This window comes from Mustela nigripes, chromosome 7 (assembly GCF_022355385.1).
Source record: "Mustela nigripes isolate SB6536 chromosome 7, MUSNIG.SB6536, whole genome shotgun sequence".
In the NCBI taxonomy this organism is placed as follows: domain Eukaryota; kingdom Metazoa; phylum Chordata; class Mammalia; order Carnivora; family Mustelidae; genus Mustela; species Mustela nigripes.
The window spans coordinates 119,763,806-119,820,863 of NC_081563.1; the positions used below are offsets into that span (position 1 = coordinate 119,763,806).

The 57,058-nt window shown below is 51.3% G+C and overlaps 1 protein-coding gene across 1 annotated transcript; it reads right to left on the reverse strand.

The window, feature by feature from the left end:
- Positions 1 to 812: 812 nt before the first annotated feature.
- Positions 813 to 33,904, reverse strand: TGM2 (transglutaminase 2). The gene is made up of 13 exons (XM_059406987.1): positions 33,796 to 33,904; positions 30,381 to 30,560; positions 25,580 to 25,822; positions 21,960 to 22,078; positions 19,174 to 19,302; positions 17,925 to 18,102; positions 14,036 to 14,171; positions 13,261 to 13,364; positions 11,044 to 11,286; positions 9,210 to 9,482; positions 4,621 to 4,781; positions 3,411 to 3,547; positions 813 to 2,632 (listed from the first exon to the last, which is right to left on the reverse strand). Exons 1-13 carry the CDS (start codon positions 33,803 to 33,805, stop codon positions 2,482 to 2,484), a joined length of 2,064 nt encoding a protein of 687 aa, XP_059262970.1. The 5' UTR covers positions 33,806 to 33,904; the 3' UTR covers positions 813 to 2,481.
- Positions 33,905 to 57,058: the final 23,154 nt, after the last annotated feature.

The following is a 57,058-nucleotide window of genomic DNA, read 5'->3' on the forward strand; positions in this document are numbered from 1 at the left end:
ATAAAACAAAGGCCACGTTTCACACATGTAATATGGAAAAAATGTAAAAGATCTCATTTCTTATCTTGATTACATATTGACATAATGTTTCACACATACCTGGTTAAATAAAATACGCCATCAGAACATAATATACCTGTTTATTTTTACTCTTTTTAACACTGCCACTAGAAAAACTTAAGTTCCTATGGCTTTGCATGTGTGGCTCGCATGCTAGCTCTCTTAGACAGCCCTGGGCTTAGGGGAGCTGACCCGAAACATCAGTGTATCATTTCAGCATTTGTTGCAAACTATTTAAGAGACAAAATTCAGATAGGATGTTCTTGGGGACTTCAGACAGGATGAGAAGGGGGACAGATATAGCAACATGGAAATAAAATTCACAGTGATCAGTGTTTGAGTTGGTCCGTGTTCCAGCGGTCTGGGGGGAGCTGAGAAGAAATCTAGAAAGGCTTCACAGAAGAAGTGACTTTGGTGTTAAGCATAGGATGAGTAGGAGTTTGCCAGATGGATAAGGAAGAGGAAGAGCACTCCAGGCTCAGGGCAATACCTAAGCAAAAGCTAAGAGGTTGACAGGTGCACAGGGCACTTGAGGGATTCAGGAATTTGACTGTGATCTAAACATGACTCGTTGGAGGAAGGGGCTAGAGATGGAGCTGGACTGGGTAAAAGCTTGGATGCCAGTTAAGTCTGGACCTAGGGAGGGGGAAACTGAGGCTGTGGACTCTCGGGCAGGAGGAGGTGGCTGGTTCCAATGTGAGCACGTTCACCCACACACCCTCCTCCAAAGCGGTAAAAGGACTAGACCAGACTTTGTTTGAATGTGCAAAGCAAACGCTTTTATTTCGGTGCTCACTCTGTGGCTCGAAAATGCATCTACTGTCTGCTTGGAATCCAAAAATATTTGCAGAATCATAGAGAACTACTGCAACCTTTGTAAGAACATACACAAGTCGGCTTATTTGGGGATCCTTCCCAGTGCAAATCAGAAAGTTCTATGTGTGTCTGCATGGCTTTCTCCAAGTCCCCCTCTGAGATTTTGGGGGCCCTGGAGGCTGTGACCCCGCCCCAGATATAGCATTCTCCCTCATCCCTCTTCCAGCCCAGTCATGTGGACAGAGAGGGCGATAGAGTCAGAGATGACAGCCCTTAGGCTCTCGGAGCTTAGTCAGGGCTGGGGCTGGGGCTGTGTTCTTGGGCCCTAGTCCTGCAGAGAGGGGGCAGCTGAGGTGCTAACCATGTTAGTGACCAACACAGGCGGCTAAGGCTCTCGTGAAGTCTAGGCATCGCAGCGGGCAAGTTCATGGGTAGGACAGGGGCCTGTGGAGCTCTCTTTCCCAGAACTGTGGTCTGAAAGAAGGTGACTGGGCATGGACAGGGGACACAGTTGGGACTGGGGGTGGGAAGGTGGTCATGGTCAGAGTCTCGCACTCAGAAGCTGGACCCGTGGCCTCAGGCTGTGGGAGCCAGGGATGAGGACTTGCTGTCATTTGCAAGGCTGGGTCCTATAAGCATTGGAAGAGCAGAGCTGAGAGGGCCTTACTCGTGGCTGGGTCAACACCCCATCGCCCAATGAAGAACCTGAGGCCCAGAGAGGGGAAGGCAGTGACCGACTGGACTTGGGGCTCAAACCCAGGGCTCTGACCCCTCTAATCTCCTCCCCACCTCATCCCAACTGCCTCCTTTCTGCTCAGGTCCCGAATGGCCTCTTTAATATTCTCAGGTCGGGGCTGGGGCCATGAACGAGGAGCTGGACTCGGAGTCAGAAGTCCTGGGTTATGTTTCTAGAGCTTTCCTACTACCCAGCCTTGCAAATATCCTGCTGGTTTAGAGAGAGCCTCCCCTCCCTCCTCCAAGCCCCAGAGTCTTCATCCCGAAAGGAGTTCCTACCCTGCCATTTCCCACGGTGACTTAACTGGGCTGTAGTCGTGTGAGCACCAGCAAAGGCAGGGAAAGGGCCCCGCACATGGCCGGTGCCTCACAGTGGTGGCAGTGGGATGCCTGGGCCAGGGCTGCTGGAATATGAGAGGATCTTGGATCTGGCCCTTCCCGGGACTCCACCTGCCCTGGCTCTCGTTCTCCCAAGGGCTCCTGGGGCCTGTGTATTGTCTGGGATCTGGTCAAGGGGCATACCGTCTCTCTTTTGCTGGCTTCAAGGGGCTCTGGAGTAAATTAAACAATATGGTGGGCGGTCAGTGGTTTCCAAAAGCATCTAGGTTGTAAAGGGAGGCCTGGGTCCCTCCTCTCCCACCCCAGACCCAATCAGCCAAGGGCAGTGCTCCCAATGGGGAAGCACAGAACATTCTTCACAGTTAAAGGGAGATGGGAATCCAAGTTCAGGGGCACAAGATAGGCTAGGAGCCCCCACAGGCTCTGAGGTCTGGGGCCAACAGGGGGCAAATTGGCGCATTAACTTGGAACAAAAATTGGGATCAGGTTAGGGGCTCTGAGCTGGCTGAGGCGTGGCTGGGCACGTGGCCTTTAGGCGGGACCAATGATGACATTCCTGAAGCCTTTCACAGACTTCAGCTTGTCGCTCTCAAAGTTCACCACCAGCTTATGGCGGCCCACGTGGCGCGGCATCAGATCCACCCTCACCTTGACCTCCTTCCCCTCTGCCACGGCGTCTGGGCTGCGGAGAGAAAGAGCAAGAGGGTAAGGGGAGGGGCCCAGCTCCGTCCCTGCGGTGGGCTCAGGCCAGGATGACCAGGGACCCTGGTACAGAGCTGCTGTGCATGCACAACTTCATGTGACAAGAACAAAATGGGTCGCACTCACTGATATCCAAGGGCCTGGGGCAATGCGCCCTCCCTCGTGCAGAGAGAGAGAGTGTGTGTGTGTGTGTGTGTGTGCGCACGTGTGAGTGGACACTGTGCTTGGGATAAGAGTGGGTACGCTCAGGGGACTACATGTGGAAAATGCACTGAGCCCCACTCACATACACCATTTCTGTTATTCACCGGATGTAAGTTACAATAAAAAAAGTTTTAAAAAGTATCTATGCTTGTACTTGTGTGTGTAGATGTGTCTCTCTGAGGATACAGCCACAGGTGCCCCCTCGCACACGCTCCAGATGCGGGTACTTGTGTTTACATGAGGATTCCCGTGTCCAGAGGCGGGTGCTTAGGGACTGAAATGTGTCCACTGTTCAGGTTTGGGAAGACAGGTGCACGCCTTGCTAGCTGCATCACAGACGATGCAGGGGTGGGAACCATGCCTAAGGGGGCGGGCGAAGGGTCGGTCACAGCCTTAAATTAAGGCAGGCGTGTGGGTGCGTGGGTGGGAGGCGATGGAAGGGAGCTGCCAGCCAGGGTTTGGTGCCTGCGGGCGGCCCCTCCCTCCACCCGCCCGGCTCTGTGCTCCCAGCTCGCCCCCCCACCCCGCCCCCTGCTGGAGGGACCGGCACTTACACGTCCACGATCTTCTGCTCATCCATCAGGCCGGCCCCCTCCATGGTAAAGGTGCAGCCTAACAGCGGCGTGGTGAGAGGGTTCCGCAGGGACGCCTCCGCCACCAGCTTGCGGTTCTGCTTGGGCTCTCCCAGGATCTGGAAGACAAGACGACAAGAGGGACAGATGTCGGGGCGGCCCTGAGGGAGAGGAGCCAAGAGCCCCTTGAGGGCAGGCAGGAGCCCCGCGAAGGCGGGTTGTGTGTTTGTTTGTGTGTGTGTGTGCGCGCGCGCGGTGGGAGGCAGCTCTGTATCTGCTGCAATTTGGCCTGGCTGGGCATGATTGCTCCCCACCTCTGCACCTGTTTCCTCATCTAGGAAACACGGTCGTTCACAGACCTGCAATGAGGTTCCACGTGACTGGGAGGATGCAGAAAGTGCCTCCCCTGTTTTAGGGTCAGGATGGAAAGATCACAGGCTTTCCGGCCAGGCTGATCTCTACTGCTTCCTCACTGTGTGACCTTGGGAAAGTAATGACCGCCTCTGAGCCTTAGTTTCTTCTTAGGAGAGAAATGCCTTGCTGCGGGGCTCTCATGGGGATTAACTGAGCTAATACGGGGGTGCCTACTCCCGCAACCCTCTGCTCTTTGCCATTTATTTCTAACTGCTGCATTTGGGATTCTGGGGCTGTGGCTCGCTAGGATGCCAATGATGATGGTGATAAGAACAGTCAGCTACTGTGAGCCCTTATAAGGCACTTTCTTGGATGTACATTTCATTCTTACAACACGTCTAGGTGCTAGGTATGTTAACTCCACCTTGCAGACAATAAACTGATGCCCAGAGGGGCAGAGTGACCTGCCCAGGGCTACCCACACACAAACTCAGGGAGTCAGACTGCAGAGTCTGTGCGCTTAACTCCTTCTCTTCCTCCTGCCTCACCAGGGCCCCAGGGCCTGGATGGAATCCAGGCAATCAAGGGTCCATGATTCTGAGATCCCTAAACTCCACCTCCCCACCACTCTGGAATTCTAGGATTCATTCCTAGAGGTCGGAGTCCCCAATCCTTCCAGCTTTACGATGCTTTCCTTCGATGAAGTTAGGATTTGAGGAAGCCTGGGACATCAAAGATCTGGAGGGGCTGGGCTGCTGGTAGGTACGTGGGTGGGGTGGGGGCGGGCTGTTCTGGGACCCCGTCCCTGCCACCATCGCTCGCCCAGCCCATCCCTTACCCGGATCTTGATTTCTGGATTCTCCAGGTAGATGTCCCTCTCCGCCAGCAGGTAGCTATTGGCAGCCGGCTCTATGAGGAGACCCCGCACCTTGATAAGGTTCGACTCGGTCAGACACTCACAGTACTTGTCATAGAGGATTCTGAGGGGAATGCTTTTCTCTGCAAGAGGCGAGAGGGAAGAATACTGTGATCGCTGAGTCATGGCCCCCACTTGTCCCACGGCATTGCCCCGAAGCAACGAGGGGGAAAGACTGTGCTTAAGGTCACATAGTGAATGAACGGGCAGATCCCAGGCCTCGCCCCGCCCCCATTCCCCCCTGGCTTGGGGGTTCCCAGGGAGGATCCTGGTCAGGGAAGTGCTGGAGCTCCAACAGGCCTGGATTCTGATCCTGCCTCTCTGCCCTTTGCCAGCTGGTGATGCTGAGCAAGTCACTCCATCTCTCAGGGCCTCAGTTTCCCCACATGAAGCTGGTGGGATTGTGCCCATTTTACAGATGAAGAAATACTTCTACCAGTAAGTGCTCAGATTGGGAGACCTGGTGTGGCTCGGCCACTGACTGACCGGCTGTGTGAGCCTGGGAAGGTCAACTCCCCTCTCTGTTTCTCTTTTGTACCCTGGGAATCTTGCACCTGCTGGGAGGAGCTAAGACCAGGGGTCACTTCAGAGCCAAAGCCACATAGTGATGAAGAGATAAGAAGGGCCAACCCCTCCCAACGCAGAGAAGCAAAGTGTGGTTTCTAGCCCCATTTTTCTGACAACACTGTGGCACAAGGGCACCAGGGGTCAGCTTGCAGGAGGCAGGAAAGAACAGTGCAAAGAGCACAGGCCTGAGAATTAGCAGGCTGGGCTGCAGAGACCCTTGGACAAACCCCATCTGGAAGGTTCCTCGGAGCTCCCCTGTCAAATGGGAGTGCTGGACAGCCAGTCTTGGGGCTCGGCGGGGCTCAGCCATCCCCGGACCATGATGGGAGAAGCCTCTTTTCCCACCATCTGTCCCCTCTATCTCCCATCAGACTCCAGCCACTCACCGGACTTTTCACAAATCTGAGGATCACCTCATTATTTGTTCATTGTTTTGCTCTCAGCCCACTCACTTTATACTTCTTAACCTTTTCTGCCTGGGCACACTTTTCGATATTTGCACCAAACCAGTCTCATTTACTATAAATAGAAGGTAACTGGCAAAAAGAAATACAAAGCCAAGTCAGGCTCGCTCAGTTCCAGCTTGATATTCTTGTCTGCCGAGGGCTCCGGGCTGAGATCCGCAAGGGGTAAGGGTGCTGGGCCTGTAATTGCCCCCAAGATGCTCCCTGCAGGGCCCGTCTGAAGGACAGTGAGGGCCTGGGGGACAGCCAGCTTCTCTCTGCTGGTTAAGGTCTAAGCCCCAGCCTGCCCCATGTCCCAGCGGCTCATCCCCAGGGTGGCTGCGCCCCAACGTCTGAGCAGATGACATTGGGGAAGAAAACCCAACCTTCTGCCAATAAAGACAGCAAGGAGTGAAAATCCCCAGGTCAGGGCCTGGTGGAACCAAGTGGAAACTGGCCAGCTACACGGGAAAGGACAACACTGCCCTCCAGGAGCTTAGAGGAGGTGGCCCCAACTGTTGACTTTTCCAGAAGGCTGAAGCGAGGGTGGGGCAGGACCTCTGAGAACCGCGGTCCAAGGGCCAGGGACCACAGCCTTGGTTGAGAGAATAGAACGTGTGTGTGGTCAGTCTCAGTCATTCCTTAGGTGACTAGTCCTGTTCTAGAAGGTGCCATGGGTGTGACCACAGAGGACATAGTGGCTGCAGTCCCAGTGACCCACCTGGAGGGGTGAGGGGAGGAGAGAGAGGACGGGTGGGGCAGGAAGGGGAAGGGAGAGAAGCAAGGAGGCAAGGGTGGGGATGGCTCCCTGTCCTTGGCCTGGTTTCCTGTCCATTAGCACATTCTGGAAATTCCCCAGATCTTATCACCAGAGAATAACAAGCAAGCCAGCCAAAGTCTGGGGTCTCAGGGCAGGGCGGCGGGGGGGGGGGCGGGGATCATCTGTCTGAGGCTGAGCTTGGCATTGGAGGCGCCGGCTGGCATCCTAGACCAGCCCCACCTTGCAGCCCGAAGGCAGCACACAGGACCTTTGCCTTCCTCTGCCCTCTCCCTGCAGGCTGTGCCCTTCGTGGGTCTCTGAGGCAGGAGGGACCGCTCTGCAGTGAACATGTCCCCGGGATGATGGGAAACACCGACAGGCTTGGCTGAGCCTCGGCAGAACAACGCTCCAAGGGCCCAGATGGTAGCGAGCCGGCAAAGGGTGACTCAAGAGGAAGTTCTTCTGGCATCGCTGGCCAGGGCTGGAGTTGACCTCATGCCACACATTCCAGGAAAGACAGTTCCTCCCTTTGAAGCGGTTCTGAACATGAGAAGAACCTGCTGGTACACAGTCACACGCAGGGGCTGGCGGGCTCTTCAATCATGAACCAGCCTTCCTGCAAGGGAGGAACCTGAGGCCTGGAAAGGAGAGGACAAATCCCCAGGAGCCCACAACCCGTCGACAGCATCGTAGGAACTAGAACTTGGGTATCCTGGCCGTGGCACATACCCGTAGGAATGGACCCCTACCCCTGACACCCCAGGGCCTGGATGCGGAGGTGATGGCTGGGTCCTCTGCATGCCATCGAGGTTGGCAGGGGCTCAGGAACCCCTGGGCCCAGCACCGAGACCACCATCTGGCACACCAGGTGTTCAGGACAGATTCTCCGGGATTCTCTTCCTTCCTATGACCAGGCCCCATTTTATACTTTCCAGATATTTCCTGAGCGCACGGTCTCCTCCAGTCCTCCCAGAGGCCCATCAGGAGGGTGTGCTGTTGCCCCACTGAATGATGGGTGTGATTCGAGGATCTGAGTGCAAGGTCATGCTGCCCAAGTTTGTACATTCAGAAGTGGGGGAGGGGCAGCGGCAAAGCCATGTCCGGATGGACTCAGAACGTGTGTTCTCACAGCCCTGAGTGTTGGGGCCCCGTCCTGGTGCCACCGGCTTTGCCCCTGAGGGGCAAAGGGTGAGCATGCAGCCCCAGGAGTACCCAGGGGGGCCCAAGATAAAGAAACCAAGAGGGAGGCCGTCTATACCACAGACTCCAGGCCTGAAACCCAGACAAGCCTTCTGAGGAACTCCAAGGCCGTGGCCCTCCCACCGGACACAGGGGCCAGGGGCAGAGGCAATAAAGGGGAGGAAACATGGGTTTGACAGGCAAGAGTAGGGGGGCCAGAGGAAGGCACACAGACTCCACAAACAAGAGCCCTCCCCACCCTGGGCCTTCCCACCAGCTCGGTACGTGAGCATGCTGGCTTCTGGATAAGGGGCACCTACACTGGGCACAGCCCCTCCCCACTCCCCCCTGCTGGAGAGTCCTAGGCTGCCGGGTCCTGACTGCCATGGGACTCACAGGCGACACTGAGGTTCAGGGAGGCAGCCACTGGCCCAGGTGACCCAGCAAGTGGGACGCACCTCTCTGAGGCCCCAGGACCGAAGAGTGTCCACACTGCCCCTCAGAGGACGACCAGAAGGCTCTATTACCAAGACCCCTTTGCCTCCTCAGGCCTGAAGGCTGCCACTGCTCTGTGCTGCCTCACTGAATTACCTGAGGGGTAACAACCCCCCTCAGGGCCTCAGGCTTATTTTCAGGAAGATAACTGGGTGCAGTGGCCAAGCCAGGCAGGGAAAGAGACCAAGGAGGCGGGCGTGCAGGTTTCTGACCATGAGGCTCGAGTGACAGACGCTCTTCCGCAGGGCTGCAGACTGGGCCGTCTGCTGACATCATTTTGCCCCAGAACAGGGCAGGGGATCTGCCTCACAGGGAGGCCAGGCCAGGCGCCAGCGCCAGGTCATAGAAGAAGGTTGGGGGTGGGAGGAAACACTTCCTCCCTGGGGGCCCGGCCATTCTCCACTCCTGTTGCCCTCAGAGCTACTCTGCCCAATAGGGCAGCTTCTGGCCATATGTGGCTGGTTAACTTTAAGTGGAATTAAAACTTGAATTCCACAATTGTGCTCACTTCATTTCAAGTGCTCAATGGCCACAGGGAGCTGCCCGCCAGGGATTGGACAGCATAGACGCAGGAGAGCTCCCGCATGCCGAAAGTTCTATGAGCAGCACTGGCCTAGAACCCCTTCTCTCTGAGGCCGAGTTCTCGCAGGGGCTGTGGGTGGAGGCAGAGGGAAGGATTGAGCTAGGAGCAAGCATTAACACACCCCAGGAAGCGGTCTGAGGTCACATGAAGATGACATGGAAGAAAGCAGTACGGCTGCTAAGAGCATAAGTTCAAGTCTCAGTCCTGTCTCTTCCTAACCATGTGGTCTTGGGAAAGTTGCTTAAACTCTCTGCGCTCCGTCTTCTCATCTGAAAAATGGGGCAATAAAAGAATCCGCCTCCCACTTTTGTTACAAAGAATTAAATGGGTGGCTTGTTTATAAAGGCCGTGAGAAGGGCGTGACCCAGAGAAAGTGTCACAGAAACATCCGTGAGGTCAATTACACGTGTCAAGTGCTCAGGACACTTAACGACTGTGCCACTGGTTGGTGGTCAGCAACGGCTCGGGGACCACAGGGCCTTACCAGATGAGGGCTCCAGGGAAAGGTTGAGCAGGTCTTTGCTGCCACACTCGGGCCCCAGGATCCCGTTGTAGCTGACGGTGCGGGCATGGAGCATGAGGCGGCAGGTGTGGGTCTCAGCCGTGTTGTTGGTGATGTAGGCGAAGACATCAAAGTCACTGCCCATGTTCATGCTCTGGGCCACGCGGATCCGCATGGCCACCCCCGTCTCCTCTTTCTTAGTCAGCTTATTCAGGTGGTTGGCCCTTTTGAAGGCTTCTCTCTCCTCTGGGGACCCTGTGGGAACGGGGAAGAGAGCTCCGGTATGGCTGAAATAGGGACCAAGGACAACGAGGCTGAGGCAGGGCGAGCTGGCTCTTCAGAGTCCTGGGGACTCAGATCAGGTCTAGAGGAGCCCCTTGTCTACACTCCCGTGTCAGGAGGATGATAGGAGATTTTATTTACTTTCCACAAGTAAACTCCTATTCATCCCTCAAAACCCAGTCCCAAATGACACCCCCTCCTCCAGGAAGCCTTCTCTGAACACTCATGCCCCAGGATGAATGAGTCGCCATGTCTTCTCAAGTTTCACCAGTGCCTGTTGTCTATCATGCTTTTTATTTAACCAAGTTTTCTGTTTATGTACTTACCCTCTTGAGCTGCTCAAAGACTAAGACTGTATTTTACTCATCTCTAGTCATACCCGAAGCCTCTAACAGTGCTTGGTGGATAGTAAACTCCAGTAGGACGCAAACTTTCTCACCTCCCAGTGATTGCGCAGGGATTCCATCTACCTGAAATCTCTTCCTCCCCCTCCCTACCTGTAGTGCTCTCCGCCTCTGTCCCATCTACCTCTCTCCTCTGCTCTGTTTCTTCTGCGGTGCTGCTGGGTGCATATCTACGTCTCCCATCAAACCATCAGCTCTAGACCTTTCAGAGAGCAACGGAAGCTCCTTTTCCTTCTGTCAGAGTATGGCTGCTTGTTTCCCAACCCCCAGCCAGCGCAGGTAAGTCAGCAGGAGTCAGAGGAGGGCAGGAGTGATGGTTCTTTACTCACCTCTGTGAGCCACCTCCCCCCGACCCCCAGGCTCACCAAGGATGCTTAGAAAACAGCTACTGTATTGAATTGGCTGCTGGTTGTGCTCCAAAGCAATTTTAAAAATAAGCTGTGTCCCTTCTTCCCTCTCCTGATTGAACAAAGAGAGTGGCTTCATCTTTGGATCAGATTACAGCTCTCTCATTAAGTTGCTCTTACGATCTTTCTCTCCTTCCCTCTCCATCTGCCCGCTCACCTCCCCAGCTGTGTGTGAAAAACAGCACAAATAAACACTACGGAGTTCCTGGAATCTCTCTTCCAGGACGCGCCCCTCTGGACTTCCAAGCCGCTCTAGTCCAAACATGTTGCAATTTAAAAAAGGGAGGCGGGGGGAGTGTGGGATTGCACGTCTTCGGTTGCAGGTACCATGATGACAAATACTGTCACGAAATGACACAGACATCATTCATTTTTCTGTTCGGAGGCAGGCAGCTAGCTCCTCCATAACGAGTATCCTCCAGTTGTATTTAAGTCCAAACAGCCAAAAAGCAAGGCTTAAAAAACCCCCATTGAATCCTTTTGTGAAATACAGAATTCTTAAATGAATACTCTTCTACTACTGTGTCCCAGTGTGTTTTTTTCTAAGAAAAGGTGTAAAATGGAGAGTAACCTACAGGTCCTTATTGTATGCAGGCTGTCAAAGAAAACACATCCGTGTGTGTGCGCACACACACAAACACACACACACAAGCCCACTGGCTGGTAAAACAGGCTGCTTCCCTGCAAGGCATTGGCAAAGGCTCTGGTGAGCCCAGCACCTACCCTCCGGGTACTTGTAGTTATGGGTGATGTCCTCCCGCTCATCACGGCCCACCCTCTTCGTGCTGATCTTCATCCCCACGGTCAGGGCGGTGTTGGTGGACTCGTGCATGGACCCATCCTTCTGCTGGATCCAGTTCACCACGTCAGCATTGACCTCAGCAAAGACAAAAGGTGCATCGTACTTGGTGTTCAGGTCACCCTCCTTGATGGCACGAACCGGAACCGGGCCACAGCAGTACGTCCCTGGTTGGGGGTTAAGAGGCGAGATGGGCAGGGGTGAGGGGAGGGTGACACCCTCTCCCACTTTCCACATTTCAGCCACATTGTTGCAGGGAATCTCAAGACTGTCCAGCCATTTGACTCAGGGATTCCACTGGTGGGAAGGTAGCAGAGAGTAAGAATTAAAAATGCAGGCTCTGGAGCCTGCCCAGCTTCTGGGGTTCAAATCTCATCTGGCCTCATTAACTGGGGGACTTCTTATTCCTTGGGAAAGTGACTTAACTTCTCTAAGCCCTTTTCGTGTGGTGGGGATATTTACGACCCACCTAATGAGGATTTGAGTATATTAAATACTATGTAAATGAAATGTTTCTTTCTTTCTTTTTTTTTTTTTAAGTGTCTGAAATATTAGCAGAAGGGTATCCCCAGGCATCCCGAGGAAGGGAGAGAACCATGCTGTAGAAGACAGTTGGTCTGTCCCTCCGGCTTCCTGCCCACACAGAGAGCCACAGCCGCCCCCATCAATGTACTTAGGGGGTGCATTTTTTTTTTTAATTTTTTATTTTTGATAAACATATATTTTTATCCCCAGGGGTACAGGTCTGTGAATCACCAGGTTTACACACTTCACAGCACTCACCAAATCACATACCCTCCCCAATGTCCTTAATCCCACCCCCTTCTCCCAAACCCCCTTAGGGGGTGCATATTGACTGAATGACCATGAGAGCTGGATGTTTCTCTCTCTGGGGTTCACAGCTGCTTCAAACTGGCCACAAAGGGCACTACATTGTATCCATTTGATGCAACAGGCCTGGTAACATTCATTTAAAATTAAAATCAGGGGAAACTATGAGATAAAGAAATGTCAGTGACACATGGAGACATGACAGGACCAAGACAAAAGGTCACATGCAGCCGGAGATTTTAACTGAGGGACCAAAGACCCCCAAAGCACTGCCGGGAGAGTTCGGGGGTCCGTGAACTTGGATGGCAAAAAATGACATCTTTGTCTGCACTGAATTTTGCTAACACTTCTTTCGATTGTGAAAGCAGACAAACCATTGTCTTAGGTGCACTTATGACTTCTCACCCGTAAGGAGCGCAGACCCTGAGGCATCACTTTTTAGTTGTCATAGACAACTGGAAATACTGCTTATATGCACCTGTAACAGTGCATCATGGAACTTACTATCTTTACCACTAGACCTTGTTCTGTAAAGCAGATATTACCATATCATAAATTTATTTTTTTAAAAATTTTGATAACCATGTTTTGGTGTAATTGGTTTTTCTTTGTTCCCGTAGGTAATATATTCTATGCATTTAAAAATATTATTCTGTTGGGAAGACAGGGTAACTGGGTGATGGGCTTTAAGGAGGGAGAGCACGTGATGTTATGAGTGCTAGGTGTTACACGTAGCTAGTGAATCACTGACTCCTACAGCAAAAACTAACGTTGGCTGATTGAAATTAAATAAACAATAATAAAATAAAATAAAGTAATAAATATAAATACAAATATTATTCTGAGAAAGGATCCATTTGGTTTCACCCAGTTTTGCCTTGGTGTTCTCTCTCTCTCTTTCTCCCTCTCCGTCTTTTTCTCTCTGTCTCTTCCTCTCTCTGTCTCTGCCTCTCCGTCTTTCACACACACACACCTACCAACAAATATATAATGGGAAATTACTGGAAGATGTGTGTGAATATGAATGATATTTCTTTTGAGGGGGAGAAGACAAAGATGTTATTTGATCTCCATATTTGCTGTTTTCCACATTGCATGTGAATACCTTTTCCAATGATAAAAGAAGCTGATTGTATGCTCTGAGTGAGGACCCCCACATGTGTGCAGACCAGTCAGTGGTCTCTGGAGTCAGCCAGACTGGGGTTAGAACCTGGCTCTGCCACTGCAGGCTGAGGGACTTGGCGGTGGGGAAAGCAGTTCTCACCAAGCCTCAGTTTGCCGGCCCAGGGAAGGGGGCCACGCCCACCCACCTTCACTCTTCTCCTGGGGCGTGGGGTCGAGGGCCTGCCACCCCCCGTAGCCCGGCTGCAGGTCCGGCCTGCTCATCCATGACTCCGTCCAGCAGTGGTAGTTCCTGTTGGAGAAATGAAGTTAAGACTTACACTTCTCCCATGGGCAGTACACACTCACCTGTCCTATGCTCAGCCCAGAGCATCCCCAACACACCTGCCTGCTCTTCCTTGGGCCCTAGCCAGGTGCTCACTCCTGCCCGGAGAGTCATTGTCAGCACCTCTCCCACAGCCCTCCTCTTTCAATGGCTCCTTGAGTCCACCGGATGGGATGTCCTCGCTTCTTGGCTGTCCCTTCTTTCCAGCTCATGGGCTCTGCCCCATTTCAGTCCTTCCTGGGCCACACCCCAGCCCCCTGCCTGCAATCTCTCCCCTTCAGATCTCCTGCTGCGGTGTCATCAGAGTCCCTCTCCCGGTTTGAAGCCTTTGGTGACAACCTATTGGTTTTGGAGTCAAGCCCAGACCCTCTCACCTGGCATTCCAGACTCCTGAAAAACCAACACCCTGACACATTTTCATGCATTATTGACTTCATGTGTTGACTTTCCCTCCTTTGCTCATGCTGGGGCCCCTACCTGGAAGGCCCTCCCTGGTCCCATTCCCCCTTGTCTGAATACTATTCAACTTTTAATCCCAATTCAGATGTGACCTCCTCTGAGAAGTCTTCCTAAGTTTCCCTTCCAGCCCCCCCCCCCCCCGCATTGGGGTTTACCCCTGACTCTGGGCTCCAGCTCACCAGATCATCTCACTTTTGTCCCTCTGCATCTCTCCAAACTCGTTGTAGACATACTCGATGAGCAGGTTGCTGTTCTGATCATGGGCCGAGTTAAAGTTGGTCACCACTCGGGTGGGGATGCCAAGGCACCGCAGCACTGGGGGTGGGGGAGGGGACAGGATGGAGAGCGGGATTCGGGGAAAGGTGAGAGCTGAGGATCTGGAGCCATCTGCCCTGCTCTGAGCATCCATGCTCCCATCTGTACCCCTGGCAACACTGTACCCATTATCCAAGTGGGCACCTTCCCCTTACCTGGATGATAGTGCCCACTTCACTGGTCACCCCAGGTCCACTCTGCCTCCTCATCTCACTGCTAACAGAAGGAAACCCCAAAATGCAAATCTGACATCAACAATCCTCTGCTAAACCTTCAATGTCTCCCCATGGCCCTGAAGGTCAAGGCCAGACCTCTCAAAGCTTGGCCCCTGACCACCTCTTGGGTACTTTTCCCCAGCCACGCTCGCTGTTCCTCCAGCACTCTACACTCCTGCCAGCCACAGGACATTGGCCTATGCTATTCCCTAAGCCTGGAAGGCCACCCACCAGGTTTAGATGGCTCCATCATTTGCATTCATAGCAAGACTGGGGGTTCATCGTCATTCGCAATGGACAGGCACAGGAGGGATCCTTTCATTTGTCCTCTGAAGGCAGTGAGTGATCTGTCTTATTTCATGTGCCCAGAGCCCAGCAAAGGCCTGGCACAGACAATTTTGTCAAATGGATGAAGGGGTGGATGAAGAAGAGAGAGGAGGAGGAGGAAGGGGAACAGGGAAGAAGGGAAGGACTGGTAGAGATTCAGGGCAAGGAGCACACAGTGGAGCCGGGAGAAGAGGGAACGAAGGTCAAGGGGCCTTCCCTGCAGTGCTGGCTACTTTGGGCTATGTGACCTGGGGCCAGTCCCTCCACCTCTCTGGGCCTTGTTTCTTCCTCTACCGCACAAGGTCACGGTACACATGCAAATTAACCATTTGAAGGGCTCCTGGGTGGCTCAGTGGGTTAAGCCTCTGCCTTCGGCCCAGGTCATGATCCCAGGGTCCTGGGATCGAGCCCCACGTCGGGCTCTCTGCTCAGCAGAGCCTGCTTCCCTTCCTCTCTCTCTGCCTGCCTCTTTGCCTACTTGTGATCTCTGTCTGTCAAATAAATAAATAAAAATTAAAAAAAAAAAAAGTGAGGAAAGCCCTACTGAATATAACCTGTGGGACTTTGGCCTTTTAGTTTTTATTGAGATTGAGTCTTGGAGATGGTGGGCAGAGCGTGTGTGTATGTGTGTGTGTGTGTGACCTTTGCCCTATTGCCCTGGGCCCTCTGTCAAGCAGGGTAAGAGGTCCCAGGCAGGCCCTAGATTCTGGCCCGGATCAGGGCCTCTGGGAAGTGGGGAGGAAGGGCAGCATTGATCCTCCCCCTCTTGCCTGGTTGCCTGCCCTGAGGCACCATCAGGAGACTCCAGCACCAGCAAACCAACCCCAGGCCTTGCCCCAGGACAGGCCTCAGGACACAGACCAGGCGTGAGGAGGCCTGTACCCACCACCCGAGGAGCAAGGCATCACCTCTGTCCTAGAGTTGGTGTCCCGAGAGGCCTCCTCATCCTAGGCTCAGGCCAGAAGTCTGCCCCAGAGCTGGGGATGCCTGAGTTCAAGCTTGGCCTCGCTGCTCCCCAGCTGTGTGACCTCAGGCAACCACTTCCTGTCTCTGAGATTCCATTTCCTCTTCTAAGAGGAGCTAATAATAGCCACTTTCGGGGATGTGGTGGTGATTCAGAGAGGCAGTGGGTGTGGGCAGTCTCGTCTGCCCCGTGCCCAGGGTAGAAGGGCAGGGTGCCACGGGTGCCCGTCACTGCAAGTGTCACTGCAAATGCCCAACCAGTCACCGCCTATCCAGTCAAATGACTCTCAGACATTTTGAAACGCTCCAGGATCCGGCTGAGGAATCCCAACTTTCCCCGGAAGTCCACAAACTCAAGTCTAAGCTGAACCAGACCCTGGGTGAAGTGACATCTCCCTGGGAATTATTTCTGTCACTGCTCTGTCCATTTCATAGCTGAGGAGAAAGGCTTGGAGACCCCAGTTCTCTTGCCCAAGTCCACCCAGGGGCTGGCGAAAGCGCTGGGATTCAAAACAGACAGCAGGATACCAGAGTCCCTGGGCCAGTCCAGCAGGACGCTCCCTGCAGAAGCCCCTGGGGGGTTGCTCCTCGGGGCTACTTCTCCCTGACTCAGTCCAGCACCAGGCCTGAGAGAAGGCTGCAGGGAGCCAGACTCAGCCCAGGCCTTGGGAAAAGAGAGGTCTCGAGTAAGACCTCTGGAGGTCACATCCCAGGGGGAGGGAGGCGCCTGCAGGTAAGCTCAGGGACCCAGGCCACAGATGGTGGTGGGTCTCCAGAGAATCTGTGGGATTCTCAGGAGGCATTTAAGACCCCTTGGGTCTGGGACAAGGGAATTTGCCCAAGAAAAGGGAACGCTCAGGTCCCAGAAGCAGGCAGGCATGGCTGGTTCGGCCATAGGGAAGGGGGAGCAGAGACAGCCCTGTGGGGAGCCCAGGCGGCACCGCCCCTACCCAGACTGCTGGGGTGGATGACAGCTCTGGAACACCTCGAGGCCCTTCCCTAGGCCTGGGTCCTGGTCCCCGAGTCAGAGAAGCTGCGATTCAGGACCAACCTCTTAGATTTCCCGAGCCTAATAAATGATAATAGCAGGGGCTCCTGGGTGCTCAGTGGGCTAAAGCCTCTGCCTTCCGCTCGGGTCATGATCTCAGGGTCCTGGGATCGAGCCCCACATTGGGCTTTCTGCTTAGCGGGGAGTCTGTTTCCCCCTCTCTCTCTGCCTGCCTCTCTGCCTACTTGTGATCTTTGTCTGTCAAAAAAATAAATAAAATCTTAAAAAAAAATGATAATAGCAGTGGTAGTCATCTTAATAAGAATAATCTAGCAGCAGGAATAAGTATTCGCTGTTACGCATCTGAAATAATTTCCAGCCCTTCATACGTCACAACCGCCCCAGGGTAAAGGTACTGTTGTTGGGTCCGGATCCCATGTAACAGAGTTGAGCCTCAGAGAGGCTCAGTGATTACCTGAGACACGGTGGTAAGGAGCAGAGCTGGGACTGGGAATTGGGCCTTGACTCTGGAGTCTGTGTTTTTAACTGGTACAGGATACTGACCCATTCTCACACGTGCCATCTCCAGCCCAGAATGATTTTTGCCATTTTCTGGGCTCGAATTTTTAAGATTTTTAAAAAAGATTTATTTTCCATTTTGGTTTTATATTTCTTTCTCTTGCCTCATCTGTATTTCAGAAAGTGTTTTCCCTTTCTTGACATTGATATGACTGTTACTATTAAATTAGTAAGAGCTAATATTTACTGAGAGCTGCACTGGGCTCAATTCTGCGCTGAGCAGTTTCTACCAACTCACCCCAGGAGGGAGGTCCTCTTGCCCCCATTTTACAGACGAGGAAACTGAGGTTCAGAGGAAGTCATTTGCTCAAGGTCACAGAGCAGGTGAATGTTACCGGGGATTTTAAATTCAGGGGTGCCTGGCCCCAAAGCCCATCTTCTCAATCCTGAGCTCAGGCTGCCTCCCACATGACATCCCTTGATCCTAATAACCACCTGTAGGGTAGTTGTTGGAAACAAGACCAGAGAGGGGTAGCTGCCGACTCCAGGCCTCACAGTACGTTGGTGGTATTGGAGGCAGAGGCAGGACCAGAACTGGGGTCTCCTGATTCCCACTTGAGTGCTCTGTCTGCACTCCCCCAGGGCTCAGGAGGCTGTGAGCAGATTCCAGCATCCCCCCCGCCCCCCCCTCACCCCCCCATCCTCCGCCCACCAACCACCCCTGCCCAGCATGCCACTCACCTGTGCAGGCCACAGCAGCGAACACCCAGCACTGGCCGTATTTGACACGCTGGCAGCCCGAGGTCTTCCAGCGCCGTAGGATGTCCACGCTGCCGATCCAGAACATGGGGCTGACACCATCCTTGTAATCATTGTCCCAGCGTCCCAGCAGCACACCCTGGTCATCATTGCAGTTGACCTACAACCAGCGGGGCATCAGAGGGACCGAGCCTGGGGAGCAGGTGCTGTGAGTTCAGTACGTAGTGAAAGGCAGGGAAAGGAATTTAGGAGAGGGAACAGCCCATGCAAAGATACCAAGGTGTGACGGGCTGATATATGGGAGATGGTTGGGGCTGGAGCCCGGCGTGTGGGAGAGAGAAGGAGAAGAAGGGAGGTGGCGGCGAGGGGTCAAGGTCATGAAGGTGATACTGGTGGTGTGAATTTGGCCATGGGGTGGCAGGAGGGTGACAAGATGTGATCTGAGTTTTACGAAGATCCGCTCCGACCCCTGCCTGGATTGTGTCGTTTCCCTCACCCTCCCATTGCCTTGAGAATAAAATCGAGCCTCCTGACTGTGGCCCATGAGGCCTGCATGGTCTCACCTCTGCCCACCTCCTGTACCCCACTCCTTCCTGCTCACTCCACTCCAGCCCACCAGCCTCCTTTCTGCTCCTTGAACCTGCCAAAGTCATTCCCGCCTCAGGGCCTTTGTACATACTGTGCCCTCTCCCTGGAATACTCTTCTCCCACTTACCATATCAGCTTAGGGATCATCAATTACGAAGGTTCCCGCCCCCGCCCCCAGCCTCTCCCTGAAGCTGGATTCTGCAATTAGACACTCTCACACCTCTGGCTTCCTTCAGTGCCTGCATCATCATTTCTGATTATGACACATTCCCGCAGTGTTTCTGTCTGTTTCCTCTCACCCATGAGAATATAAGCTCTTTGAAGTTAGAGAACCATACATGCCTTACACCTACCTGTTTCTCCAGTGCCTAGGACACAGGTGGCATCTAATAAATATTTGCTGAATGAGTGAATGAATAGATGAATTGCTTTTAGGGACCATAGGACATTACCCTTATTTGTGTAAATCTTGTCTTTCCAAATACAAGCTCTCTCAGCTGAGACTTCCCCATCTCCTGGGTCCCCCTAACCAAGCCCAGTGTGGAGTGTGGCCTCCATCATCACGAGAAGGTGGGAGGCCCTACTGGGATCCACGATGGGCCACGACCTTGGGGTGGGGCGCAGCCCCTCACTCCTCACTTACCATGGCACTCACCACCCGGCCCATGTAGACAGGACTGCTCCGTCGGGAGCAGTCACGGCCAGCATCCTTCAGGAACTTGGGGTTCGTGTCCAGGAGTGCCAAGCAAATGTCCAGGATCCCATCTTCAAACTGTGTTGGGAAAAACAAAAGAAAGATGCAGGAAATGAGAAGCCACTTCTTCCAGGAAGCCTGCCTTGCAGCCCTGCAGCTATAGGTCCGCTCTGTTTCGTTGTTTTTCTTTTCTTTTTTTTTTTTTAAGATTTTATTTATTTATTTGACAGACAGAGATCACAAGTAGGCAGAGAGGCAGGCACAGAGAGAGGGGGAGGCAGACTCCCTGCCGAGCAGAAAGCCCTATGTGGGGCTTGATCCCAGGACCCTGGGATCATGACCCTAGATGAAAGCAGAGGCTTTAACCCGCTGAGCCACCCCAGTGCCCCTAGGTCCTCTCTGTTTCATGTTATACATTAGGGAAGTCTGGGCTAGGTCTGCCCTGTCTCTGTGAGGCCAGATCTTCCTGGCCCAGGATGGGGTGGGGGAGGGGGGACAACAATGACTGAGTTTGTGAGAAAGAGGAACGGATATGCCTGCATTCAGGGCCTAGCTGGGGGGTGGGGGAGTCCTGGGAATGTGGATTAGAACCCACAGTGTCCCTGGGGCTTCCCTCTCCTCAGAGTCACCTCAGGCCCTGCCACTGCCCCTTTCCCATCTCCGCTGTGCCAAATATATCATTTCCCCTAAGGCCTGACTCACCCTGCAGAGCTGATGAGAATCCTCTCTGCCCCCCAACCCCTCCCACCCCAATACACTATTCTGATTAAAACGGAGGTAAATTATCTCCTCTGTTTCCACTGCACCTAGAATAAAATCTAGACTTTTCCCTGTGACCTGCAAGGAAGGCCCTTTACAATCTGTGTTCCACCCCATCTCTGACCTCTTATCACCACTCATTGCCCCACGGCCTTTGCACTTACCGTTTCCTTTGCTTGGAATGCTCTTCCTGCCACTCTCTGCGTGGCTCACACCTTCTTATCCTTGCAACTCAAATGTTATCATTATCAAAAGTAGGGCCCTCCCTCCTTGTCTCATGACACCGGACTCTGTCTCTGACCACTCTGACCAGTAACAGTAACCTGTTACTCTGCCGTCTTGTCCCAAACCAGGCTTCAATGGCTTTGAGCCATTTTGTGGCTCTCTATTGCCATATGCCTGACGTTCACAACCTGGACATTGGTGACTTCTCCCACGTCATCTCTCCGGACTCCTTTAGACATAAAGCGCTCCCTGAGCTACAGAATTCTTCTTAAGCACAGCATAAACTCCCACCTCTGAGCTTTCGCTCAGACAGTTCCTTCTGCCTTGTATACCATGTTTCCACCTCCTCCGTTGCCCAGCTCAGATCTTGCCTAGACAGGAATCGCCCTCACTCCCATCCACACTTATTCACTTCTTTCCTCTCGGTCTTATCACTCTGGGTTGCGACGGCTTCCTGAAGATCCGCGAGGGCTGCGTTCAATGGCTCAACGCAAGCCTGGACACAGAACAGGAACTCAGGGAACAAAAGGAAGGATTTGGCTTTGTTCTGTTTCTCAGGGGGGGAATACAGATCGCTCGGAAATTAGAGCCAATTGACTTTATGATGTATTTTTGTACCCCCCCACACCACCATTTCATGTATATCCCAGAGTGGGTGATATGTTCTTGGGCAGATATTCTTGCAATTAGTATCCCCAGTACTCAGATGGGGGAAACTGAGGTCAGAGCCCCATACCACACAGGGAAGACTTCCCTGTGGTCCCAGGGCAGGCAGGACTCTGGGGGCTTGCATATGGAAATCCTACCCCAGGGGCCGTTGGGAAAAAGTCTCATGGTGAACCTTGACCCAAAAGGCCAATGCCCCCAACACACCACGGGCAGGAAGAAGTGTGACGACTCTTGATTTATGAGTTTTCTCAGCTCTGTCTCAAGAATTGTCATGGGAGGCTGGATGGCAGAGGAAATAAGAACCCTACTTCGAACGACCAGCCTGGGCTGACTTGCTGGGGGACGAGGAACCACATGGAACAGAGATGTGCCATCCGGCAGAGTTCAGCCAAGCCCAGCCTAGGCAGCCACACTCCAGCTGACCCACAGATTTGTAAGTAATAATAAACAGGTGTTGTTTTAAGCCTGTACATTTTGGGCTTGTTTGTTATTCAGCAGTAGCTAACCGATTCAGGTAGTGGTTCGCAAACTACCACCACTGATCAGCAGCATCAGCACTGCCTGGGAACTTGTCAAAATGCAAATTCTCAGCCCACACCCAGACCTACTAAGCCAGAAACTAGGGGCGGGACTCCCTGATCTGCATTTTAACACACGTTTCTGGTGATTATAGATACATTCAAGTTTGAAAGCCACTGATCTAGGTAATAGCATAAAACCTCCTCTCAGCACACATAATAGCATTTCTATCATTTTGGTATATGGCCTGGAATATTCTCTTTCTCCCTCCTGGAGCACCTGCCAGCCCCACAATTCCCAAAGGCTCCCCTGATTCTTGTTCCACTTTGAATCTGGGGCTGCTGTTCCCACAGTGGGTAGGGTAACCTTTTGCTTTAGGAAGTCAGGTTTGGCCTGGACCCCTCCCCTGATCCTCCAGCCACTCCAGGGCCCTTGAATCCCTGACAGCATGGGGAGGGCAGCTCAGAGACCAGCACACACATCTGCAGCTTTGACTTCCTCGGACCCAGGGCCCCATACCCAGGGGGCCTGCAGCAGTTGGGAAGGGCAGGATGTGGACCTACCTGCCCAAAGTTCCAAGGTATGCTTTTGATGCATTTGACCGAGCCCTGGTAGATGAAGCCTTGCTGGGTGAGCACATACTCCTCCCGCTCCTCCTCTGAGTCCAGGTACACAACGTCCGCTGGGGGTGGGAAGGAGGGGACCTCAGCTCTGGGTCTGGCAGGTTGCAGGGTCCCCAAAGACACAGCAGCCAGAGGGCCAAGACCCAGGGCCAGGTCAGAGTCTCAAAGGTCCTTCTATCTTTGAATCAGAAAAGCTAATCATTCATTAATAATCCCATACCCGTGAGATGAGGTGTTTTTGGCTCGTGTTACCAGTGGCTGCCATTTCTCCAACACTTACCCGTGATAAGCATATGATGTATGTTACATTTAATTCCGCAAGAGTGTGATGAGAAAGGGATCTTGAAAGACCATTTTACAGGTAGGAAAACTGATGCCCACCCAAGAGATAGAGGAGCACAGGGGTCAGGAATCTCCTAGTTGATCCTCACTTGTTGTATGACCTTGGGGAGATCACTTCTCTTTCTTTGTCCCCCTCTCTGTCTTCCCCGAGCGTGACATGGGATGCAGACCTGCAAAGGGGCTTTGCAAGCTAAAGTGTGAGAAGTGTGAGAAGGAGCTTGATTCGAGGCAGAGAGAAAGCCTACTAGGGTCACTGGGGCTCAGGGGAAGTGGGGTCCTGCCCAGTGGTGGGGGAGGTGGTCAGGGAGGGCACACTAGAGGCGGTGGCTCGTGATTGCTACCTTGAGAAATGACTAAGATTTAGATACTCAGAGTCTGGCGGAATGACTGGCTAAGCAGAGGACCAGAGACAGGACAAGGACAACTGCTGGGATGGCACTTAGCTCCCCATGGCTGGCAACCACAGAAAAGAGGATTGGGACCAGCGGGGTCAGATGGCAGAGGGTCAAAGGTCAAGCTGGCCTTTATCATCCCCCACTTCACAGGTGAAGAAACTGAGGCTGGGAAGAGGAAATTCAGAGCCACTTTGTGATTTTTGGTGGGCCCTAGGCATTTTTACTTCAGTGGGCCCCTTCTTCTGTAAAAAAAAAAAGTAATAATAACAGTAATGATAATAATAATAAATTTTATGACTGCACTGGTATGATGACAAATATATTAATATTACATATTAAAACATATTCTCTGACCTAAACTTTCTTTTTTTTCTTCTGATTCTAAAAGAAATTAATTTAGGGACCCATTTTTATGGGTCCCTAAAAATACAGTGGCACTGGCCTGGAACACAGCTGCTCAGGGCCCTTGGGCCTCCAGACTCCGTCAGGCCCCCCTCTTATGGCACAGAGCCAAGTAAAAGTGGAAGTGGCCGAGCATCTTTCACCTTCTAGACCCTGCACTGTAGCTACCCCCCCACCCCACAGATAAAAATCAGCCTTCCAGCAAATGAACTATAGTCAGCTGATGGTGCAGGAGAAAGAACAAAAGAGAAAGAAAAACCCATGCTGTTTTGTCATTGGGGTGAGAGTGTTGACCCCACCCTGACCCAGGTGGCAGAGACTGTGCCCTCCCCCCAGCTCTGCTGGTCCAGGTGGCGGCCTTGGGAACAAGAGGTCCCGCACATACTTCAGGCTCAGCTCCCTCCTGTCCTCCAGTCCTCACTGAGCTAGGGGTGGAAGGCTCTGGTTTCAGGGGCAGGTCCCAGAGGCAGCCCCACCCCCTCCAAACCCAACTTCCTGCTTCTGCATCTTCAGCTCCCCTCTCCCCCCGCCCCCCTTCAGGTTCCCAACCTGGGATGTGGGTCACTTTAGTCACCCCAACCCACAGGGCAGGGATGGAGCAGGGCTGGAGGAAAGGCCAGAGGAAGGGGACATTCCCAGAACCTCATTCCCTGTTCCCTGAGCTCTGAAACCCTGCCTGTGTTGGTGAGCAGCAGGGGACACTGGCCTCTTCCTCCTCCCTGGGCCAGGTGGCCTACTAGCCGTAAGCTCTGTAGATTGACAAAATCCAAACAAGTCTACAATGGGGTCCGGCAAGGCCACTTCTGTCCCGAGAAACCATTCCATGTGGCCCCAGGTCATGTGAACAAGGGTGCTTCATAGATACCCTTCCTGTAAGGAAGCCCTGGGGACGACCTCATTTCTCCGGGGTAGAGGGCCAGATCAATGAATGATCCACATTGGCTAGATACAGGGCACTCTGAGCTCTTAAAAAGAAAAAGCAGGGGGCACCTGGTTGGCTTGGTTAAGCGTCTACTTTGGGCTCAGGTCATGATCCCAGGGTCCTGAGATCGAGCCCCGCATTGCGCTCCCTGCTCATCGGGGAGTCTGTTTCTCCCTCTGGCTCCCCATCTGCCATGCCGCCACCGCCCCCCCCACCCTCTCTCTCAAATAAATAAATAAATAAAATCTTTAAAAAAAAGAAAAAGAAAAAGCAGATGTGTATGCACACCGATGTGGAGAGATCGTCAGGATGTGTGGTGGAGTGGAAGCATTAAATAAGTCATAGGCTGATGTGTACTGTGGGATCCTTTTGTGTTTAAGAGGGACGCAGAAACCCATTAAGGCAGCAATGTCTCCAGGCATATACACCGGAATCTAAGGAGATGAGTCCCCCAAGACAGCTAATAATTCCACTCCCCAAGGAGAGTCAAAGTGGGAGCTGTTTCCCTACAGTGCTTAAAGCTTATAGGAAGAGGACATCCTCATGTCTGACTGTGATAAGTAAAAATACAAGCCAAAATATATAAAAGAGAAAATAAAAAATCCTCTCAACTATGTTATAAAATGCCCCAAAATGGAGAAGAAAAATATAAAGCAGCGTCCCAGGAAGGAGTTGGTTGTCTGGAGCTGGAGAGGCCAGAACTTGTGGCTGGATGCCAGCTCTGAGGAAGGACACCCCATTCCTAGGCTGGGGCCCATCCACAAGGCCTGTCTCTCTGCTTCACTATGCAGGAGCAAGAAGGAGACTGACGGCACTGTTAGTCCGAGAGGGAAACTGAGGCCAGGGCTGCCACCCCCTTCCTCCTCGAGCCAGCCTGCTAGTTTTGTCCAGCATTGTCCACTCACTGAGGAGCTTCCAGAAGCCACTAGACCTCTCCGAGCCCTGCGGGGACACTGACAGTCTCCCAGTAGGGATTGTTGAGACGAAGCATCGAGGAGGCACAGAGGTCACCTAACTGCTCCTGCCCACCGCTTCTGGCCACCCTCCGCCTCTGCCTCTGTTTCCCTCAGTTTCCCCTCCCCAAATCGGTCTGGTGAAATTTCAAACAGAGCCCCAGGAACCAGAACCGGGCATGGGATCCACGGCCCCGGGCATCCCCTGGACACCCCATTCTTGACTGGGACTGTGAACCCCAGACACCTGCACGCCCAGGTCACGGGGTTCGGGGAACACATGCGCCTCAGATGCAGGGTGAGGTCGTTTTGGCAACTGTGTGGCCTCGGGGAAGGCATTTGCTTCCAAGTGCCTGTCTCTTCCTGTATGACATGAGGGTGGGTAACAGGACACCGCAAGGCTCCTGTGAGGCAGGAGCACGGTGCTGCCCAGAGGCCTTCCCTCCATCTTCAGCCCCATCCCCCCTCGCCACTGTGCCTCGTGCCATTGGGTGGTCCAGCCCTGCCAGCTCCCCGCGTCCCCCCTCCACCGAGAGCACGGCTCACCTGGGCACCAGGTATTGAAGAGCAGAGTGAAGTGGCCCAGCACGAAGCTGGAGCCCTGGTAGCCAGTGGAGGCCTCCAGGGTGAGGCGGTAGAGGCCGACAGGGGCGTTTGCCGGGGTGCTGAGCTGCAGCGAGAGGACGCCGTCCTGCTGGTCCATCACCACGGCGGTCCAGGCGCCCTCCTCCATGGCACTGGACAGCGGGAAGCGGGCCTTGGTCCCGGCCTCCTCGCTGGGGGCTGGGCCTGATGGGGAAAAGGCCGTGGCCGTGAGCCAGACGTGGGCAGGGAGGGAGCCGGCCCGGCGGAGGGGCCGGGCGCAGGCCGGCGGGTGTCCCGTGGGCTGGGATTGGAGGCCTGGTTCCGCTGCTGACCGCTGCTGACTGTTGAGGAAACCTTGGCAAGAGGTCATCTCCCTGCGACTTGGTTTCCTCCTCTACAAAGTGAGGATCGGACCCCAGCCTGGCAGAGTGCTTTTGCGAGAATTTGGAAAAAGCCACAGGCACCAGATGGATTTCTCCTGGGAGAGGGGACAGTTCCACCCGAGGGGGCAGGGTCTCAGTCAGGCTGCCTGGGCGGCTGTGACTATGCACAAGACCCTCCCCCTCTCTGGGCTCCACGTGTTCACCCGTAGCACAAAGAGGAATGCTTTGGGACCATCCCCTTTCCCACCTGAATACTTTCCCTGCTAGGAAGCAGCTTTCCCTTTCAGAAGAATCAGCTCAGACACTGAGCAGGATAGGACCTCGGTCCTCGAATGTCCCCGGGGAAGCCCATCTGAGAGGCCCCTTGCTGTGGGGTGTTGGCCCGTGCAGATTTTAGGTGTTTGTCTCCCCCTGGCTCCCTCCAACTTTTGACCTCTGTGTCTCCATAGGCAGCTCCAAGCAGGGGTCATCACCATCTCCTTCCCACCCCACAGCCTTGGCACTTCCTGCTTCCCGAGACCCCTTGTACAGGTAGGAAAACTGAGGCTCAGAGAAAGGAGGGTCTCCCAATAGCAACAGGGGTCTGGGGCAAAGTTAGCGTCTGAGCCCAGGTCTCTAGGCTCTGGGCTGTCCTCCACGGTACCTCTCATTCCCTTGCTTCCTCATGGGGTCTTAAAGGCTCCATGAGAGAGGGAGCCGGCCTCAAGCTTGGCTGGCTGCTTTTTCTGGTGAGGAGAAGGCCCTGCCTCTGCAGGCAGGTCTGAGTCATGGGAGGGCGAGGAGGGGCTGGTCATCCTTTCTGGACTTGGGTGGCAGAGAGGAGAAACAGAACCTTCTCTGCCTAGTTGGGCGGCTGCCCAGGAAAATTTATTTTTATTCTTCCATCTCTCTCCGTGTAGCCCGGCCCACCTGCTGTGGACAATATGGGGGCCTGTTCCCTGAGGGGTTCCCTCCCCACACTCTGCCCCTCTTCCCAACCCTCCAGCCCCACCCACGCCCAGACCCAAATATAACCATGAGCTAACAGGCATGACACAGGCCTCCGGGGCCCTGTCTGGATGCCAGGAGTTGGCTGTAAGCCTTTAAATTCTCCTGAGCAGTTAGGTCTCACTGGGTTCCCCGGGAGGAAGCCAGGATCTGGTTCTCCTGCTCAGGCTCTGAGCACTGTGTGACCCGGACTAAGTCAGCAGGCCTCTCTAATCTGCAATTTTCTTCATCAAAGAAGAAAACAGGCTTAGACCACATGCCTGGGAAGATCTGATTCTAGGTCTCAAACTCACTCTGTGACCTTGGACAAGCTACTTAGCTTCTCTGTGCCTCGATTTGCTCATTGGTAAAATAGGGTCAATTACAGGCAGTTACAAATACCTCCTTATAAGGACACTGTAAAGCTTAAAAAGGTGGAGGTACATTGCACGGTGTCTGGCACAAAGTAAGTGCTCAGTAAACGATTATTTTTTGTTACCATCACTCCCATGTCCTAACGCAGCTCAGAGGACTGTCAGAGACTTCGTAAGAAGGATTCCAAACAGTGACTAAAACAGTAATTACACAGGGTACGCGAGTGTTCCTCCGCGTCACCAAAAAGGACCATTAAAAGTCAGAATCTGCAAGCCAAACCACAGATTTGGGGGACTGAGTGAAATGTAGAGATTGCCTTGTTCAGCTGAATCACTTTACAGAGAGGGAAACTGAGTCTGAAAGGGACCAAGTCAGGGGGACCACATGGCCTAGTCTGCCTGGGACAGTCCCTGTTTACAGATGTGGCCCCAGCTTAATTCTTAATGGTGTTCCTTTATTCTCAGAAATGTCCCTGTTTGGAGAATCAATGATCTGGTCACCATGGTAACAGCCCGGGCTGGGTCCCACGGCCACTGTCATTATTGACGTACCACCCTCAAGGACAGGTCAGGAAACACATTCCCCCTTCTCTCCATCCTGGAGCACACACACACACACACACACACCCCTTTCTTCCAAGGAGCCCTGGGCAGGGGACATGAGGACAGCCTCACTGCTCCCATAAGCCAGCTCGGAAAATGCACTGGCTGCCACTCCACGTGGTACTGTTTGTGGACCCAGAGATGTTTCAGGGACCCCTCTGGGCCTAAATGACCTGGAGATGCAGGAGTCCTGGGGACTCCCCTAGACCACAGTTGGTGTGGGGTTGGGGAAGTGGATGAGGGAAACCTTCTGGAGGAAAGCCCTCTATCAGCCTCATGAAGGTTCTTGATGCTGACTTCAGTCTCGATGTTTGTCTCTTGTGGTCTGTTCCCCATAACAGAGCCTGCCAGGTCTCTAACCTTCTGGGCAAAATACACAGCATCTTGGTCTATACAGGGTCAGGCCACACACTCTGCTCACTGAGGGACCTTCGCCAGCGCTCTCCCCTCTCTGGGCCTCAGTTTCCCTAAAGAGGTAGTACAGGCTGATAACAAGCTAGAATGTTCTGGCACCAGAGCAGGGTGGCCAGGCCAGGCCGGGGGCTGGGTGCTAATCCAAGCCAGGCTTTGAGGTGAAAGGCCCAGCTTCCTGGTATTGTCCCTCAGGCTTCCCCACTCCATGAGAGTTCTTGGTAACTCAGACACGGAAGCTGTGTTGCCTCCAGAGAGGGAATGTCTTCCCAGACTGCCCGCCGGGGTTCTGGAGGTGATCAGGGCAGATTGGCTTGGGTCCGAGATAAGCCGGTGGAGACTGGAGAACAGAGATGAGTTGCTAGGGTGGAAGAGCAGCTGGTCACCCAACCCTTAATGTAGGGCCTAACTACCGAGCAGCAGGCTGCCTAGATGCAGGGAGAAGAAGAAAGGGAATGTCTTGAGAGGGAAAGAAGGGCAAGAAGGTGGAAGTCACAGGTAGCTCCCACTGGCAACTCCTCGACCATTCCATTTCACAGAGGAACAAACTGAGGCCTGGCTGGCTGGCCCTCATGGTAAGTAGGTCAATGTGCCTGCTGTCAGCTTGCAGCAAGGAAAACTTCAACACTGGGGGCGGGGTTTGAATCCTGTTTTGTCCCTAACTCACTATGCAACCTGGGCAGGTAACTCAACCTTTTCTGAGCCTCAGTATTTTCATCTGTAAAATGGGGTCTCCTTATGCTTCCAAGATGGGAGGATTTAGGTCGAGCATGCATACAGCAGGTGCTCTATAGGTGCTGGGATTCTCATCATCCCAAGCCTGACTCTTCTCAGGGTATCCTGTTATGCACCACAGCGTTCCACTTTATAGAGAGGGAAACGGAGGCTGAAAAGATCAGAGGCTCCTGGAGGCTCCTCGGGTCAGTTAAAATGGGCCCTGAAGCTGCTGGCTGTCTGTGAGGGGGCCCAGCCCGGGAGAGTGGGCGTATCCCTGCCAGAAGGGGAGGGAGAGGGAGGAAAAGCATGGGGTGGATATCCGTGGCCAGTCTGCAGGCTCAGCGATAAGCCTTATCAAAGGGCTGCCAGGTAAATACAGGCCTGAGCCTGTTTGTTGCTCTCTCTGCCCTTACAGGTCTCAGAAAGGCCTTTCTCACCCTCCAGCCCAGTCCCAGCCAGGCGGCCCCTAGCTGACCTCAAGGGAGTGGTTCCCATCCAAAGCCCAATCCAGAGATTCGGTATTGAAGGCTCCTTTCCCAGGAATGGCAAACCAAGAAGACTGGGCATTGGGCATGGGATAGGGTGGCTAGGGCCTCACTGTCCCTTCACCCATCGCTGGAACCAGCCCCGGAGCAAGTGCAGCGACTGCTGCTAACATCTACAAGGCAATCTCCCATGTCAGGCCCTTCTGCCCTAACAACCCTCCACCGTGAGTACTTTGCACAGGATAAAACGTAAGCACAGAGAGGCTAAGCAACTTGTCCAAGGTCACACAGCGGGTGGGCACTTTAGTCTGTACCAGAATCCAGGTCTGTCAGCCCCCAAGCCTGAGGCAGCCTACCGAGGCCTGGAGAAGGAACTGTGGGAACACAAAATTGTCCTCTCAGAGAGACGAAGCCTGCTAGGTTCTCTCTACCACCCAAATGTACCCAACATGGGCCAGAGCCAGAGGCCTGGTCGGGTTATGTGGATTTGGTGAAGTAGCTGTTGATAAGAGTTGAAAGCTGTTTTGATGTGGGGAAGAGCGGGCGGACCTTGATAGACCATTGTGGTCGGAAGCTGAGCCCCACTCCTTGGTGATAATGGGTTTTCAGAACCCGGGTGTCCAGCCCACTTGTTTATGAGGCTGGGTGGCCTGGGGCATTACTCCCTCCACGCTCTGGGCCTCAATTACCTCATCTGTAAAATGGACTAGCGGCTGCTAGGAACTCTTCAGGGGGCAAAGAGGAATGGAGCCCCATGCCCCTTTGTCAGGGGGCCATGAAATCACAAAACAGGTCAGGGCAAGGGGATGGTGGAGGGACTCACCGGTCACCGCACTGAAGGTGAGGCTGTCCACGCTGGCCTCATAACTTCGGCCCTCGAAGTGCAGGGTCAGCCAGAAGGGCTGGCCCCGCCTTACCACCAGCCTCTCCCGGCACAGTTCGGCTGTGTGGTGGTCACGGCCATTGACTTCCAGCTCCAGGTCACAATTCTTCAGAACCAGATCTATGGAGACAGTGGGAGGGGTGTGAACCGTGGTGGCCTCCCTCAGCTGGCTGTGACCCTGGGGATCCCTGGACATGGGGACCCCCAGGGTCATCTGGGAGTCAGCCCTCTCTAAATAATGCCTACCTGTCCAACCCCCTCCCAAACTCCCCCCCGGCCCTGCCACCCTGGGGCTAACCAGGCCATATGTCCCCAACTCTCAATCACAGGGTCATGCCGACTATGGCATGTGGGGGAGATCTCTGGTGCCTTCCAGCAGTGTGACTTCAGGCAAGTCCCCTTTCCGGGTGTCACCTTCCTCATCCGTCCCCAGGACCATTGTGAACCGCTCAGCCTGGTGCCTTGCCCATCACCTACTTTCTTCAATGCAAGCTGTTCTGTCCTTATGAAAGGGTCCTTTTGTTAAAAATGAGGTGGGGAGGGACGCCTGGGTGGCTCAGTGGGTTAAAGCCTCTGCCTTCAGCTCAGGTCATGATCCCAGGGTCCTGGGATCGAGCCCCACATCGGGCTCTCTGCTCAGCAGGGAGCCTGCTTCCTCCTCTCTCTCTGCCTGCCTCTCTGCCTCCTTGTGATTTCTGTCTGTCAAATAAATAAATAAATCTTAAAAAAAAATGAAGTGGGGAGCAGTATTTGGCACAAGTTATTTACACAGGCTTGGCCTTTTAGTTTCAATTTTCAATTTATAAGAAGTATGGAGGACTGAGGAACATGTTCAACAGAGAACCAGGATACAATTGCCAGAAACACACACTCTTGGCAACAACAGGTGGAGCTTCCTTAACAAATAAGTTGCAAGGAAAAAAAAATCATTGAGGGGAGAAACTATAAGTTAAGAGAAACTTAAGAGACATTTCGGCCTACTTGGATCCTTATTTTTTAAAAACTCTTCTAAACTTCTCTCTATTTTGATGGACGTTCAGTATTCTCCATAATAAATTTTTTTTTTTTTTTTTAAATGCAGGGGATTTGGAGTCTTCTGGACCTTCATTTGGTCCTGTTGTGTTATCCTGGGCAGGTCTCTCTCCCTCTCTGGACCTCCTCTGAAGTCTCAGAAATCTCCTGTGAGGATTAGGAGAGAATGCTGGGCACTCCTTCCCCAAGGCCTGGACCAGGGCAGAAGTCTGTTATGTGAAAGCTCTATTTATAGTTTTGGAGGGAGCTGAAGACCAGGGCGGAGGCAGGGGTGGTAGGTGGGTGGAGGTCTGAGGGAAGAGCAAACCTCATAAATCTTGGCAAGCTCAAGGTCACGATTAGGAAGACCGTAGCATGGGGAGAGTAGGCAAGGTAGACTCTCAGCATTGTGGGGTCTTTGGAAAGTAAGTGGTCCAACTGAGTGAGGCCAGGGGCAGGGATTTGTCCAAAGTCATCCAGCAAATGGGTACTTCCATGGACACATTGACTCAGGTCCCCTGACTTTTGCCGTGGAAGATCCCACAGTGCGTGGTGACTGCTAAGGGAGGACCCAGACATGGCTTATCTCTACTTAAAGCTCATAGCCGCTCCACCCACAAGGGTACTATCACCAGCTCCCCGGTGCACAGGGAAATATTCTGTGGTCCCAGGTCCAACAGCAAGCACCAGTGTAGGGATCTGCATCCCGGGCTGTGGAGTATGAAGCCTGCGCTGGAAACCACCTCGCTCAGAGCTCAGGGTTTGCTCACCATCCCCCCACTCTTTCCTTCCTCTGCCTCCCACTCCTGTGTTGTTCTGAGCATGGGAGGAAGCCTGAGGAAGCTGAGCCCCTCTGCAGTCACAGCAGGAGAGACCTCCGAGCCACCAGAAAGAGCTTCCTGCTGGCCTTCTGAGGTAAGGAAACATTGTTTTTGGAAACTTCTATTCCAGAAAGCTTAAGTGGTTAAGAGGACCCCCCCCCACACACACACAAACATCGTGAGATGGTTAGTTTCTGGGTTGGGGCAGGTGGGGTGCCTTCTTGGGCTATCGTCTGAAGAAGGATTGCCAGAAATCATGACCAGCTCCAAAGGTGCAGAAACACTGAGTTCTAGGATGCTAGGATTTCTGCACTGAGAAAGGAGCTGCAGTCTTCCAGGCCAGTAGGACCCCTGTAGGAAGTGGCCACCGTGGTACTAGGGCAGGTGACTCATACAATCAGCACCTCCAGGGTCCCCTAGCCCCACGGAGCCTCTCTTGGGGACAGGGATGGGAAAATGCATTGTAGACAAGCAGCCACCTAGGTCACCCATGACAGCCATCCTTGAGCTGGTTTTCAAGCCCTTGTGTTGGGAAGCCAGATCCCAGATAGGGACTAAGGTGGCCTGAGGTCACACTGCGAGTCAGGCAGGTCCACGGGTTTTTCCCTCTCTTCCCTTTTCCACGTGCCCCGCCTCCCTCTTCACATTCCCTCTCCCTACACCTCCGTCCAGGGGCTGCAGTGTGCCAAGGTCATTTCAAGTGGACTTGACCCAAGAGTTAACTGGGACAGGGGGTACAGCGCATTTGGGCACTGACATGCCCCACTGCAGAAATCCTTTCCCTGGGACAGAAGTGTTGCCACTGTGGACGTGTGTGTGCGCGCGTGTGTAGTGGGAGGAGCAGGTAAGAAATTAATCAGATCCCTTCTCTACTCCTCTTGGCCCTCATGGAGGTACCAAGACCTGCAGAGCTGTCCATTTTACAGGAGGGGAAACTAAGGGTCAACAAGTGGCCCAAGACCAGAGTTGTAGAATCTGAGGGCTGGAGGGATCTTAAAGAACCCGTCTGCTAGCAGGCCAGTCCCTTGAAGGGTGCTGGAACCTATCCTCTGGCCTCGGACGCAAGCAGTCTCCCAGGCACCACTAGGGAGAACGTGCACGCCTCTCCAGCTGGCAGGGACTAACCAAAACTAAGCGTTCTGAGGCCAGGCCAGACCCTTCCACACAGCCTCATGGGACCCATCCCCACTATCTGACTGAGGACAAGTGACAATGGTCCACTAGCCCAGTACATTACACTTTACAACACATCTTCACGTTCCGTTACCTCATCTGATCCAGGGAGGCAGGGGTTAATGATCATGCCCTCGGGATGGGGAAAGTAAAAGGCCCCAACTGGGCCAGGACTGGGAGCCAGGCACTCCTCACCCAGCCCAGCCTTCCTGCTGCTCCCAAACTGGGGGACTTAGGGACTGAGCAGCCCCTGGCCAGGTGTTTCCCAGGCAGGACCCCTGAGACCAGGGAGGGATGGCCAGGGGCAGGGCGCCCGAGTGGTGGCAGCGCTCGCTGAGCCTGATACTCACCCTCGGCCATGGTCAGGTGGTGGCAGCAGCTCCTCCTCCGACTGGTGGCTGGACCCTCCAAGTGCGACCACTGAAGGCAAGCACTGCCGCAGCTGAGAGAGCCGTGAACTTATAGCCCGCTTTGGGCGGCAGGGGGCGGGGCCGTGCTGGAAGGCGGGGACCTGGTGGGGCCACCTTTGCCCAGTCTGGCACCGCTCTCCGCTCAGTTAGGGTGCCCCCAGGGGCAGGAGCCCGAGGGAGGGAGGGAACAGCCGCTGGGCAAGGGCGCCCCCTGCGGGAGCGGACAGACATCAAGGCTGGGACAGCAACGGACAGGGCTACACAAGGAGACCAGGACCCACAGACACACCTGGACACCTAATCAGATTTTGGGTAACAGAGACGTGGAGGCGCAAAAATAGACACACAGGCAGGTACAGACACAGAGCTTCACCAGGACACAGCTTACCTGGACCCACAGACACGGAACCACAGTTAGGTCTGCCCCGGATGGAGAACACACACACACTCACACACACACACACTCACACTCAGATACAGATGAAGCGGACACAGACACAATCAGAGACATTGGGATGTGGGCACTCAGTGACACAGATACTCCAACAGATACAGCAGATGAACCTGGACACAGAGAACCAGTGACATGGATACAAAATCAGATTAAAATCACCAACACACACATACACACACAAAATCACCAACACACGCCAGGACATTGATACAGCCAGACATACACGACAGGTCCTCAGCCCAAGCCACCCACAGACCAGCAGGTGTCCGGATGTAGCCAGCTCCCGCATGCACATGGACCGACCTCACACACAGACACACACACACACACACACACACACACACGTCGTCAGGTGTGGACACAAAAGCAGGTTGGAGCGCCCATAGACACACGGACACAGGCAGACACGGGCTCATGTGCAGACACGGCAATATGCCCACAAACAGATACACCCCCACCTCTTCCCGTAGCCCAGCTCTGATAATTTGCCCCTCCCATCCAACCCTCTGTCCCCCTCATCATCCATCCGTCCATCCATCCATCCATCCATCAACTCACCCACCTATCCCTCCCTCCCTTCTCCCCCTTTCCCTCCACTGAGCTTCCCTGCAGATCCCCTGTGTGCCAGAAGAGACCAAAGCCTGAACTTCTAGGGATTCAACCTCTGACCCCGGGAATCCAGCACCCTAGCTGTGCCCATCCTGGTCTCTCTGGTTCCCCAGAGCGTCTGACACATCTTACATGAGGCCTGAGTGGAGAGGGTCCCTGGAGAGGCCCGGGGCCTGTAGGTCTCCCCCAATTTTTTTCTGGAATGAGTTCTGTATCTGTTGATGGATCTGGGCTACCACACTGGTCTTCGTTCCCATTCCTGTGTAACACAATGCGAGGAATAAACCCATGTTGCTTCCATGGATGCTTGTTCCTGGGCCCAATGGGCCCTGCCTGGGGTCTTGGTGAACAAACTCATAACCGTGCTGACCTGTAAAATATAAGTAACACTGGGAGCGAAACTTATAATTGCCCCCCATTTTACAGATGTTGTAAAATGGGGGGGCAATTATGTTCCTGCAGCTGGCAAGAGCTCAGAGGAAGAAGCAGGGCAAGTGGACATTAGTCAAGAAACTCGGTTTTGAGTTCTCACTCTGACCGTGACCAGCTGTGTGACCACAGGCGAGGATTTTGGCTCTCTGGGCCTCAGTTTCCCTTCTGCAAAATGGGGGCAAGAGTTCCTCCCTTTCAGGCCTGGAGTGAGAGTCTACCAGAATGACTGAGGCGGACCACCAAGGATGTAAGGAGCACTTGACAACTAGGGTCCCTGAGTTTTGGAACAAAGATGCCAGCGTCCCCAAACCTGGTCCTGAAGGGCAGGAAGCCTGGGGACAGTCAGGTTCTGCAGAAAGAGATCCTTAGGCTATTATGGTTCTACAAGGGTCCGGCGCTGCCCTGGCTGAAAGAGTGGATTTTGCTTTCGTCCATTCTTTTCCATTTGGAAATGCTAGCTTCTTCTTTACTTGAAGCTTATTTCCCTTGTAACCTCTGGGAACTAACTCCCTAGGGCACAGGAAGCCACATGAGTCTTATTAGAATACCCACCAGGTTGTTCCAGACCCCAGGCCTGTCCCCAGCCCACACAGCCATCTCTGCTTCCTTCCTCTCCCTTTCCAGAGAACTGTGGTCACCTGAGTGATGCAGTCACTTGAGCAAGGGAGGGTCAGTCGGGGTCAGGACTGGCTTCCAGGAAATGGCAGGCGGGGGGGTCAGGGCCCAGGCTGGGCCTAAAGACATGCCCCACCCCCACCCTACTCTGGATTTCAGTTTTCCTATCTGTTCAGAGGGGCTGGGAAACTCGGCCTTACTTTACGTTACTGGACATGTAAGGATTCAAAATTCCATTTTATTAAAGGAAAAACAGGGGCCCAGAGAGGGTGATAATCCACTCCAGGTCCTCCTTCGTCATCCCATGCAGGAGAAGTGCCGTGCAACGGTTGGATGGGGAGCGTCTGAGGTCACTCTTGGCTGTGTGACTCTGGGCAATTACTAGACTTCTCTGAGCCTCAGTTTCCTCCTCGACAAAATGGGTATAATAAGGACCCCCCCCGCCCCACCCTGCCACCTCTGGGGATTAGAGATGATGTCTGTTCAGTACCCCGCACAGTAGTAAGTGCTCAAAAAAATTACCTAAAACTACTTAATGATGATGCCATCGAGAATCAGGACTCCCCTCCCCACAAACAGGGACAGTCTGATGTATAAGTAAAGCAGGTTGCAGACCACGTAGAACATTTGGGGTAGGGGCGCTCAGAAGAACTCCTTGCATCCCAGGTGAGTCTTATACCTGGGGTCACTGACTAATGCCTAACCCCCACCATTAGAGAGATCAGTCCTATCCCTCCATACGGATCTTTAAGGCTCGAGGTAGAGACAAAGCTGAAGTTTTAGAACTTTTGAATAACCCCTTACCAGCCAGATGTGGCATTTAAACCTCACAGTATAGCTTTTGTCATTTTGTTCAATAAGGAAACTGGGGCTCAGAACAGTGAAGTGACTTGCCCAGAGTCACACAGTCAGGAAACAGGGGCTTGGAACCCGGGCTTGATTCCAAAGCCTGTGCTGGCTCTCCCATGGTTCAGAGCGCAGACCTGTCCCATCCCGGGCCCCCAGGGGTGGAGGGTCTCAGGGGACTGGGTTATGTTCAGTCCTACAGCTCGTAGCAAGTGAGGCCTCCAAAGGCAGTGGTCCATGCTCCTGAGGCATGGTGTCTGGTGTAGGTTCCATAAATGTTTGTGGCACAAGAGAGAGACGGATGAGTCAGAGAGAGCTGAAGGAAGGATGGAAAGAAGGAAGGAAAGGAAGAAAAGAAGAAGGTTTGGAGAGGTTGGGTAAACCGCCTGAGGTCACACAGCACAGCTGGGCTCCCAGGACATGGCTGAGCTCTGCCATTCCCCAAAGGCAAGGGACCTCCAGGCCAGAGATGGCCCTGGACGGCTGAGCTAGGGGGAGGGATGAGGGCAGGGCAGCAGTGGGTGGGACCATAATAGGGCATTGGAAGGCCTCAGTTTTGGTGACTAATGACAGATGAGCAGTGTCTACCATGAGGGAGCCCAGGGAGGGCAGGGCCAGACTCCCCTGAGGTGGGATGGGGTGAGGTAGGGGTGTCAGGACAGGGGACTTTTAGAAAATGTCAAGGCACAGGCATGACCTTTCAACGGGTGTCCTGTCTGGGGCTAGGATCTTGGTGGCCCGGGGGGTGAGGAACAGAGAGCAGAGTGCCTGATTGGGAAGGGCCCTCCCAATGTGTCCATTTTAGAGATGGAAATACTGACCCGGCCATCTTGTCGGCTGCTCTGCCTTCACAATGCCCCCTAGTTCTGGAACTGTGGGCACTTGAGTTCCCTTTGGTGGGGCTTCGGTTTCTGTTTCTTTGAAAGCACGAATCACCTCCCAGACCTCACGGGGCTGCTGTGATGATGAGGGGAGCCGTGGAGCCAAAGAGAGCCTTCTGGGAGCTGTGTGCATGGGCCTGTCCCGCTGAAATACCTCAGGGGCAAGGCAAGCTCTCCACCTGCCATTCGAGGCACTTCACATCTGGCCCAACCTACCCTCCAATCATGTCGTCCACATCTGTACTCTCCAGCCTCACGCGCTACACCACTGGCCGCAGAAACACTCTGAGGTAGTCTGCCTCTGGGCCTTTGCCTGAGCTGCGCCCTCTGCCTGGGATGCCATCCCCTCTTCACCTCTCAAAGTTTCACCGAGGCTCTGCGCCCTTCCCAAAGGCCACCTCCTCCTGGAGCTCACCACAGTGGGACTTCCTTTCCCTGACATGCAGGGTATGGTCACAGAACCAGTGTGTGTATCCATCTCCCTCCACCCACCTGCTCAATCAATGTTTGTTGAGTGAGTAAGTGACCTGCGGTAGTGGGGGCGGAGGGAAGAGACTTGTTCAAGCCTGGACTAAGCCCAGAGCCTTGATTCGCAGGAAGCGGGGTGCCCGTTGCCTGTGGCAAGAGCAGGAACCAAGGTGTGGTGCTGGGGCCTCTCTCCACTCTTGTTATATCCCTCAGAAATAAGACGTTTGCACCCACCTTACCTCTCCTACAATCCTAGGAATAGAAAGACCTCCCGCTAGACTCGGGGCCACATAGCCAGTTACAGAAAGGTTGGAATAGAGCCTCCAAACACTATACCAAGTAAATTCTGGCCTGCACCTCTGTTCCTCATTTTGAAAAGGTAGAAAGCTGCTTTTATGTGACTTGCAGTGGGGTACCACATTGTCCCAGGATGCAGGGTGGGATAAGAGGCATGCGGAATGGGACAAGCATGAACCGGCATGGCGGGGGCTGACCCAGCTCCCACCGCCCCTGGTTTAAGCATCTGAGCCTCAAGTCTCTCTCTCCTACAAAAACAGACTCCAAAACCCCAGCCTACTGGGCTACAAGGAGGAGATCCCAAGAGGAAGTGAAAGCCCCTCCCAAAAGGAAAGTCGGTTCTATTATTGTTGTCCCCACTAAGTGGTTTCAGTTGTGATCTTTCCAGACAACCTCAGGGAGCCGAGAGTTGTAGAACTTTGGGAGAGTGGAGTGCTGACCATTTCAGGCAGCAAGATTTGCTCTACTCACGGAGAAAACCCGCTTCAGAGCAGGCTCACAACCCATTATCCCTTACTTGGCATCCGGTCTTAACAAAGAGATAACATTCTGGTCTGATGTAACCATCCCCAAGATTAGAAGTTGAGAAATTGGGATCGGAGAGAAAAAGAAAAGCACTAGACAAGGTGTTGAGACAGACAGACAGACAGAGAGAGGAACCCCAAATGCTGGACAAACAGCCAGCCCCAGCACAGGACCTCCAACTATGTCCTTGCCTGGGGCCGTTGGCCTTGGGTATATAGTCCAGCTCACTCTGTCCAGCCACACAGGACATTGATCAGTGCTCAGGACAGCAACCCAGGGACATCCTGTGAGCAAAAGTCCCTTTGTGAGCTGCGTCTTGAGCCCACAAGGCACTTTCCACTCCTTTCTTGCTTCTCACAGGAGCAATGCAGTTCAGCTAAGAGGACACAGGCTTGGGAGCTCCAAAGACCCGAGTTCATCCCCACCTCTGCCAGTTACTTTCCCATGCAATGGCAGGGGGATTGGGGGTGTAAATCACGGCACCTCATCTGTAAAGCAGGGACAATCACGGTAGTGACCCTCTTGGGCTTTCTGTGAGGATTAACACCATGCCTGGTAGCGAACAAGCAGTCAGAAGGGGTGGTTGATTATTTGATGATAAAACGGCCCGATGTCCTGACACATGCTACAACATGGATGAATTTCAAAGCCATTACGCTCAGTGAGAGAAACCAGTCCCAGGAGACCACACATCATACGATTTCATGTACATGACACACCCAGAAGACGTAAATCCATAGACACAGACAGTAGACTCATGGTTGTCAGGAGCTGAAGGGAGTGGGAGTCGAGGAGTCATTGCTAATGAGTCTGGGGTTTCTTTGGGGTGGAGGGCAGTGAAGAAAATCAGATTTGATGATGGTTGTACAAGTCTGCGAATTTACCAGAACCCACTGAGTTGTGTACTTGAAATGGATGAATCTTCTTGGGTATGAATTGTATCTCAGGGGTTTCTGGGGCACCTGGGTGGCTCAGTGGGTTAAGCCTCTGCCTTCAGCTCAGGTCATGGTCTCAGGGTCCTGGGATAGAGCCTTGCATCAGGCTCTCTGCTCAGTGGGGAGCCTGCTTCCCTCTCTCTCTCTGCCTGCCTCTCTGCCTACTTGTGATCTCTCTCTCTGTCAAATAAATAAATAAAATCTTTTAAAAAAGAAATAAGGGTTGCTTTAAAAACGAACAAAACATCAAGGAAAATCTTTGAGATCTTTGACAAATAGTACCCCATTCTCCAATCAAGAACTTAACGGAAGCACTTCTGAATGTTGCCCAAGGGAAATGGACAGGGAGGGTCTTTACAGTATTATTTGTTATGGCAAAAACTGACCACAACCTGAGTGCCCAGGAAGGAGGGGATGACAACAGTTGAAAAAGGGAAGAGGAAGTCCTCCGCACACAGCCAGGGTTGATCAACTCCAAGTCATAACGTTGAGCAAAGAAAGGAAATAGTAGGATATTATGTGCCCCCACATAATGACTTCCACGTGACTGTTCACTTTCTATGTGAACAAATAAGGAAATATATGTAAAGTATGTCAATGTAAGTACACAGAAGAGTTGAAAAAAAATGCACTCCAAATTGTTGACCCTGGTGGGAAGGGTTTGGGGGCCATGATTGGAGGGGTGGGCAGCAGTGATTAAAAGTGGTTTCAGTATTCCCTGGAAGTTGAGAAAATTGCTAAGTGGAGAAATATTTTTACATATCCCTGTGGTTCTTAAAGACTGATTCTTTTCAGAAGAAAAGAATTTTACACTTAGAATCGAGGCCTTGTAAAAATGGAAATACTCTAAAACAAAGAAATTCTGGCAAAGTTAGTAGAAAAAATATAGACAGAGATAATACAGAAAATAAGTGTGCCCCTCCAAAAATAAAAATCCACAACCAACCCATAAAATACCTTTGTCAATATCGGCACAAACTTAACCAATAAAGCCCTCAAGCACAGGACATGAATAAAGATGAAACTCATGAGAGTTCCCTCATCTGAAACTCAGAATTTTGAGGACTATATATTGCTTTTCCATTTATTCCCTAGAGATGTCTCACGATGCTTCTGGAACACCACAGCCCCCCCCCCCCCCGCCCCCTGATACACACACACACACACACACACACACTCCAAGAAAGTGCTCCAAAAATCTTTTTCTTAGTTGAAAAGAGAATCAGAGAGGTGAAGAGACTTGCCCCAAGTCACACAGCTTGGGAGGAGCAGAATGGGTTCTCTGACGTCCAAGATTATAAGCAATATTGCTAGAATTTCAGGAGAGGGGAGTTAAGACTTGGGGTGAGAGCCTGCTGAGTCCCCATGGGGGGGGGCGGGGGATGAGGCACCAGATTCTGCACCATTCCCCGGCATCTCTGCCCCACCCCCAGGCCCACCCCCTGAGGCTGAGTCATGGGCTGTGTCTGTCTGACACACCCAGTTCAGTCAATAAGAATCAAACACACTTTCTTTCATGAAAATAAATGGCCCTCTAGGGCAGTGGCTGAGCTTCTCTGACTAAATCGAACACTTGTTTGGCTGAACTGACCACTTGTTTCTCCCTCCTGTTTGATGAGCCACTTGACTGTCTGCCCCAGCGGAACGCTTGGAGGGCTGAGGCAACACTCAGTGTGACCCAGTTAGTCTGAAGCCAGACCTTTCCAGCCTAACGGGGTCCTGCAGTCACCATGTCTCAATGGCACAGGAGGTGGGAATTTTGACCTCATTCCTGAAAGGGCAGGCCTCAGCGTTCAGAATAATGAACTCCAACGCACACAGGTCTCTGCAAGTTCATCGGCCCCTTTTTGCACTCCTCGTCCATCAGTTTGCTTCTGGGTAACTGCCCTTTTCTATTGACTTAGGGGGCTGTCAATCAGTAGCCCTGCCCAACTGGAGTATAGGGCTGGCCTGAGACCCAAACTCAGCCAATCAGAGCCTCTCCTGAGACTTCATCTCTTTTTTGGGGTAAATATCTGTGAGCAGTCCCCATGCCCTTCGAACTGAGTTTTTGGATATTAAGCTTCACTGAGTCTGTGTCTGTTCATGCAAACAAAGGACTGAACGGGTGCACCTACATTTTTTTGCTATAATTCTCCCCACAACACTTTGGGGTTTAGGGGTTATTGTCCTCATTTGACCTAGGAGACGGGCTAAGAGAGCCTAAATACCCAGCCCTGTACCACACAGGAGGGACTTGAATCCAAATCAGAGTCATGAAGGGAGCCACAGCCGTCTTTCTAAACCCCTAGTTATGGGAGTGGGAGGAGAAAAGCTCCCTCATGCCGGTTCTAACCAATGTTCGCTGATGGGCGGTTGATAGAACCAAGGTTTCACTCCTTTCCTCCAGCCTCAGTTTGCCCGTTTGAGAAATGACAAGGTTGGACCAAATAGTGAATTCCAGATGTCCCTAGAGTCTGTGCTTCCCACACGCTGAGACTGTAAGAGCAGAGTCATCAAAGCCCTAGTCTTCGGATGAACTATTCCAGAGAAATAGAGCTGGTGGGGGAGCGTAACCCCGCACTCACCTCATGGCAGCCCCCACAGAGGGCTTCCTGAGCCCGTGCCCGGCTGGTTGACCCCCAGAGGAGCAATTTGCACCCTCTGCTTTTCTGGCCTCAGATAAAAATACCCCTGTCACTTTGGATTAGTGTCGCCTCTTTCCCGGAGAATCTTCTCACGGATGCAGCTCCCTTGCTTTGTCAATATTTTCAGAATGTTCAGATTTCTAAACAAGACCTGACAGGTTGGGGTCCTTTTTTTGAAGGCTCAAATGAGATTAACCCTGTCCGTTCCTGATGGCTGTTGGCTGCTGTTGGCTCGCTGGGAGATGGAGAAGTGGAAAGAGGGAGGTGACTGGTGTCCTATCCCAGGTCAGGGAAAGTCCTGCATGAGGACCCACCTTCACACCACCCTCCCTGGGAGCTCGGGGCAGGATCCAGGCTGACTCCAGCTGCAGGACCTGACGCAGGTGTCTTCCACTTCTGCACCTATTTTCTCACCCCCCAAAATAGGCATAAAGGGAACACCCACTTCCCAGACTCAGGAATAATGAGTTAGGGCCTGAGATAGCATGGGGCCCAGGAAAAACTGTAAAGTGTTGGCTGGTTTTGTGACTCCTATGATTCCCAAGGGCTTGGAGGACCTAGCTTCCGTGTGTTCCATTGGGCATGTGCAAGGGGACGTTGGCATCACCAAGACCCAATGCTGCAAGCTCTGCGTGGAGGACATGGGTGCACCTTAGTGCTTTTTGTTGGTTTCCATCCCCAGCTGGCTGCCCAAGGACACTACATTGTCACTCTCTCCAGTGCTCCTCTGTGAGCCTGATGAATGGCTGCATCCCCCAATTTCCAGATGAGAAGGGTGAAGGTCAGAGAGAGCAAGGGGTTGCCTGCAGTTGTGGGTGGGGCTTTGGGAGCCAGGATGGGCCCTGGGTCTGTAGGTTGGGTTTGCATTCCATCTGTCCCTTTCTTGCAGATCCTGGTCCTGTGTTATGACACATTCTGCCCGCTGAGTGCAAAGCGGGCACCCCACTCAATGGCCATCAGTAACTCTAGGAAAAGCGCATCTTTCTAGACCAGCAGCTCCAAGGAAGCCACTGGAATTGGATTGCTGGCATTAAGATAGGCCACCCATTGGGGTATCCTGAAAGGCAGCGGCCAGAAGGACATTGGCTTTCATTAACCTTCCCTCCCAGATCCACTGGGAGCTGAGATGCTCTTCCCTGATGTGGTTATCTGAGCATGGTTTTGCATCTGAGTAGTAGGCTGTAGTAAGCTCAGAGGAAATTCAATAATGACGGGGTAAAGATTTGGCCAACACTTTAGATGCTGTGTTATCTTAGAGATTTCTTAACTTTTCTGTGTCCCCATTTCCTCATTACCTAACTAGCATTTAAGTGAATTGATGGCAACATTGAGGTTTCTGAGTTATCACAGCTTATGAGAAGAGATAGGCCATGCCCTCAGAAACCAGCAGGTTCAGCCTTGCAATCTGATGGCTAGGGATGCTGAGGCCCACACTGTCCAGAAACCCATAAAGAGTTAGAGACTGCAGATAGGGTTTTTTGTTTTGTTTTTTGTTTTTTTGGGTTTTTTGCTTGTTTGTTTTAAGGATGACTTTACTTACTAGATAATACATTTATTGGACATTTTGAGTACCTCCTATGGGTGAGCCATGAATAAGACACAGTTCCTGTTGTCAAGGAATTGTCAGGTCAGTGGAGGAAATAGATTCTAACTCACTCACCATATAAACAGCAATTCTCATAAACTAGGGGACAGAACTGGGTTGAGGTGGAGGAAGGCTTGAGGCTGAGGGGACTCAAATGGGAAAGTGATTCTTTCTATGTGTCAGATCAGGGTAAGCTTCATGTAGGAGATGACAGTTAATTTGGGTTTTGCAGTGTGAGCAAGGGTTTGTCAGGCAAATAGGTCAAAGAAAAACATGTCATGCAAAGGGACCTATCTGGGCATTCAGGGACAAAGTCACAGAGATGAGGGAGACTTTGTGGAACCTGTGGGAAGGTGGAGTCAACCAGCATGGCTTGTACCTTGGGGGCGATATGGAAGGAATGTCAAGGCTGGAGAGTTTAGTAGAGGCCAGACCACAGAAGACCTTGTATGCCAGGCTCAGGTCAAGTCATAAGGATCCATGAGAAAAACTTTTAAGCAGGAGGGTGATGCAGTTAGGGCTGAGTTTGGGGGAAGATCGTGGTGTAATTTTTAACCATGGAAGTTTAGAGCTTGAATTTAGTGATAATTATTGTGATCCCTGAGCCTGATCTTAAGGCTGAACAAATTCAGGGGGCAAGGGTGGAAGTGATGCCCATAGCTAGCCAGGGTCAGAAGCATTGTCTCCCTCCTGGTCTCTCTAGGTGGGTGGAGTCTGAGGCTGGGATATCTTCGCAGGTCCTTCGAGGTAATCTCTCCCCAAGAGGACTAGTTCCCATCCTTCTGTGACATCCCTTTCTCTGTTTCTCCCCTTCAGTCCTGCCCCGGAATCTCTGAAAGTCATGACTGGTAAGGGAGTCCTCTCCCTACAGGTTCCTTTTCTGGTTATGGGACCCTGACCATATCTCTTCCCCTCTGGAGCTTCAGTGTTCTCATCTGATTAATGGGTGTGATACATGAAGTGATGACAGTGTTATCAAGCATCCTAGGGTTTCCCCCAACCCTCACTAAAGTCCCAGCCATTACCAGGTTTCCTGGCCACTGGGAGAAAGGGTGTGGCAGAAGCTGATGGAGAAACAGAGGCAGATAATCTGCTCACTTGCCCAGATGTGGCTGTGGGTGTCACAGAGCTAATTGACACTCTCACTTTTCTCATTGTGGTCCCTAAGCTCCTCTTAATGTGACCTAAGATCTCAACAGCTGTGTACATGAAGGTGGTACAGACTGTCCACTGAGGAACTCCTGTTAATACCAAGGATTAGCCCTGAAGAAGGACAGACACCCCTTTCTGGTCCCCACATGGCCTTTGTCTGGCTAAGTCCAGCAGATAGCAGTGACATCAGGCCTCCTTGCTGACAGACCAAAGCAGCAATGGCCCCAGGTCCTGACAGGTGCACAGGAGGACCAGGACTGAGTCACTGATCTTGCTGCTAAAGACCCCTGAGCACGACCTCACCCAGGTACAGGCTCCATAAACATTCAGGAATGGCACTCGGGAAGAGTCCCATGACTTTGGCATTTGGCCAGTTTCAGCTGGGAGAAGCACCAACATGTTAGGATTATCTTAGGAGCTCGACTCTTCCCTCAGGTTTCTTGAGAAAGAACCAGAAATCCCTCAGGCAGCAAATAAAGGGGCACTCACTTGGTCATGGGGCATGACTTGAGGCCCACTCTGGGCCCAGTTCTGTGCTAAGCCCTGAGGGAGCCAGAGAAATGAGAAATGAGAAAGGCATGTTTTCTTTCTGGGGCTTTAACCAAACATCTGTGGTTTTCTCCTAAGGGATGTAGAAGCGTGTCCACTGTTCAAAATTTATAAACTACACAGAGGAGCCAAAAGAACAAAGTAAAAGCCACATCAAATATTGTAGGGGAACCTGGGTGACTCAGTCTGTTAAGCATCTGACTCTTGATTTCAGCTCAGGTTGTGATCTCCCAGTAATGAGATCGAGCCCCATGTTGGGTTCTGCACTCAAGACAGAGCCTGTTTGAGATTTTCTCTCTCACTTTTCCTCTGCCTCTCCCCCCTCTCCCAAATAATACATAAATAAATAAATCTTTTAAAAAAATATTACCACCAGAGAGAACAATTGTTAGCATTTTGTTGTATTTCTTTCAGTGTTCCTAAATCATACTTAAATCTATGTGTATTTGTAAGTTTGGGCATATATAAATACATTTCCACTTACATATACTTAGTGACTAACAACAGAATCTCTTTCAGTCACCCAACACATGTTTACTGAGCACCTGCTCTGTCCCAACCAGGTCTGACAGTGCACGGGACACACAAGTGCATAGGACAGGAGTGGTTCCTGCTCTTGTGAAAACCCCTATAAGGACTATCTCGTTACCCATTATGTTTCAGTGTGTGTCTAACACTTTTCAAGTCACAAGTATATTTCTACAGTGCATTTATTGGTTGTCTAGAATGTGACCCAGTGGGGCTCCTGGGTAGATCAGCCTGTTAAGTGGCTGCCTTTGGCTCGGATCATGATCCCAGGGTCCTGGGATAGAGTCCCATATCAGGCTCCCTGCTTAGCAGAGAGCCTGCCTCTCCCTCTTCCTCTGCCTGTTGCTCTGCCTACTTGTGCTCTCTCTCTGTCAAATAAATTAAAAAAAAAAAAAAAAGAATGTGACCCAATAGATGAAGCCTAATTTCTCAAACCCCTTTTATGGCACATTTAACTTGTTCCCCATTTTTCAGTCTGTTGATGGTGGTCATCCCAGCAGCCGTGGGTTATGGTTGGTTGGCTCATTCCACATCCATTTCAACCTTTTTCCCTGTACTGCAGGGGCCAGAAGGGTGAAGACCACATTTCTTAGACTCCCTTGCAGCTCAGGTTTGGAGAACAGTGAGGTCATGCCCATTAAATGCCCCCATGTGAGCTATAGAGGACATCCGTGAGACACGGGTCTTTTCTTCTTGCTTTGGTTCTTCCTGCCGGTTGAAAGTCATCAGAATTTCTGCAGCCATGGTCTCAGTGTCCAGTCACCAGCTTGTGGGTGGCCAGGGGGTGGTGGTGGGAACATCATCACCACCTGGTCCCCACGTTAAAATGAATGTGACAAGGTCCTGAAGATAGCAGTCCCAAGCTTCGGGCTTGTGGCGGAGGCAACAGCTCCTACGGGTGGGCAGGCAGACGGGGATGTTCTGAGTCATTCCCGGAGGCCCACCTCACTCTCCAGATCTTTCCATAATTTTGCAAGAACCTAACTTCCTGAATTAAATGCCTTTCTGTTTAAAGTAGTAAAAATGTTAAAAAAATAATAATAATAATAAATAAAGGGTAAATGTAATTTCTGCTTCCCACAACTGGATTCCAAGTGATACGAACTACCTCTTTGAGCCTGTTGACAATTATTACCTCGGGGTAAATTTCTAACCATGGAATCAAGGATTCACCCTTCGTTTTTTTTTTTTTTTTTAATAATTTTATTGAGATACGATTAATGGGTCCTAAAATTCATCCATTTAAAACACACAATTTAATAGCTTTTAATGTATTCAAAGTTCTTGATCCTCACCACAGTCTACTTTCAGGACATTTTCTTTACCCCCAAAAGAAATTCCATACCCATTCACATCACTCTCCATACTTTTCCCTCAATGGATGCAACTACTCCTCTACTTTCTGTCTATATGGATTTACCTGTTCAGGAAATGTCATATAAATGGAATCCTACAGTATGTGGTCTTTTGTGACAGATTGCTCTCACCTGGCATCATGCTCTTGAGACTAGTCTAGTGGTAGCACACACCAGAATTTCACTTCTGTTCCATGCCAGACAATATTCCCTTACAGGGATTTCCCCCATTTTATTCATCTACTCACCAGTTGATGGACATCTGGGCTGTTCCTCCTTTTAAGCTCTTGTGAAATGTGCAGCTATAGATATTTGTGTACATGTTTTGTGTGGATGTACAAAACATGGTTTTCATTTCCCTTGGGTATATACCTAGAAGTGGATTTGCTGGATTATATGGTAACTCTATCTTAAAGCTTTTGAGAAATTGTCAGACTGTTTTCCCAAAGTTGTTCTGCCATTTTACATGCCCACAAGCCATGGTCAGTTTTCCATTTTCTCCACATGCTCTCCAACACTTAATAACTGTCTCTTTCTAAAAATTACAGCCATTCTAGTGGGTGTGAGGTGGTATCTTATAGTTTTTACTTATGTTTCCCTAATAAAGAATGATGCTAAACATCTTTTTGTGTGCTTGTTAGCCACTTGTATATCTTCTTTGATGAATATCTATTCAGATCCTTACCCCATTTTTAAATTGAGTTGTCCCACTTATACAATGTGTATGAATTGTCAGCATTCTCTATATACTCTGGATACAAATCCTTTATGGGATATGTGATTTGCAAATATTTTCTCCCATTCTTGGGTGTCTTTTCACTTTCTTCATCGTGCTGTTTATAGCACAAAAGTTTTTAACTGTGATGAAATCTAATATGCCTTTTTTTTTTTTGGTCTGCCGTTTGTGCTTTTAGTGTCGTATCTAAGAAGGATTTGCCTAAGTCAAGCTTACGAAGATTTACTCCTATGTTTTCCTTTAAGAGTTTTATAGTTTGAGGGTTGCTGGGGGGAGGGGGTTTGGGAGAAGGGGGTGGGATTATGGACATTGGGGAGGGTATGTGCTTTGGTGAGTGCTGTGAAGAGTGTAAACCTGGTGATTCACAGACCTGTACCCCTGGGGATAAAAATATATGTTTATAAAAAATAAAAAATTTAAAAAAAGAGTTTTATAGTTTTAGTTCTTACATTTAGGTCTATGATCCATTTTTAGTTGATCTTTGTGTATGATGCATATCTATCCATTCAGCTGTCCTTGTTGCTAAAAGACTTCTTTTCCTCATTGAATGGTCTTGGGATCCTTGTTGAAAATCATCTGACCATAAGCACAAGGGTTTGTGCTTAGAGATCAGTTCTGATCTCTTGATCTATCTTATCCTTAATGCCAGCACACACTGGCTTGATGACTAGTATTGTATTTAGTTGAGAAATTGTGAGTCTTCCAACTCACAATTGGGAGAAATGTGAGTCTTCCAACTTAGGTCTTCTTTTTCAAGATTGTTTTCACTATTTGAAATCCCTTGTAACTCCATATGAATTTTAAGATCATCTTGTCAATATCTGAAAAAAAAAAGCCAACTGGAATTTGATAGAGATTGCCTTGAATCTGTAGATCAATTTGGAGAGAATTACCTTCTTAAAATATCAAGTCTTTTGATCCATAAACATGGAATGTCTCTCCACTTATTTAAATCTTTTATTTCTTTCAATGGTGTTCTGTAATTTTCAGTATACATCTTGCACATCTTTTGTTATAATTTACTCCTTAAAATTTTATTCTTTTTGATTCTATTATATATTGAAATTTTTTCTTAATTTCATTTCAGATCATTCATTGTTATCATATAAAAGTTCAGTTGATTTTTGTATAGTGAATTTGTATTCTACAACCTTGCTGAACTTGCTCATTAGTACTAGTACCTTCTTACTTGGTTCCTTAGGGTTTTTGGTATATAAGATGATGCCATGGACAAATAGAGATAGTTTTATTTTTTTCCAACCTGATGCCTTTTATTTTATTTTCTTAACTGATTGTTCTGGCTTGAATCCCCAGCACAATGTTGAATAAAAATGGCAAGAGTGGACATCACTGTCTGTCTTGTTCCTGACCTTAGGGAAAAAACATCTAGCTTTTTGCCGGTGAGTATGATGTTAGCTATGGGTTTTTCATAGATGCCCTTTATCAGGTTCAGATCACCCATTTTTTGAAGGTTTTGTTTTGTTATATGAATCATGCCCTTTTGACATGCCAATCATTCTCTTTGGCCACTACCTTTTCCACATCATTCCAATGATGACCTCGGTGACTGTGAATGTGTAGCCTCCAGAAATTACCAAAACTCTCCAAGTGATGACTGATCAGCAGAGAGAGAAGAGAGAGAGAGAGAGAGAGAGAGAAAGAATCACCTCCCTTGATCAAGTTATAATACTTCTACTCACACAATTTAATGTAGAAGTGTCTCTTTGGTGACTGTAATCACAAGGTGAATTCCTTGATGAGCTTCAACTAAATAAGTGGTTCTCAGCCCTATCAGTCCAAAGGTTCCTCCTTTAATAACTTTATTCAGGTAAAGCACTGGTATGTTACAATGCCACAGTACTCAGATATTTGGCCAAACATTATTCTAAGAGTTTCTGTGAGCGTATTTTAAAGATGAGATTAACCTTTAAATCGGTAGACTTTAAGTAAAGTAAATTACCCTCATAATGTAGGTGGGCCTCATTTAATCAGTAGAAGGCCTTGATAGAAAATGACTGACCTCCTTGTCCCACCCCCACCCCCATCCCTCAAAATGGGGGAAAGGAGAACTTTACCAACAGACTGCCTAATACTCAAACTGCAATATTGACTCTTCCTTGAGCATCCAGCCTGCTGGTCTACCCTGCAGATTTTTGGCCTTCCCAGTGTCCACAGTTGTGTCAGCCAAATACTTAAAAACAAGCAAAAATAAAAACAAAAACAAACCAAAAACAAACAAAAAAAACCCATGATACCATGCAGATACAGATATCTCTTTCTATGAATATATACACACACGCACAGAGAAAGTGCTCAGAAGTATACAGCTTGACGGATTTTCACAAAATGAACACAGCGGATCAAGAAAGAGGATGTGACCATCACCCAGAAGTTCCCTTGTGCTTTCCTCCAATCTCAGACCCCCCAAATGTAACTGCTATCCCGTCTAATAGATAGATTCATTGTGCTGGTTTGAGAATGTTATATAAATGACATAACTCAATACATACTCTTTGGTGTCTGGCTTCTTTCACGCACCTGCACCGATCACCTGAGATTCATCTGCATTGCTGTGTGTGGTGGCAAATCGTCCATTCTTCTCACGGTGGAGTAATACTCGCCTCTGTTTAGGTATCCATTCAGCTTTGATGGATATTCCATTGTTCGCGGTTTGGGATTCTTGTAAATGATGCTATGACCAACATTCTTGCACATGTCTTTTGGTGAACGTATAATCACATTCTAGTTGGGTAGAAACCCCAAAGTAGAATTGCCCAAGTCCCCTTTTTATAGTGATTTTAAGCTTCCTTTCATTTTAATTTTCTAAAATGAAATTGATGGATGATAATCTCCCAACACACTTGTATGTCAACACTATGCCCAGTCTGTAATATAAAGGAGGTAGAAAAGAGAAGGACTTTATACTAAAATCATGTGTATTTCAATGTGTTCTTGGACACGACCACCGCCCCAGACGTAATAACACATGTCTACTCATAATGAATAACTTTGGATTCCAGAGATGTAGGCAGACCAGACACCATCACACACAAGCAGTGTGGGAAAATGACAGGGCAGGAGGCGCAGGTGGAAATTAAACTAAAAACTGTTGTTAGGGCAAGGAGCAACAGTCCCGACTTATTTGTGTATAAGAGAGCGCGAGAGAAAGAACCCTAACTGAAGTAAGGAGAGTGTGCCAAGACACACTGCAGGCTGTCAAATGGAGAGAGAAAGAAGGTGAGCCTCAGCGCGGTGACACGTAATTCCCGTTTTATGACACAGGACCGGGTGGTGGTGGGGTCCCACAGAGAACACAACTTTCTCAGACCTGTTCCTTGGGGCGCCTGGGTGGCTCAGTGGGTTAAGCGTCTGCCTTTGGCTTAGGTCATGATCTCAGGGTCCTGGGATGGAGCCCCACATCGGGGCCTCTCCCTCTGCCTCTGCCCCTCCCCCCCAATCCTCCCTGCTCATGCTCTCTTTCTCTCACTGTCAAATAAATAAAATCTGGAAGGAAGGGAGGAAGGAAGGAAGGCAGGCAGGAAGGAGAGAGAAACCCATTCTTCAATAGGGGTGCATTCTGTCTTTAGATCTTTAAAAAAAAAATGCACTTTGCAATCACATCGCTCATTAGGCAGAGGCGATGAATGCATGGATCACAAAAAGGAGCTTTCCATCCGACGTTGTCAAGAAACCTCAGAGTGCATCCAAGTAAGATTGAAAAACAACAGGCTTTTGATCTCAACATGTAGCTTTCATCACATGGATTCGACACAACCATCCTTAAAAAAATTCAGTGAGATTTCTTGCCTCTCTAACTTACTAATATTTGGCTCTAAGCCTATGAAGAAGGAGTTGCACATCCCTCTTAAATAGTCACAGTTGGCCTCACTGTTTTTGCAGTTTCTGCATTCATGTTCTGGAACCCCTTTCCTCGAAATATGGAGCTGGTGACGGTCTCATGCATTGACTACAGATTCAACGATTGCGTTACTGTCCTTACTCTCGGTATGCTTCCCTGTCAGTAACAACCTTCTTCTAAGTTACTGAGCTTTCCACATCACTTCTTGTACGAACCTTCCAGTGGGCTGCACGAAAGCCCGACCTATTTTCATTTGTTGTGTTTTCATCTGATAGTTATCTGTAAGGTAGAGAGGATGTCGGGCAATTTTCAACTGTGGGAGACTGCTCGGTGCGACGTGGGATGGTCCTTGTCCCCTAAATGTCATTAGAGTCCCCCAGTTGTAGAAACAGCCAAAAATGACCCCATGAAATCAAATGCCCGCTGAGAACCACTGATTTAGACTGGCTTCACCTCCATCCTGACCTCTTCATTCCAGACTCCATTGTTGGGGTTTGGGTCCAAGTGCAGGGCTAGACATTCACTCTTATTATATTCTGTGTTTTTTTTTTTAAGATTTTATTTATTTATTTGAGTGCATGAGCAGGGAAAGGGGCAGAGAGAGAGAGAGAGAGAAGCAGACTCCCCAGCTGAGCAGGGAGCCTGACATAGGGCCTGATCCCAGGACCCTGAGATCATGACCTGAGCCGAAAGCAGACGCTTAACCAACTGAGCCACCCAGGGGCCCCTATATTTTGTGTTCTTATAATCAGCCCATTGGTCTTGCAGGTCAAAGTCCTCGGACATCCTGGTTCAGACACCCACTGTCTTATTGCCTGCCCAAACCACGCTGTAATGGGCCATCCTCGCATCTTAACATGATTGATGGACATGTTGAACAGAATGGGGTTGGGATCAAACCCAGCGACATTTCACCATAGATGTTTCCTTGAATCAGCTGTGAGCCTATATTTGGCATCTTCTGGCTTGTAGCTATTTTTTCAACCTCATAGAACCTCATAGAACCTCAGGCCACCTTTCATCAACTTGTTGTTAGAGTGTTTAAATGTTAGACCCCCATGGGGTAGAAAGAGCACAATTAAAAACAGAGAAGTGACTTGCCCAAGGTCACTTGGCAAATAAGAGGAAAAGCCAGGGTCCAGCAGACTGCCCCAGGGCTGACCCCCTTCGGGCCCTAGAGGATTTAAATTCCTCTGATGGCTACTCAGCAGCCCAGAGTGGATCATGCCATGTTGTGATCTGGCCTAAAAAGGGGTGGAATCCAGGGGCCTGTCCCAGCCAAGCACCCAGTATCTACAAGCCTGTTTCAACATCTGGCAGTAACCCCTCTGGAGAACGGGCAGGGAGCCAGTGCTTTGCGGAGAGGGTGGGGTGAGCAGCCCTTTGGATTAGAGACACCAGCAGCTGTCTGCTCAGGCGTCTGGGACAGAGTGGTGGACAGAGCCCAGAAATGGGTGATCTGTGCTCCAAACCCCAGCACGCAATCTCCATCCTTCAGGCCTCCGTTTCCCTCCCTATAACAGAGAAGCCATCCCTCCTCCCTTGCTTACCTCCCAGGAGTACTGGAAGGAGCCAATAAAGAGAACTAGACTGTTTAGGTCTTCTAGAACATTCCAAAGACATTATTTTTTACTCTATGTGAGATGGGAGCCATGGAAGGAATTTGAGCAGAGGAGACAAGCCCTCCGATTCAGGTTCTAATAGGACGTTAACTGGATGCTGTGCAGGGACTAGACCGCACTGAGCAGATGTTTGAAGCCTGAGGTTGAGTGAGGGGTTCCGGCGATCATCCAGGCAAAAGACGGTGGTGGCAGTAGGGGAGGTGGTGCTGGGGCCAGCAAGACCTGCTCACAGATTGCATGTGATTGTGAGAGACAGACATCGAAGATGATTCCAAGGAAGGAGGGTGTTGCCAATGTCTGGGAGAGATGGCTGGTTTGGTGGGCGAGAACCGGAACTCAGTCTGGGCCATGTGAGGTTCGAGTTGCCTCAAACAGCCAAGTGGGAATGTTGATCATCATTAAATAAATAAACTATTGCCTTTTGCCAAGGAGCACATGACTTCAACAACATGCCCTTGACTTTCTGATGGCAGCTTGGCCAAAAATCAGTGTATGTTTCCAGAGAAACCCCCACCCCACCCCACCATTGTTTGTTCTCTCTCTGGCTCCTTAGTACACTTACCTCATCTCCCACCTGCTTCTCCTTGTACCTCACTTTCAGTCTGGCCAGATGATAGCAGCTTTCTCCCTGAGATGCTCTGGCCAGACCCAAAAACGCCAACATGAGCTCTATACCAGGGGCGGCCAGTATTGCAACTCAGGTCACCCCAAACATGGCGTCCAGAATGCGTGAACTTCCGCTCCATTGTTTTCGTGTGATGTGAGATCCCACAGTTTATTTAAGTGGGTAATTGCACACCCGGAAGGGCTCTGGAACCAATCCCTGCCACTGAAAGGTGACAAACTGTTAGTGAGTGTCTCCGTCCACGAGCCTGTTTTCCCCTCTGTAAAATGGGCATCAGGTCCTTGCCTGAGCCAAAGGGAAAGGATAATCAGAGCGAGATTCAGAGCCCTGTCTTCTGCCAGTGGCTCAGAGTTTGCTGGGCTAGATCCAGCCATCGGTTGTGCTAGAAAAACCCCTTGAGACCAGATGGTCCTGGCCCCCAGGAAACCAAGGGGCTGCAAATGGCAGTGCCTTTTGTGTGTGTCACACAGCAAGGCAGGTGTGCACTGAAGCTGGGACCCAGGCTCTCCTGACCCCAGCCCCAGGCACTGTGCTCACCCCCTTATCTACCTCGACTACGTGTACACACACTCTGAGGGTCTCTGAACATAAAGCAGTCCACCTTCCCGAAGAAAAATGCCTTCTACCCACTTCATGTTCTACTCCTCCTTCCTCACTCCCTGGACACTTCTTGCCGTCTGTCCTGCTGTCCATCTGCTTGGTGTTACTCAGGCCTCCAAGGACTAGAATTTCAGAGAAGGGTCTGGACATCTGGTGTCCCACAGGTCCACGGAGCTGAGTACAAACTTATTACAGAGCATTGGCTGCATGCCATGCGCTGCTACACGCCAATAATCACGTAGCCAATCCTCCTAGCAACCCCAAGAAGTAAACAGATACCGTTACTGGTACCATTTTACAGATGGGTATACTGAGGCCCAGAAAAGTTGAAAGACAGAACTGGGATTCAATAATAAAGCACTCATCAGCCTCTTCACCACCACACTGTACTACCCAAAGATCTCACCCTGATCAATTCCTACGGTCGCCACTACAGGCAGCCCTTCTTCCCTAACTTCTGCTCATCCCTGCTCATTCAGGAGAGCCAGACCTCTGAAGGTGGTCTCCAGGGAAGACATGCCCGGCTGAAAAATCAGGGAAGGCCAAAGTGGGGCCAGGTCAGAGTCAAGGCTGTAGACGGGGACCAGGCCAGGCTCACCCTCTAGAGTCTCCTACCCCCAGCAGAGGCCAGGCTGGGCCAAGGGCTGGGCCAAGCCCTACAGGCCAAGGAAGGGCTTCCCCTAGGGAAGGCCAGGCCCTGCAAAACAAGCCTCCTCCCTCTGCTAGCTCAGCCTGCCCGGCCCTGCTGGGGGCCTCAGTGGCAAAGCTGCCCTCCCCAGAGCTGAGGCTGGGCTTTTCAGGGTGAGGCCCCCCAGCCTGCCCCCAAGCTCCAGCCCTCTCCCCTGAGAAGAGACCCCCTTCTGTCCCTGAATAGATGTTTTGGCCCTTTCATTCCCCACCCCCCCAACCCAGGAGCAAGACACAGGGAGAGGAAGCTCAGAATGCCAGCAGGGACTTTGAGCTCTTCACGTCACAGCTGGGGAAACTGAGGCAGTGAGCAGGGAAGTGATTTACTCAGAGCTAGTGAGGTGGTAAGCCGAACCCAGACAGTGTGATGCTGCAGGGGCTTAGGAGAAGGCGGGACAGGCTGGGAGGGTGCAGGGTGCGCAGAAGGGGGGGTGTCATCTGCTCCCCCAGCCCCTGCCAATTGCTCACACAGCCCCTGCCGATTGCCAGAGCCCACACGTCCCTGCTAAAGAGAGGGCTAAGGCAGGGCCCCTCAAGACTGAGACCATTTTCTTGAAAAAGGAAAATAAACAAAAAAATGAAACCAAGGGGCACCTGAGTGGCTCAGTCATTAAGCATCTGCCTTTGGCTCCGGTCATGATCCCGGGGTCCTGGGATGGAGCCCCGCATCGGGCTCCCGGCTCGGTGGGAAACCTGCTTCTACCTTTCCCTCTGACCCTTCCCCTGCTTGTGTTCCCTCTCTTGCTGTGTCTCTCTCTGTCAAATAAATAAATAAAATCTTAAGAAAAGAAAAGAAAAGAAACCAAACAAAACATCAGACAAACCCACGATAAGTTATAGACACCCCTGCACTCTGGACATGGCTTGGTATCCTCACCTGTTCACAAAATTTGACCACCTACTATAGTCCAGGCCCTGTGCTGGGTGTTTGGGATTCACTTAGAAGCACACCCGTCCCAATGCTCCTGGACACAGATAAGTCAAGACGCAGTTACTAAAAATGTGCAAATATGGCCAGCTCTGGGCTGGACCCAGAGGCCCAGAGGAGATGTGGGTGCCCAGAAAAGGTGCTAAACCCAACCTGGGGAGGAACATGATCAGGGAAGGCTTCCAGAAGGAGGCGATGCTAAAGCTGTGCATTGAAGTATGTGTAGGAGTTAGCCAGTCAGGCCAGTGAGAACAGGAGGGACAAAGCCCTGGGAGAGTGTGCACGAGT

Bases quoted from the DNA above. Each gene is read 5' to 3' on its own strand.
- TGM2 (XM_059406987.1), bottom strand. The intron at 22,079-25,579 runs GTGAGCCGTGCT...TCCCACCCCCAG, and splicing joins CTTCAATACCTGGTGCCCAG to CGGACGTTGTGTACCTGGAC. The intron at 13,365-14,035 runs GTGAGCTGGAGC...TTTCTCCAACAG, and splicing joins GACAAAAGTGAGATGATCTG to GAACTACCACTGCTGGACGG.